General features: G+C 44.1%; 2 protein-coding genes across 2 annotated transcripts in view; both read right to left on the reverse strand.

Annotated features, from left to right (window-relative positions):
• The window catches only part of LOC114466790 (IQ motif and SEC7 domain-containing protein 1-like), a 29,908-nt gene extending 29,656 nt beyond the window's left edge, over positions 1–252 (reverse strand). The window contains exon 1 of the mRNA XM_028452527.1: positions 72–252. Within this exon, the coding sequence (XP_028308328.1) occupies positions 72–136 (65 nt within the window). The 5' untranslated portion in view covers positions 137–252. The remainder of the gene's footprint in view (positions 1–71) is intronic.
• Positions 253–4,569: 4,317 nt separating this feature from the next.
• Positions 4,570–26,425, reverse strand: LOC114466791 (IQ motif and SEC7 domain-containing protein 3-like). The gene is made up of 4 exons (XM_028452528.1): positions 26,177–26,425; positions 24,116–25,234; positions 11,959–12,141; positions 4,570–5,179 (listed from the first exon to the last, which is right to left on the reverse strand). The coding sequence occupies exons 2-4, from the start codon at positions 24,730–24,732 to the stop codon at positions 5,104–5,106; spliced, it is 876 nt and encodes a 291-aa protein (XP_028308329.1). The 5' UTR covers positions 24,733–25,234; positions 26,177–26,425; the 3' UTR covers positions 4,570–5,103.
• Between the last annotated feature and the right edge of the window lie 26,969 nt (positions 26,426–53,394).

Here is a 53,394-nt window from a genome sequence, read left to right on the forward strand (position 1 = left end):
CACACACACACACACACACACACACACACACACACACACACACACACACACACACACACACACACACTCACCGTGTCAGCAGTTTGTTGTGAAGCATCGCAGGCGGTTTGTCCGAGGCGCAGTTAATGCACCACATCCTCACTGCGACACACAGCGATCAGACCTTCATCATCATCATCTTCATCACCGCCTTCTTCTTCTTCTTCTTCTTCACCATCATCTCCTCCTCTTCCTCTGTGGGCGTGGTTTACGCGACCAGGTGAGCGGAAATGCACGGTGACGTCACCGGATTGGGCGGGGAGGGGATGTCACGTGGTTTAATGATTAACTATTTTTTATATTTTGATTCTGTTCATTTTAACTGTGTGAGTTTAATGTGATTTTATTGTGTTTATTATGAGTTTATTGTGTTTATTATGAGTTTATTGTGAGTTTATTGTGTTTATTATGAGTTTATTGTGTTTATTATGAGTTTATTGTGAGTTTATTGTGTTTATTATGAGTTTATTGTGAGTTTATTGTGTTTATTATGAGTTTATTGTGAGTTTATTGTGTTTATTATGAGTTTATTGTGAGTTTATTGTGTTTATTATGAGTTTATTGTGAGTTTATTGTGTTTATTATGAGTTTATTGTGAGTTTATTGTGTTTATTATGAGTTTATTGTGAGTTTATTGTGTTTATTATGAGTTTATTGTGAGTTTATTGTGTTTATTATGAGTTTATTGTGAGTTTATTGTGTTTATTATGAGTTTATTGTGAGTTTATTATGTGTTTATTGTGAGTTTATTGTGAGTTTATTGTGTTTATTATGAGTTTATTGTGAGTTTATTGTGTGTTTATTATGAGTTTATTGTGAGTTTATTGTGAGTTTATTGTGTGTTTATTGTGAGTTTATTGTGAGTTTATTGTGAGTTTATTGTGTGTTTATTGTGAGTTTATTGTGAGTTTATTGTGTGTTTATTGTGTGTTTATTGTGTGTTTATTGTGTTTATTGTGTGTTTATTATGTGTTTATTGTATGTTTATTGTGTGTTTATTGTGTTTATTGTGAGTTTATTGTGAGTTTATTGTGTGTTTATTATGAGTTTATTGTGTGTTTATTGTGTGTTTATTGTGTGTTTATTATGAGTTTATTGTGTGTTTATTGTGTGTTTATTGTGTTTATTGTGTGTTTATTATGTGTTTATTGTATGTTTATTGTGTGTTTATTGTGTTTATTGTGAGTTTATTGTGAGTTTATTGTGTGTTTATTATGAGTTTATTGTGTGTTTATTGTGTGTTTATTATGAGTTTATTGTGTGTTTATTGTGTGTTTATTATGAGTTTATTGTGTGTTTATTGTGTGTTTATTGTGAGTTTATTGTGTGTTTATTGTGTGTTTATTGTGAGTTTATTGTGAGTTTATTGTGTGTTTATTGTGTTTATTATGTGTTTATTGTGTGTTTATTATGAGTTTATTGTGTGTTTATTGTGTGTTTATTATGAGTTTATTGTGTGTTTATTGTGTGTATATTATGAGTTTATTGTGTTTATTATGTGTTTATTGTGTGTTTATTGTGTGTTTATTATGAGTTTATTGTGTGTTTATTATGAGTTTATTGTGTGTTTATTGTGAGTTTATTGTGAGTTTATTGTGTGTTTATTGTGTGTTTATTATGAGTTTATTGTGTGTTTATTGTGTGTTTATTGTGAGTTTATTGTGTGTTTATTGTGTGTTTATTGTGAGTTTATTGTGAGTTTATTGTGTGTTTATTGTGTGTTTATTGTGTGTTTATTGTGTGTTTATTGTGAGTTTATTGTGAGTTTATTGTGTGTTTATTGTGTGTTTATTATGAGTTTATTGTGTGTTTATTGTGTGTTTATTGTGTTTATTGTGTGTTTATTGTGTGTTTATTGTGTGTTTATTGTGAGTTTATTGTGTGTTTATTGTGTGTTTATTATGAGTTTATTGTGTGTTTATTGTGTGTTTATTATGAGTTTATTGTGTGTTTATTGTGTGTATATTATGAGTTTATTGTGTTTATTATGTGTTTATTGTGTGTTTATTGTGTGTTTATTGTGTTTATTGTGTGTTTATTGTGTTTATTGTGTGTTTATTGTGTTTATTGTGTGTTTATTGTGAGTTTATTGTGTGTTTATTGTGTTTATTGTGTGTTTATTGTGTGTTTATTGTGTGTTTATTGTGTTTATTGTGTTTATTGTGTGTTTATTGTGTGTTTATTGTGTGTTTATTGTGTTTATTGTGTGTTTATTGTGAGTTTATTGTGTGTTTATTGTGTTTATTGTGTGTTTATTGTGTTTATTGTGTGTTTATTGTGTGTTTATTGTGTGTTTATTATGTGTTTATTGTGTGTTTATTGTGTGTTTATTGTGTTTATTGTGTGTTTATTGTGTGTTTATTGTGTTTATTGTGTGTTTATTGTGTTTATTGTGTGTTTATTGTGTGTTTATTGTGTTTATTGTGTGTTTATTGTGTGTTTATTATGTGTTTATTGTGTGTTTATTGTGTGTTTATTGTGTTTATTGTGTGTTTATTGTGTGTTTATTGTCAGGTTCTGTTTAGTTTGTGTTTAACCCTTTGGTTCTCAGTCTTTGTTTGTTCTGTGTTCCAGAGGTTTATTCCATAAAGTAGGTTATGTTCAAACTCTGAGTATCTCATTCATAAACATGAGGTATGTTTATCTCTGAGTATGTTACCATGGTAACATTGTCCATGAACTAAACCTGGTCACTGACAGGTTTTATCAAATAAACCCTGGGTTTCTACCTGGCTCCGCCCACCTGAACACTTTAATGAACCTTAACACTTTTCTCTGAAACACATTAGTGACATCACACACCACAGACGTGTTCACATCATTACTACTGTTGTGTTGATTTATTGTGATAACAGTAGTTTTCTTTCTAACATTGTAGATGTAGATCATTTAGTGAAACACACTGAGAGGTTGATCTACATTAAAACATCTACTGACGTCTGTAGTAAAGTTCACTGAATATAAACCTGTAGATAATATAAAGGAGGAGATGATCATTTAAATTAATACACTTTTATTGTTTTATATTATTATACAGTTAAATCTGTAGATCATACATCTATGAAGTTATGATGTCACAGTGAAGTGTGACGCTGGTCTTGGAAGCGATGGGTCGTGGGTTCGGGTCCCACTTCAGTGTTTTTTATGACATATTTTCTGACGTAGAGATGAATCTGGTGATAATATTACATTAAAATCAATATAAATGATTAGATATGAAGCATCAGTCACTGTGTTTATATCCAGTGTAACAGGAGGACTCTCTATACAGACATCCTATGATGCTGACACGTCTCCTCAGACACATTTTATTATTATTATTCACCACTCGTCACGTCACTGAAGAGATAAAGTGATGAAGTGATCATAAAGTGTTATTAATTACAGGTGATTTAATCACTATAATCACTGAAGACTGAACACATCTTTAGAACAGGATCATATTCATCAAACACAGACTTATTTCACCATCAGGGTGAATATATCACTATTTTTCGTTTGGTTGTCATGGCAGTTTGAGTATTCTTTGATCCATTGATGATGGCTTTTTATCACGTGTACACGTCATTAACCCAAGGTTTACATACTCAGAGTTTATTGATCCACTTCATACCAGCTGTAATGAATCAGATACACAGAGTTTACCATGGAGGGTATGTTGACCTAGAGTTTATGGATAGTTTGTTAACCTTCCTTTATTGAATACACCTCAGGTGTTTCTGCTTGTGGCTCCACCCCCCAGTGATGTCTGTGTGCTTGGTTTGTGACTGATTAGCTCCCTCATGTTTCCATCCAGGTGTGACCCATTCCCAATCAGGCCTCCTCCACTATTTAGCTGAGGGTTAGGGTTATAAAAGGGACTGTTACCAACGCTTACCTGCCTGTGTCCTCCATCTCTCTCTGCATGTGAGTCCAAACATAAACTAAACCCTGAGTTTATTAGAGATGAATCAAAATGAAAATTCTAGGCGGAAACTGAAACACTGAACGAAATTATTATTCCACATGATAGCCTAACCCTAACCCAACATTGTAATTGAATAAATTTATATTAATGCTTCGAAGATTAAAACAATTAAAAATATGAAAATATTTATTTAACACTCATTCCAACAATGTACAAAATAAAATAAAATGTTTAACTTGACCCACTTATGTATATAGTAAATACTAATGTATGGATTATATAATGTATATATTACATAATAATGTATAGAACATAGATTAAATAATCAGTGACTGAGTCACATTTCATTTGTTCTCTAATGAAAACACAAAGATGATGAAGAGCAGCTTCTCCTCTTCATCACAGTGAAATCTGTGTTCTGTGCTGTAACCATGTTTATAATTAGTAGTTATTATTCTAATCTTTAACTCGTGCTGCTGATGCACAGAAAGGTTACATTACATAATGTATATAATGTATGTATAATTTACAGTATATACTGTATGTGTGTAATATTGTATAAGGTATAGATAATGTGTTAATCAGGCTTTAAGTTCTTCAGAAAAAGCAAAGACACACCATAATATTATCATTATACTTTTTAATCATCACCATCATCATATGGTACATTTGCTGCCAATTTTATTTTTAGAATATATTTTATTTCTTGTGGCAGTTCCGAGAAGAATAAAGTCTGACTATTTACACAAGATGACGTGTGAGTGTGTGTGTCTGCGTGAGTGTGTGTTCCAGATTGTTTTAGTTGTACATGTGTGGAAGCACTTGTTTGTTGGTCACACATTGTGAGCATTAACGTTTGCTGTGTGTGTGTGTGTGTGTCGTCATGGTGATAGAGATGGGACAGGGTTCAAAGTGTAAAAGCAGAGTCCGTATAAAAGACTGTCAGCTCTCAGAGTCCAAAGACGGTCCTGCTGCTCTCTGATTGGTGAGTTGATGAATAGCTGCTCCTCATGGGCCTCAGGCTCTAAAGACCGTCAGTATTTTGTAGGGTTAGGGTTAGGGTTAGGGTTAACCCTAACCCTAACCCTCTTTGAGGGACGACAAACCCTTGAGTTCATCAAAGCGAGCAGAGCAGAGCTGTAATTGGCTGTCCCTTGTTACCTGGAGGAGGGACTACTGCACTCAGAGGCAGGACAACAGAACTGATGGGTGACATCATCATCCTCCTCCTCTCTGAGACACACGCACGCACGCACGCACGCACACACACGCACGCACGCACGCACGCACACACACACACACACACACACACACACACACACACACACACACACACACACACACACACACACACACACACACACACACACACACACACAACAGGACAAGATGGAAGCAGAAATCAGGTCAGTGCTATTGGGGTTGTAGTATAATATATAATATCATAATATAATAATGCAGTACTCATATTAATCACAGGGTGTCACCATTGCTCTAAACAATAAAAGCTTCATTAGGACTAAAAACTCAGCATTTTATAAATAATAAACATAACTACTCATTTATTTTTTACGTTCTTTCTTTAAATGGTAAATGGACTTGATTTATGAAGTGTTTCTATGTCCACACTGAAGTAGTCACACACTCACACACCAATGAATTAATTAATTATTTAATTAATCAATTCAGTCATTCTTTCATTTACTCATTAATTAATTAGTTAATTCAGACACACGCATTTCAATAACCTGTGACGGAGTATGTGCGTGCGCACGGCTAATGCACGTGCATGTGTGTACCACAGGCAACCAGGAGTCACACACACACACACACATCTCAAATCACGCCCTCGCCACACATAAGGTATTTATAATAAAAATATACTAAATGACGCCCTATCCAGGGTGTACCCCCGCCCAGCGCCCTATGAGAGCTGGAGATTGGCACCAGCAGACCCCCGCGACCCTGATAAACGGGAATAAGCGGGTTTGAAGATGGATGGATGGATACTAAATGAGTAAAATAAAATAAAAAACTAAACAATATATACAAAAAGTACACAAAACGGCAACAGAAAGGCACAAAAACACACAAAATGACTCCAAAAAACATACATTACAGAAAAATACACCAGATCAACAACAAAAATATTGTGACACTCTGCACAGTGAAAGGAACCAGGCAGGTCGGCACTCAAACGTCGGTTTATTTAACCAAACAACAATTGTCACTGTGGGCCGTGACAACGCCAACAAAAAGAAGTAAAACTAACGAGGCTCATGAAATCCACCCGCTGACTCCTCTGCACAGTCTTTTTACTCCCTCATCCCAGCATCCAACTCGCTCATAACCCCTCCCATCAGGGCCGCTGCCATCCCGTTGCCATGACAATAACATAAAAGATAGGAACCATGACAAAATAACAGTTTACAGCATGAACATTAAACACTTAGGTCATTACATTGCCCCCTCCCCACAAAGACCCTCGTCTCGAGGGGTAACAAACAAAGTCATGCAGGTGTCTCGGCCGCTGTATATTCCTCCTTGACGAGTCGGAGGAGTCACAGGAGACTGTACTTTTGAAAGTGAACCTTCTTGTGATTCACTGGGAATCACTGCATCGAATGAAAAGGGCTGTGTCGCCACCGGCGTGGAAACAGAAGGTGCTTCAGAGGGCGTGACTGGCTCAGTAACTTGTGGGGTTCTGTCAGGTAGGTGGCACTGATGAGGATTTGCTCTGCCCCAGTATGGTGCCAATCTGTCTCGGTGGAGAGCCACCCTTCTTCCTCTGGGTGGTAGCTGTACCCGGTAGACCACCTCACCCAACCTTTCCAGTACAGCGCACGGCCCCAACCAGAGGCAGTCCAGTTTTGGACACCGCCCTCTTTTTCTTTAACCTACACCAAATCTCCAACCTTAAAGTCCTGTCCCTTTGTTCGCACATCATAATTCCTTTTCTGCCTTATTCCTGCTTTTCCCAGGTGGTCCCAGGCAAATGCATGCGCTGTCTCCATCCTATCCTGAAGTCTTCTGGCGTACTCTGGACCTGGTGGGGCTGTGGGTGCATCTGGGGGTCTACCGAATGCCATTTCTGCTGGCGTCCTGTATTCTCACCCCAACATGAGCAGGGCAGGTGTGCAGGATGTAGAGTCTTGAACTGCAGACCTGTAGGCCACTAAGACTAAGGGCAGTTGTTGGTCCCAGTCTCTCTGATGTTCTGAGGTAAGTGTCCTGTTAAATCTCTCTACAAGACCATCACTTTGGGGATGCAATGGAGTTGTCTGAGTCTTGTGCATCCCTAACCGCTCACACATCGCTGAAAATACTTGTTACTCAAAGTTTCTCCCCTGATCACTGTGTATTACTTCAGCTGCTCCAAACATAGCAAACATGCCTTTCACTAACGCATCAGTGACAGTTACTGCTTCCTGATCAGGTAAGGCATATGATTCTGGCCATTTCGTAAAATAGTCCATTGCGGCTAGCACATAACAGTTTCCTTTGTCTGTAAGGGGAAAAGGCCCCATGACATCTACAGCCACCCGTTCCATTGGTGCTCCCACTGCTAACTGCTGCAGGGGGGCGTGGGACTGACCTTGGGGACCTCTATAAGCAGAGCAGAGATTACAGCGACGGCAAAAGTCCTCTACATCCCTTCTGAGCCTGCCCCAGTAATACCCCTACCTGAGCCGCCTCATGGTTTTAGAGACCCCAAAGTGTCCCGCCCCTGTAGTACCATGTGCTGCTCTTAATACCTGCTCTTTTAGTGCTCTAGGGACTACCAGCTGCCACCTGTCTTCACCAATAGCTAGCTCTCTCCACGCCCTATGTATTACCCCATCACTCAGTCGGAGGGCCTCAAACTGAGCCACCTGGCCCTTTGTAGCCAGTGAACACCCTGAAACCTCACTCCACTGTGGTTTCTGAGCTGACTCCACCCACTTCAGCACTGGAAATAAGTCAGGGTCTCCATTCCTCAGGGTCTGCAATTTGTACCTCTCTGCACACAGGCCCTCTGTCTACTGGCTCAGGGCTTCTCCCTCCCCCGCCTTTGAACTCGACTTCCTTAGCCTCTCTCTTCTCACAATGCCTGTACCCTGTTACAGCACAAGGCCAACAAGACATGGCATCAGCATTGGCGCGACGAGCCTCTGGTCTGTACTCCACTGTGAAGATATATGGTGCTAGCTCCTCCAACCAGCGTGCCATCTGACCCTCTGACTCCCTAAATTACATTAACCATTGGAGGGCGGCATGGTCTGTTCTGACTACAAAAGGTAGACCACCTAAGTAGTACTTAAAATGACGCGCAGCCCTCACAATGGCCAGCAGCTCTCTACGTGTCACACAATAGCGCTGCTCAGCTTTATTAAAGGTTTTGCTAAAGTAGGCTATGACCTTCTCTCCCTCTGGCCCCACTTGGCTCAACACTGCTCCTGAACCACTGTCACTAGCATCTGTGTCCAGAGTTAATGGCAGTTTGGGGTCTGGTGGTGTGAGGACATGGGCCTCCATCAAAGCCTTCTTTAGTGAGAAAAGGGCGTGTTCACACTCCTGAGACCATGTGAAATCACTATCCTTCTGCTGCAGATGGAACAGGGGTGCGGCTACACAAGAAAACCCACGCACAAAGCGTCTGTAGTATGAAGCTAAACCAAGAAAACTCTTTAGTTCTTGCACATTATTTGGTGTTGGCCACTCCTTTACTGCCCTCACCTTCTCCTCCACAGTGCTAATGCCCTCCCCTCCAACCCTGTGTCCCAGGAACTCCAGCTCCTTTGCCATGAACCGACACTTATCTGGGTGAAGTTTTAAGCCAGCATCAGCCACTCTCTGCAGCACACGCCTCAGGGTCTCTAAAGCCGCCTGAAAAGAACAACCGTGGACCAAAATGTCATCTAGATACACTAGACACTCCTGCCTGGGTAAGTTTGCTAGGACCTTTTCCATGAGTCTTTCAAATGTGGCTGGTGCATTGCATGGACCAAAACAAAGCACTTTGAACTGCCACAAACCCCTCCCTGTACAGAAGGCAGTCTTGGGCTTTGCTGCTGCACTAAGGGGCACCTGCCAATACTCGCTGCGTAAATCTAGAGATGTGAACCAGGATGAGCCGGCTATGAAGTCCAGCGACTCATCAATGCGTGGTATTGGATACGAGTCTTTTTTGGTGACACCATTCAACGGCCTATAGTCAACACAAAATCTCATTTTGGAGCTATTTTTCTTATTCACCATCACGACTTCTGAAGACCAAGGACTGTCAGAGGGCTCAATTATACCAGATCTTAACATTTCCTCGATTGCTTCATCTAATGGTGCCTGGTGGGCAAGTGGCAGGCAACGTGGGCGTGTCCTAATTGGTAGTGCATCCCCCGTGTCAATGTTGTGTTGTACTAAGTGTGTCAACCCAACTTCCTCATCAGACAGTACAAAAATGTCTTTAAACTCGAGCAAAACCTCCCACAGCTCCTCCTGCTGGCTGCACTCTAAACCCTCACAGTTGCGCTGCCAAATCTCTCTAACTGCAGCCTCCCTTTCTATTGTGGCTGGCTGACTGCACAGGAGAATATGAGAGGTGAGTTTACCCGGAGTATTGGTGAGGAAGATTTTTTTCACGCATCTCTGCCACCCTGAGGGTCGGTGGGTGGGACTTCGAAACAGGCGTGGGATGTACCATTTCTACCTCATGGCCCCCTGGAAAAAAAACTGTGTTCTTCCCCAGATCTAACACACAGCGGGCAGCCTTCAAAAAGTCTAATCCTAGTATGCATGAGTCCTGTACATTTGCCACCCACACCTTAAAATCCACAGAAGACCCACCCACCTTAGTAGTCACCACACCTCTTCCAAGCATTGGTGCTAGTTCACCAGTCACCGTGCGCAGCTTTAGAGATGTAGGTTCTACCTGTGTTCCAGCTGGCAGGACCTCAGGTCTCATCAAGGTTGCAGTTGACCCTGTATCAACGAGGGCGATGATGGAGGAGACCCCCGCCAGGGTAATGGGCATATGGCAAAAGTCTCCAACATGTGTCCAGCCCACCACCCTAGCCGATTCAGCACTGTCATCTGCTTCTGGGAGGGGTGGAGCCACACCGATGGGCTCCGTCCGATGCTCGTGGAGAGCAGATGTCATTAGCTGCCGCCCCCTGCCAGTCTCGATGAGCTCCCTCCACTAACTCTACATTTGGGTGGGGCATCGGGTTGTGGGCCTGCGTCTACACAGGCCCTGTCGCGTTTCCCTGGTCACCAGTCAGCTTGGGACACTGTCTCCGGATGTGTCCTTCCCAGCCGCCCTCCCAACACACCACAGGTCTGAGGTTAATGCGTGTGCTCCTACGTGGTGACTGTAGTGCCACAGCCCGGATCAACCCAGTCAGTTCATCAGCCCAAGCAGGCTTCTCTTTTCTCACATTGTCTCCCGCTGCTATTCTCACAACAGGTATGTGAGACTCAGAGCTGCTGTCTGCCATCCCCGCTCCTACAACCTCTCTCTCCTGGGCAATCTCCAGTGCTTCTTGTAATGAATGCGGGTGTGCGAGCTGAGTCTGAATACGTAGCTTCCTTGGGGACAAAGATCTGATGAACTGGTCCCTGGCTAGCTTACTCTGTACATCAGCAGGCATGTGGGCATAAGCACGCCTGGTGAGGGATTCAATGTCATTCGCCAGCACACGAAGCGGCTCCCCCTCTCGTCTATGTCTACTGGCCAATTCAGACCACAGGACACCAGGCTGATAACACTGTCCAAAACGCCATTGTAGAGCGCCCACCAAAGCCTTATAGTCCCCTCTGTCAGTGGGGCTCAGCAACAGTAGGCATGCTAAAGCATCGTCAGTCAAACACAGGGCCAGCTGCAGTGCTTTTTCTGCGTCTGTCCATCCTGCCACTCCCGCCAAAAGTTCAAACTGTGCATGGAATGCTTCCCAGTCAGCCTTACCGGCATACTTCGGCGTCTTCATGTGCAGACAACCCCCTACTAGACCGCCGCCTTCGTGCCTGGTCTGCCATGTGACTCTTCCAGCCTGAAACATCCTGCCAGAGGCTGCGTCTCCGTCTCGCAGCGCGCCAAATCCCACGTCGGTAGCGAGCCTCCTCACCAAGTTCCTCAGACTTCCAGCTGCACGGGAGAACTCCGACCCCCAGTCCGAGTCATCAGCACAGTCATCCTCCACCTCGACGCCCCGTCGGGACTTTGATTCCTTCGGGCGCACTGCCATGACCGCTGCTACACGGAGCAACAAGTCCAAACTTTCACTTCTGACACCAATTTGACACTCTGCACAGTGAAAGGAACCAGGCAGGTCGGCACTCAAACGTCGGTTTATTTAACCAAACAACAATTGTCACTGTGGGCCGTGACAACGCCAACAAAAAGAAGTAAAACTAACGAGGCTTGTAAAATCCACCCGCTGACTCCTCTGCACAGTCTTTTTACTCCCTCATCCCAGCATCCAACTCGCTCATAACCCCTCCCATCAGGGCCGCTGCCATCCCGTTGCCATGACAATAACATAAAAGATAGGAACCATGACAAAATAACAGTTTACAGCATGAACATTAAACACTTAAGGTCATTACAATATGAAAATGAGTCAAAATACACAAAACTAAACATTTATACAAAAAATACATAAAATAACAACAGAAATGCACAAACCTACACAAAAAAGATAGAATACACCAAACAAAAAAAATCTAAAAATTAGTAAAAAAAAAAAAAAAAAATCATAGAAATAAACCAGGTAAATCACACACACTATTTTATTTTGCACCCACAAATAAACCCTTTATAACACTACAGAGTACAGTATGTACACCTCTATGTACATCCAACCTGCAAACACATACTCATATGGCCATAATTGACAACTCTACTTAAGCTCCTCCCACTATATGAATACATACTTCCGATGGGCAATGTGTGTGTGTGTGTGTGTGTGTGCGTGTGAGTGCATGTGTTACTGTGCGTGTATGTGTGTGAGTGCATGTGTTACTCGTGTGTGTCTTACCGGGCCTGTTCGTGGTGCTTGTTGTGGGGCAGGGCACAGGGAGGTTTAGGGAGGCGGAGCCTCCCGGGGCAGCAGTATTGATGGAAGGAGGCGTGGCTATTGGAGGGAAGGCTGGACGAGTAGAGGGAGGAGGGGCAGGAAGTGGGGGAGGGGGCGCTGATGCTGTTGGAGTTGGAGGGTGAGCTGCAACAATAAAGGAACACTTGCTTAGCTTAGCTTAGCGCTACAGGTTAGGGTTAGGGGTTAACCTTACGTTTTAAATTGACTCCGGAAAGATTTTAATCCAGGTGAGCGGAGGAAAAATTCAATTCAACTTTATTTGTATAGCGCAATTTACAACAAAGTCATCTCAATGCGCTTATCAAAATATAAAATTCATATTAAGAAAGGAAAAACCCAACAAGATCCACATGAACAAGCATTTAGCGACAGTGGGAAGAAACAACTCCCTTTGAACAGGAAGAAATCTTTGATAGAACCAGGTTCAGAGGTGGCAGCCATCTGCGTGGACTGGTTGGGGTTAGTAGACAGAAGGACCAACAGAACAGGATAGAGAGATAGAACATCAGAGTGTTCCAGACTAGTTGAGCCGTGAACCACAGATCAGGAAGTGACATCATCAGCTTCACCTGAAACAGAGCAGAGAGAGAAGGACGAGGAGAAGACACTGACTGCAGAAAAACATGATACATTATTATCAAGTCATCATGTGTTGGCCTTGGGCCTCACTCCCAGTGCCTAGTCAGCACTTATTATAAAGGTGATCAATCTCTTCCTGTTTATTGATAAGCTAACAGTGATTCTAAGGTCTGTAAGTGTGACCGTTTATTGACGAGTCCATGTCTGCTGTAGCGGTTAAGTTAATGCTATTATACGGTATACATTTCAGCACATAAGTAGGTTTTAAGTTTAGCCTTAAAGGTGTAGAGTAACAGCCTCCTGTACTGAGACTGGGAGCTGGTTCTAGATCATGTAGAGCTTTGTATGCTAACAGGAGGATTTTAAACTCTATTCTAGATTTTACAGGAAGCCAATGAAGAGAAGCCAATACTGTAGAAATATGTTCTCTCCTGTTAGTACCTGTTAGTATTCTAGCTGCAGCATTCTGAATTAACTGGAGACTTTTTAGTGAGTTACTAGGACATCCTGACAGTATAGAGTTATAATAATCTAATCTAGATGTAACACATGCATGGATTAGTTTTTCAGCATCACTCTGGGTCAAGATATTCCTGATTTGATAGATATTACAGAGGTAGAAGAAGGCTGTCCTTGTGATTTGTTTAGTATGAGAGTTAAAAGATAAGTCAATATCAAAGATAAAGCCTAAGTTTTTTACTGTGGTGCCTGGTGAAAGTTACGACTCATCCAGGATGTGATGTCATTAAGACAATCCTGGAGTTTTAATAACTGATGAGTTTCATCTGATTTCATTGAGAGATAAAGCTGTGTATCATCTGCATAGCAATGGAAATGTATATTATGTTCTCTGATAATGTTACCTAGTGGAAGCATATATAATGTAAAGAGTATTGGTCCTAAAACTGAACCTTGTGGAACTCCATGATTAACTCTGGCTGAGGAGAGATTATTAACATGAACAAAGTGGGTTCTGTCTGATAGGTAGGATTTAAACCCAAAAACACTTTCCAGTCTCTGCAGAAGTAGATGATGATCCACTGTATCAAAGGCTGCACTGAGATCTAAGATCACCAGAACTGAGACCAACCCTCTGTCTGAGGCTAAGAGGAGATCATTGGTTACTTTTACTAAGACAGTCTCTGTGCTGTGATTGGCTCTAAAGCCAGACTGAAAGCTCTCTATAAATTGTTCCTATGAAGGTGATCACATAGTTGACCTGTGATGACTTTTTCAATAATTTTGTAAATAAAAGGGAGATTAGATATTGGTCTATAAATGGATCAATGGTTGTTTTTTAAGGAGAGGTTTGATTACAGTGGTTTTAAAGGCCTGTGGTTCATAACCTGTTACTAGAGATGTGTTAATGTAGTTAATCATATTAGTGCTGATTAGTGGAAGAACATCTTTAAATAGTGGAGTTGGGATTGGATCTAAAAGACAGGTTGTTGGTTTAGAAGCACTAACTATTGAGGTCAGTTCAGATAGACCAATTGGAGTGAATCTATGTACATAAAAGCTGCATGTTGGGGTAATTTCAGGAGCTGCTTTGTTTAATAAAGTATTGATCACTCCTGCAGGGGGGTCATTAGCTTTGTTTCTAATTGTTATAATTTTATCAGTAAAGAAGTTGATGAAGTCGTCACTGCTCAGGTTGACAGGAATAGAGGGTTCAACAGAGCTGTGGCTTTTGGTGGGCGTGGCTACAGTGTTGAATATAAACCGAGGATTATTTTTGTTTCCCTCTATTAGAGTTGAGAAATAGGAGGCTCTAGCTTTACAAGTTAAACTCTTTCTCCAGGCAGTATGAACTTCTACCATCTTTGAGGAGAGCCACTTCCTTTCCAATTTCCGCAATTCAGAATTATACCAGGGTGCGACCTTTTTATGACATATCGTCTTCTTTTTAAGCGGAGCAACAGCATCCAGAGCTGTGTGCAGTGACAACATTGCACTGTTGATAAGATCATCTATTTTCTCTGTTGTTAGACATTGATAGCTACTCTCTGTTGAGATATCATATGGATCATAGGTAAGCAATGATGAAACTAAATATTTAAATTGAGCTACAGCTTTTTCAGACAGTGATCTACTATAGTGTAATCTTATCTCTGAGTTTAAGCAGGCTGATTTTTTTTAATTCAAAGGATAACAGGAAGTGATCTGAAAGAATAGAGTTTTGAGGATATATTGTCAGGTGGTCAATATCTAAACCATATGTTAGAACAAGGTCCTGATTAAGATGAGCTGGTTTGTTTACATTTTGTTTAAAGCCAATTGAATCTAATAGTGAGGTAAATAATCTATTTAGACTGTTGTTTTCATCATCATGAATGTTAAAGTCACCTACTATGATAGCTTTATCAGTGCTCAGCACCAGATCAGTGAGAAAGTCAGAGAATACAGAGAGAAACACTGAATATGGACCAGGAGGACGGTAAACTATATTTCTTTGAGAATAATTGTTGTAGACCACTGCTCTAGGGGTACATGAACACCTTTCAGGAGGTAGACAAACATTCCAGTTTATTTTTCAACATTATAGACTTTTTTTTCATCCATCAATCATAATTTGCTGCACAACTTTCCAAAATGAACAAAAATATAATCAGAAATAAATGAATAAAAAGGCCTAAATTCAAGGTTAATGTTGGACGAGATACAGGACAGAGTTTTGAGGAGCCTGCAGACACAATAAATAATATATAACATGAGCTCAGGGGTAAGTTTGGGACTCACTGTTCTATGTCACAAATGTTTCAATTTTTGAGGATTGTGTTCATGGCTTTTCTGAATGGTAGCAACCCTAGATGCAACAGCACGGAGCTCCCTACCACAGTGCTTTTTATTGTTTTTGGTTTTGAATGTATGGCTGTGTGACACGTTTGTGAGTTGTATGAACATTCTATACACAGTACAGAGCTGAAGAACATTAGGCTTGCGTGGAAAACAGTTATTACGAGGAACTTTCAAGAGTCTCACAACGTACCGCTGGACATAGCTTGACCGCTGGGCTCCCTCTGGATTGTTGTCGGGTCCAGGAGGCGGAGGGAATGACGACAGGCTAAGGAAGCAGCCCCACAAATGGCTCTACCAAGTATTCTGACCAATGCCAGATCTATGGTCCACAAAACAGACGAGCTACAGCTACTGCTGACAGCTTACAACCCTTGTGACTGTTGTGTGACAATAATAACAGAAACTTGGCTTCACACACTTGTCCTGGATGTGGCAGTGCAGCTAGCGGGCTACACCATGCACAGCTCCGACAGAACCAGCAGCTCTGGTAACATAAAGGGGGGACTGTGTATTTACGCATATCAAAGCTTGTGTACAGACAGCAAAATCATAAACACTCCCTGCTCTCCTGAGCTGGAGGCTATGACTGTTGTGTGCAGGCCCTTCCATTCACCGAGGGAGCTAACGGTCATGCTAACCACAGCTGCATACATTAGCCCCAATGCTAATGTTAGCATGGCTCTCTCACCAGCTCTATGACATGATAAGCAGACTGCAGAGGGCTCATCCTGAGGGTGTGTTCATTGTGGCTGGGGATTTCAATTAGGCATGTCTAAAGAATGTTTTACCCAAGTTTGTGCAGTATGTCCAAGGTCCCACCAGAGGGGAAAAAAAATTAGACAGGGTCTATTGTAAACTGAAGGAGGCATACAAGTCTGTACCCCTCCCCCACCTGGGCACATCTGATCACATTTGCTGCTCATGGTCCCAACCTACAAACCCCTCAGGAGAAGAATAAGACCAGCTACAAGAACTCTAACAACCTGGCCTGAAGTAGCACTCGGCCAGCTGCAGGACTGCTTTGATAACACTGAGTGGACTGTCTTTGATCACCTGGAGCTGGATGAATACACTGAGGGTTGGATTCACAAAGATCTGAAATAAAAAGGTGGTAATCCAGCTGCTTCCCTAAATTCTTTAGAGACGCAGTTTCCTGCTGTGTGGAATTCACTAAGATTGCAGGAATCATTAGTGCACGAGCAGAACTGGTGCAGACCGCCCTATTTAAATGAGCGTTTTGCTCATTTAATGTGGAGACGTCAGTGCGCACAAGCACACTTTGAGGAAGTTCAATTTTAGGCAGATGGCCTTCTCTGCCTGCTGCACAAACATTTAATAATGTAGAAAACTAAATAAAAGACCTGTAACTTTGATCTGATCAGTCCATTAAAACATAGGCAGATTTGAACGGAAACCATCCTATTGATCTACCATTGATCTGAGTTAATACAGCTACACAATCGGTCTGCATTATTTGAAGATGATCTACTGACCATCATCCAGTAGGTCTCAGCAGCGCTGTGTCAGCACACTCTCATATGTCAAAACACGGAGAGAGCTTTTTTCTCTCTCTCACACTCACACAGAACTGAAGCCTTTTTTCCATCTCCGCTGTTTTCTGTCAACTGCGTGTGTCTGCACCTTCTCAGTTGTACTATTTTTCCATACTACAACAATCACCGTAAAACAGTTCAAGATTTCATGAATTGTATCCTGTCCCCTGCATTAATTTATTTGCATTTCCTCCTCCCATTATTTTTGCTCCTCCTGGGAGATCCACCAACGATGCATATTCATCAGAGAGAGATGCGCTAAATGGAATGAGGGCGCATTCTGATGCACTAAAGACACGGAGTCCTGACCCTGGACTTTGTACTCCTTATTAATGCGTGGAGCGACATTTGCACACTTTTTAATACCACTAAACCTTTTGTGAATCCGCCCCTGAGACTGTACTATTCTTCATCATGACCTGCACAGACAATGTCACAGTGGAAAAACTGATGAGGGTGTTGAACAATGAAAAACCCTGGATGACAGCGGAAGTGCTGTCACTGCTGAGAGCCCGGAATGCTGCCGTTAAGGCTGATGACTGGGAACTTTACAGCATTGCCAGAGGAAACCTGAGGAGTGGCAGCCAAGAAGGACAACAACAGGAAAGTGGAAAATCATCTGGCTGACAACAACCCGAGGCAAGTGTGGCAAGGCTTACAGGAGCTCACCAACTACAAAGGCAGCTCGTCAAAGGTGTTAAACGCAGACGCCTCACTGATGGAATAGCTGAACCACTTTTTCACCCGCTTTGAGGCAGAAAAGCCCCACCCAGATCCCCCAACCTCACGCTCCCCCAGCAGCACAGACTCATTTGAGCTGCAAGAACATCAAGTGAGGAGGGATCTGAAGGCTGTAAACCCTCACAAAGCAGTGGGACCAGATGGAATACCAGGCAAGGTTCTCAAGGCCTGTGCTGACCAGCTTTAAGGGGTTCTAAGAATGATCTTTAACACCTCCCTAGGGTTAACCCTAACCCTTTAGTAGGAAAGATGAAACCCTCATTGAGCTCTGTAGACATTGTTCCTACTTCTCTGCTTTTAAACATTTTTGATGTTGTTGGTCCTTTGATGGTAAAATTAATAAACCTCTCACTTTTATCTGGCTCTGTCTCCAGCTTCTTTAAACATGTGATAATAAACCCCATTCTTAAAAAACCCAATCTTGATCCAGGGGAGCCTATAAACTACTGACCCATATCTAAGCTTCTCTTCATGTCTAAAATCATGGAGAAAATGGTTGCTAAGCAGCTAACCTCATACATGGAACAGCATGATATTTATGATAAATATTAATCTGGTTTTAGATCAATCCACTGAAACTGATCTTCTGAAAGTTTCTAGTGACGTGATGATGTCACTGACTCTGGTCGTTACACAGTTTTAGTTTGACTTGATCTGATGCTGCCTTTGATACAGTAGATCATAGTATACTGGTTGATCCACTTACATCTGAGATGGTTTTCTGGTGCTGTTCTCCAATGGTTTACCTCTTATATTAATAGAAGAACCTTTAATGTTACTATTAATGATGTAATGTCTAATATGTCCAACCTGTCATGTGGAGTAGCCCAGGGCTCTGTTCTGGTTCCTGTTTAGTTTTTATTGTATCTGATGCCTCTTGGTCGGTTGATCCATGGTTTTAAAAATGTTTCTAATCATTTTTATGCTGATGATATCCAGTTGTACTGCTCCTTTAATGACTCAGCGTTTCACTTTTTATCAGAGATCTTAGACTGTATATCCTGTATCAAAAACTGGTTGTCATCAAATGATCTCCAGATAAATTCTAATAAAACATAAACTCTGATCATGTGATTAAAAACTCTCTTGGTGATCTGGGCTCATCTGTTAAAACCAGCCTCAGAAACCTTGGGGTTGTTATTGATCAGTTCATGTCTTTGGAGGGTCATTGTCATCTACTGACTAAAAATTGTTTTTATCATCTGACAAATATCTCTAAAGTCAGACATTTATTATTAAAATCAGATCTAGAACTGGTCATACACACATTTATATCATCTCGTATTGACTACTGTAATTCTGTTTTTACATGTTTTAATAAGTCAATCAATCAATCAATCAATCTTTATTTGTATAGCGCCAAATCATAACCAATGGTATCTCAAGGCACTTTACAGTAGAGCAGTCTTAAGGACGGACTCTTCATTTTATGGATACACACATATGCATATATACGTATATACACATACATATGTATCCCACACCCAACATGAATTCATCATGGCGGCAAGGAAAACCTTCTGTTAAGCAGCAGGAACCTTGTGTGGATCCCATTCCTATGATGAACAGCCATCCACGTTATGCTGTGTTGGGTGTGTGCAGAGGAAAGGGTGGAGACAGAGTTGTTGAGACTCTGTAACTCCACACTGAGGATCCCACGGACCTGCAAGACAAAAGCCAGAAGGAGAACAGGAGCAAACACACAAGGGAAGAAGCAGACATAGAGGGAGTGTTTGAGAGAGGAATGGGACCCTCTCCGGTCCCTCTCTAACCTAAATGACCCCTCTCTTAATGCCCTCTCCAACCTCTCTCCAACCGAGCATGCCAGACCCCCCCCCCCCCCCCCGGCAGTCTATGCCTATTGCATCTTAATTATGAGCTATGAGCTGGTTCCTAACTAAAAGCTTTATCAAAGAGGAATGTTTTGAGCCTAACCTTAAAGGTAGAGAGGGTGTCTGCCCCCCGAACCGTGGTTGATAGATGGTTCCAGAGAAGTGGGGCCTGATAACTGAAAGCTCTTCCTCCTATACTACTTTTAGAGATGAATGGAACAACGAGTAGTCCAGCATTTTGAGAGCGTAGTGTTCTGGGGGGATTGTATGGCACTACAAGCTCCTTGAGATAGACTGGTGCCTGTCCATTTAGGGCTTTATAAGTGAGAAGAAGAATCTTGAATTCTATTCTATATTTTATGGGAAGCCAATGCAGAGAGGCTAATACAGGAGTAATGTGATCTCTTCTCCTAGTTTTAGTCAGTACACGTGCTGCAGCATTTTGAACCAGCTGAAGTGTCTTAAGCGACTTGCTCGGGCAGCCTGCTAAAAGAGAATTACAATAATCCAGTCTAGAGGTAACAAAAGCATGGACTAGCTTTTCGGCGTCACCCTGAGACAGGATAGATCTGATTTTAGCAATGTTACGGAGATGAAAGAAGGCAGTTCTTGAAGTTTGTTTTATGTGAGAGTTGAAGGATAAATCCTGATCAAATAGAACCCCAAGGTTTCTAACAGTTGTGCTTTGTGCCAGAGTAATGCCATCTAGGGCAGTTAGGCTAGCATAGGTTTCTCTAAGGTGTCGCGGGCCCAGTACAATGACCTCAGTCTTGTCTGAGTTGAGAAGAAGAAAATTTTGCTCCATCCAGGCCCTAATGTCCTTTAGACAGGCCTCAAGTTTAGATAGCTGATTTGTCTCACCTGGCTTCATTGATACATACAGTTGGGTATCATCAGCATAGCAGTGAAAGTTAACAGAGTATTTTCTCATAACATTACCAAGGGGGATCATATAGATACAGAAGAGGATTGGACCTAGCACAGAGCCCTGAGGAACCCCGTAGCTTACTTTAGTGTACACAGAAGACTTATTATTCACGTGTACAAACTGGTACCTATCAGATAGGTAGGACTTAAACCAGTTTAGGGCAGTCCCTGTGATTCCAAGTAATTTCTCTAATCTCTCTAGTAGAATATAGTGATCTATAGTGTCAAAAGCTGCACTAAGATCTAATAAAACCAGCACTAAGTCGACCCTAAACAGACTCCAGATCGTTCAGACGCTGCTGTCAGACTTTTAACTGGTGCTTCTAGAACATCCCACATCACCACCATTCTAGCTACTCTGCACTGGCTTCCAGTTAAGTTTCACATAGAATATAAAATATTAGTTCTCAAGTTCTGAGCATTACATGGTCAGGCCCCTAAATATATCTCAGACTTGTTGTGCCCCTACTCATCAGGGCGATGCCTTCGGTCTTCAGGTCAGGGTCTCCTAAAGACCCCAAAAACTAAATTTAAAACCAGAGGAGACCTGGTGTTCCAGACTCTGGAATAACCTGCACCAGTCTCTCAGGGAGCTCAACTGTGTGGTCACTTTTAAAAACAACTGCTGAAGACTTTACTTTACAGTAAAGCTTTTAGTTACTGGATTTTAATTTTTATTTATCCTTTAATGTTGCTGTTCTTATGATATTTATGCACTCTTGTTTTATTATTCTATTGTGTTCCACTTGTACTTTTACCACAACTCTGTACAGCACTTTGTGATTTTATCTGTAAAAAGCATTTTATAAATAAACTACTTAATACTTACTTACTCCCTGGAACTGGCCATGATCTCATCCTGCCTGAAAGTAGCCACCATTGTTCCTGTCCCCCAAAAAACACCATAAGCAGCCTCAATAACTACAGACCGGTGGCACTAACATCTGTAGTTGTGAAATACTTCGAGAAGGCTGTCCTCCCTTACCTCAAGTCCTGCCTCCCCCAAAATCTCGACCTCGTCCAGCACCAATTTGCCTACAAAGCAAATAGGTCAAAGGCTGACGCTATCACCATCGTCCTCCACACCACTGCGAACCACTTGGAGACACAGGGGCACTATGTCAGGATGCTCTTTGTAGACTTCAGTTTGGCTTTTAATACCATCCTGCCAAACATTCTGTTCAAGAAGATGACTGACCTAGACTTCCCACGTCTTATTTGCGAGTGGATCAACAGCTTCCCTACGGACCGACCACAGACGGTGAGAGTGGGGTCTCACACATCCTCCACCCTGACGCTGAGCACAGGCTATCCCCAGGGCTGCGTACTGAGCCCCTTCCTCTACATGTTGTACATGCACGACTGCCTCCCCTCCCGCCAATCCAACATCATTGTCAAATTTGCTGTCAACACCACAGTGCTGGGCCTCATCTCCAACAGCGACAAATTATCGTACAGGGAGGAGGTCCTTGGGGTGTGGTGCTCAGCGAATAACCTCTCGCTGAATGCCAGCAAGACCGTGGAGATGGTGATGGACTGGAGGAGGACGAGAGGAGACCCTGCTCCACTACGAATAGACGTGTCTGCATGGAGCAAGTCACATCCTTCAAGTTCCTTGGGGTACATGTGGCTGATGACCTAACATGGTCAACCAACACGGCAGCAGTGGTCAGGAAGGCCCAGCAGAGACTGAACTTCTTAAGAATCCTTAAGAAATGTAACATTGAGATAGCACTTCTGCTGACTTTCCATGGTAGAGAGCGTTCTGACTTACTGTATCACTGTGTGGTATATGCCGCCTGCATATCCAAGGACAGGAAAGCCGTCCAGAGGGTCATCAAGGCAGCACAGAAGATCATTGGCTGCCCCCTGCCCCCTACGGAGGACATTGCAACAACGCGTGGAAAAAAATGAGGCAAAGAGGATCCTGTCTGCCCTCTCACATCCTGGTCGGGGCCTCTTCAACCCACAGGGTCCCAAGAAGCCGGACCAACTGTCTCAGGAACACTTTTTACCCCTGGGCCATCAGGCTCCTGAATGATAGACACTGAACACTTATGGTGCAACATTGGTGTGTGTGTGTGTGCGAGCGAGCGTGCATGTGCAGTTGCGGGGTAGGGTTCTCATTGGTTGTAAAAGGGGAGGGTATTCTTAGGGTGAAATTGTTTACAGTTTTTTATATTATTCTTATATTGTATGCATTATTATATTTATATGTTTTTTTAATGACTGCACTGGGAAAGGAGTAGTCCATCATTAATTTGTTGTTCACCTGTGATCAATGACAATAAAGACTATTCTGATGGACTGGTGCCCTGTCCAAGGTGTATCCCTGCCTAGCGCCCAGTGTGAGCCAGAAGAGATAGGCACCGACACCTTAAAAATCAGGAACAGGGGTGGTGTGTAGCTCAGTGGGTTGAGCGCCCGCCCCATGTACGGAGGCTATAGTTCCTCACCTGCAGCGTGTCCAGGTTCGATTCCCGGCCTGGGACCCTTTCCTGCGTGTCATTCCCTGCTCTCTCTTACCCCCTTCCTGTCAAGCAACTGTCATATAAAGGCCACTAGAGCCAAAAAAATCCTTTAAAAAAAAAAAAAAAAAAAAAAAAAAAAAAAATCAGGAACAAGTGGGTTTAAAAATGGATGGATGAACAGTACGTGAGTACGCTTTAAAAAAGAAAAGAGCCCATTCATTTAGCTACATTGAGCAAAAAATGGCTACATAATGTGTGTTTCTGAGTATCGATGTGTGTTTGTGTATTTATGCGTGTATCTATGTGTGTGGTTCCTCCAGATTTCACCAAAAAAGGAACCAAAGGTTTGATCATTTCCAAAGACTCTAAAGGGGAGCAGTCTACAGTTCTACGGGTTCATTGATCAGAGTTATTGGTCATATTCTTGTATCCAAAGTAACTTCAAATCTGATCAGTTTGGGTTCAGGGAATAAATCACATCTCACAGTAATGGGCAAGGATTAGAACCAATGAACCTTCATTAACCGTTACTTATTATTATTTTTATTACTCTACTAAACCCTGGACATGTCTGGCTGAAGCATGTTTCATCTTCTTCTTCTCTGCTTTAACGCAGGTAGAACTGTTCCTAAAATAGATGATGGGATCACCTCCTGGTTCAGAAAGCCTGGAGAGACGCGTTTTAGAACCGAGAGGAAAACATCTCCCATTGATCTTTAGTCCCCACAAAAACCTGTGTATGTGTGTGTGTCTCTCACTGGTTTTAAAATATTTTCTTCTATGTTGCCCTTTAAAGCCCGTTGCCTAGTAACAGCAGTGTGTGGCACAGATGGACGACTGCAGTCGATGCTGCAGCATCACTGAGGATCTACACTTTCTGATAGGATGCACCCTAGATACTGTTGCTAGGCAACAAACCTGAAAATGTGTGCAGTGCAAATCCACAGACACGACAGGCTGAGCCTAAAATGGACTCGGAGCCGTGTGTGTGTGTGTGTGTATGTGTGTGTGTGCGTGTGTGTGTGTAACAGCTGTTACATAAGATGGAGTTTTTGCTGCAATGTTTTTAGTCAGAGCTTCTCTGGAGGCCTCAGAGCCTTTGTGTGAGAGCGGAGAATAGTGAAAGAATGGTGAATAAAAAGAGTGATGAGTCATGGTAAATATGACCCTTTCACCCTCAGTGTGTCACACTTACGTCTTGTGGTGGTGCAGGGTGTGTGAATGGTGGTGGTTGGATGCGTTCACCCGGTGCAGGCGCTCCAGTCGCTCCTTCTCCTTCTCCACAAAGTTGGTGTTGGTGCCAATGCTGGTGGTGGGCAGGTGAGTCAGCCGGCTCTGGGTCCTAGGAGGGTCTCTGGGGGGGATGGGTGGAGGTGGTGGAAGGTCTGAGGTGGAGGACGATGAAGCTGGAGCTGCTGGAGCTGCTTGAGCAGAGCAATTATAAGAGTGCTGCAGGTGGACGTGATGGAGGGAAGTGGAGGTGGATTGATGGTGGTTGCTGTTGCTGTGATGGTTTCTCTGGAGATAGGGTGTGGGTGGGGTTTGCATTAGTGGGGGAGGGGGTGGAGGAGGAGGCAGAGGAGGCTCAGATGGGGCAGCAGCAGGTGGAGGCGGAGCCACAGGTTTCCTATCCAAACGCAGGTCCTTGTTCTCCTGGCTCAGACGGTCCAGCTGGAGCTCCAGCTCCTCGATCCGGTGCCTTTGAGTCTCCAGGAGCTTCTGTTGGCTCTCAATGATGTTGTTGAGTTCTAGGAGGTACTCCACTGCCCGGTTGGGACTGTCTGGAGTCCCTGGACCTGGATTGGAATCCATGGCAGTGGAGCTGGTATGTGTGTACTACAGAGTGAACCGGAAAAACTCTAACCTTTGAACCTAAATGACAGCATCCACAGAGAACCAGGCATGACCCCCCCACCCCCGCTATTAGAGAGTGGGGGGGTGGGGGAGTTAAAGGCTTTGGTTCTGTTTCAGTGAAGAACTAAAGCAGAACCTCTTCTGGTTTTCAGATGTTGGCTTTCAAGCTTGTGCCAAAGCAAGTCCAATCAAAGCAGCTTCATCTCCAACCAACACAGCAGTGAGCAGTACGAGGAGAACCTGTAAACCTCACCACACTTTAAACTGTGAGGTCATCCTGACACCAAACAAAGCTCTCGTCAACAGAGCTGCAGTCCTCTAGGAATCATCTTAAAACAGACAGGCAGCAGCGAGACCACCCATCCTGGTCCTCAGTCTCAGGAGCAGGGCATGTTCTGTCCTCCATCAGCAGTTCAAAGGTCATAGTTTATGTCTTTGTCTCTGTCTGAGCTCACGGAACCTGAGGAAAAAAAGGAAAGAGGAACAATTACAAAGAACCAGTACAATTACTACTGAACGGCTTGTCAGCAACATAACAACATAAACATTAATGACTTCATACTTCATGAACACAACAAACACAACACCCACCCTGTGAACACCACACACTTACCTACAAGGAGACACAAGAGTAATCATCAAATGTACAATAACAATGAGACAAACAACAAACACATACAGTGTGTTGGAGATGAAGAACCCTAAACCCAGAACATGGTGTAACAATGGAGACTTTTAACCCTAGAACATGGTACTATGATGATAAACACTAACTCTAGAACATGGTGTAACAATTGAGAACCCTAACCCTAGAACATAGTGCTACATATGGCTGCAGATGTAACTCACTTCCAATGTGTTTGGAGCGTATTAAAAGACTGTGTAAATGATGCTTTAGTGACTGAATTGTATGTTTATAATTATAAAATTATAATTATTGGTTGATATTCCTGCTGCACTTTGCAGAGAATTGTTACTTTATTTGAAAGCTTCTTTGTTTCCTAACCCTTTGATTGTTTCTTGTGTTTACTACACCTATTTTTAGTTATTTTAGTTTTTAGTTGAATCATTTGATAATTATGTTTTGTTTTTTGTTAACAGAAGGTTTTTCAAACCTTAAACGTCTTTCTTAAGGCAAAAAGCTGAGAAATGGATTAATTTAAGGAAGTAGAGGTGAATGTGTGGTTTTAAGATGAGATGATTGGATTAATATGAGGCTGATCACGAATGTTTTCATTATTATTGTTACAGTGTGTGAACACAGCCTCATCCCTTAAAATCAGCCTCTTACTGATTAATTCTGTCACATGAATACACAGGTGTATATGCTATCATGAGATTCACTGCCCACACACACACACACACACACACACACACACACTAGAAGAGAGGGGGGTCTCACAGGTCTGTGGCTTATAATGGAGGATGGTCGGTGAGCAGGCCTCATTTGGTTCTCCTCCTTTGGTTCTCCTCCTTTGGTTCTCCTAATGTCGTCACCGCCTCAGAAAATGAAACCAAATGAAATCTTTTCCCCGTCCTCCTCTTCACGGTCTGTTCTGTCGCTCTGTCTGCTGCTGAGGATCATTCCTCTGCTGCTGCTGCACTGCTGATGACGCTCGCTCTCTGTCTGCAGGAGGACAAATGCTCAGCACTCCTCCCCCCAACTCCTCTTCCTCCTCCTCCTCCTCCTGCTCTGCGTTAGCACACATGGAGGAATGATGGAGGATAAATACAGCATTGGTCTGATATGATGAAATTTCTGATCTTCCTTTTAGATATTATCGCTAAAATGTTCACATTTCATTCATGATGTCATCATATATTCATGTTTATTCATCTCTTCACATTAACCACATTAAAACTCTCCTTTGGCCCAAATTACTAAACTATCTTTTTCTGAGTTTGTGACCAATGTTGGTTAATTGGTATAATTCATTTTAACTCATTTAACTGGTCTAACTAATTCATTTCAAGATTAAATTGTCTTTACACAGAATGTGAACAAACCATATCTGGAGCTTTGTTCAACTTATGCTGTAGATATTGATAATCTGAAAATGTATTCTATTGATCCCATCCTGTACTGCACTACAACAGTTTAGAATAGTTTGGGATTTTTCCATTAGTTTTTGCACTTATTTCATTTTAACTTTGTATTATTAAATTTAGTTAGTTTTATTTGTTTTTAGGGTTTAAGGAATTTTTTTTTTTTTTTTAATGAGACCCCCTGGGGAGGGTTCGCCTACAGATCCAGCAGGTCTATAGATAATGCTGTAAACCTGGCTCTCCACTTCATCCTCCAGCACCTGAACTCCCCAGGCTCCTAAGTCAGGATCCTGTTTGTGGACTTCAGATCTGCTTTTAATACAATAATCCCAGCTCTCCTTCAAGACAAGCTTTCCCAGTTGAACGTGCCAGACTCCACCTGCAGGTGGATCACAGACTTCCTGTCTGACAGGAAGCAGCACGTGAAGCTCTGTTTCCCGGACCATCAGCACTGGATCTCCTCAGGGCTGTGTTCTTTCTCCTCTGATCTTCTCCATGTACACCAACAGCTGCACCTCCTCTCACCAGTCGGTCAAACTCCTGAAGTTTGCAGACGACACGACCGTCATCGTCTCATCTCTGATGGAGACGAGTCTGACTACAGGTGGAGACAGACCGGCTGGTGTCCTGGTGCAGCCAGAACAACCTGGAGCTCAACGCTTTAAAGACAGTGGAGATGATAGCAGACTTCAGGAAGAACCCAGCCCCCCTCACCCCCTCACCCTGGGAGACTCTACAGTGAGCTCTGTGGAGAACTTCTGCTTCCTGGGGACCATCATCACTCAGGACCTCAAGTGGAGCTGAACATCAGCTCCATCATCAAAAAAGCTCAGCAGAGGATGTACTTTCTGCGGCAGCTGAAGAAGTTCAGTCTGCCAACAAAGATGATGGTGAACTTCTACAGCTCCATCATCCAGTCCATCCTCTGCTCCTCCATCACCATCTGGTACGCTGCAGCTACGGCCAAGGACAAGGCCAGACTGCAGCTTATCATCCACTCAGCAGAGAAGGTCATCGGCTGCAATCTGCCCTCCCTCCAGGACCTGTACGCCTCCAGGACTCTGACCCGTGCAGGGCAGATTGTGGCCGACCCCTCCCACCCCGGACACAAACGGTTTCAATCTCTCCCCTCTGGAAGGGGATCATCAGGACCAGAACCTCCAGACACAAAAACTGTCAATTTCCCTCTGCCACCAGCGTCGTAAATACAGCCTCAGTCACCCACTGGCCCCCCTCAGCCCCTACCAATCACCCCCCCCCCCCATGGGGACAATATTACCTGCTGCACTGTATATATATATTTATCCTTTATCCTCTATGTATCCTTTATTTATCCCTTATCCTTTATACTTATTAATATTTTTATTGTTGCTGGCTTGTTTTTTTGTTCCGTGGACCAACTACCAAGTCAAATTCCTTGTGTAGTTTTAAACTGTACTTAGAAAATAAAACCTTTCTGATTCTGATGTGGAGGTAAAATGGGAATGAGTATGCAGTGTGATTGTGTGGTGTTCAGTAATCAGTTGAGTGGTGTGTCAACAGTGTGGTAAGTGAAGGGTTAGGTATATTGTTTATGGGACTTGATGAAACCCCCCAAACAGTCCTTGGACCATCCAGTTTGGAATAGGGAATCAAAGGCAAGGCACGGGCCAGCGCATGTCTTCACGCACCCCACCAAATTGTGCACGTTCGTCAGAAATTATGTTCAGATGGATCAGTACAGTGAGTGTGAAGGTGGCCAGTTTTGGTGCGCTGAAGTGCAGAACAAGCTAACTGGAATGGGCAAGGAGGAATCGAGGTCCAGAATAGAGGACACGTCCATGGGGTCCCTGTACCCAACAGCTGGGATTGATGGGATAACGTTCTTGTCCAGACCTTCAGGGCTGTCGGACATCCTGTCGGTTAGGGTTATTTAAAGGAATGTGTTTTCTCGATAAGAGGGTTCAGGGTTAGGGTTATAGGCAAGAAAACCACTTTTTACGGTTAGGGTTAGGGTTGGGGTAGGTGAAGGTAAGTGTGCAGACCCCCACTAAAAGTGAGGGCCTGCGGTGCACGGTCCATAATGGGCCAGGACTGGATCCCCAAAACTCAAAAAACCTACCACCCGAAGGTGGCAGGGGTACAAAAAATTAAGCTAAATGCTTTTAATTTACTGGTCATCTGCGTAACGTTTCGGCATATTTTCGCCTTCATCAGACGCCATTGACCATGTGTGTTTTAGCTGCTGAGTGTGTGGCTGTATTTGCCTTCTACACACTGTGTCCCATAGGACTCCCCTCTGATGTTAAACCATCTTTCCCCTCTGGATGTTTCCCCTCATCTGTGGTCCAACCTTGTGTGTCTCCCCTTTTATAGTGTGTCCACCTCCTCTGTGTACATGCAATCATTTTAGCTCCTCCTCTTTACTTTCCCCCAGCTACTTTTTCTTCTCATTTCTCCTCCACAATTCCTCCCCTTTCTCTCCTCTTTTGGCTTTAAGTTTTTCTTCTTCTGCTTTTTGTCCTTTTTTCAGTTTTTCTTCCTTTGTTTGTCTTTATATTGTGCCTCATTTTCTTTTACCCCAAAGTCTTGTCCCTCCCTATTTGGGTTTATTGGGGTACAAGGGGGCCTCTTTTCCAAAGGTGAACCTGTGCTGAGGTTAATGACATGGACAAAAGTGAACCTGTGCTTAGGCTAAAAATTTTAGGGTTTAGTCAAATTCTGGTGAGTATTTTAAAACAAAAAGTAGCAAAAATGGTCAAATTAGACTTTAAATTTATAAAACAATTGCAATTTAGGGCCAAATTAGGTTTAATTTATTCATATAAATACCATATTAGGTTTTAAACATGTATTTTTAACTTTTTCTCTTTTTCTTTCCCAGGGTTTGGTGTGCTGTCCATCATTAATTAGGTTAAGGGCCAGGTGTGCATAATTTAGCTTCAGGTAAGTATCCCACTATTTTAGGTTTAGGGCCAAATCCAGTGTTTTAGGTTCAGGTAAGTATCACAAACTCAGGTTAGGGTTAGGGTTAGGATGGGGGAAGTGTGCCCCTCCTCTGTGAGGATTGGGCGGTGCACAGTCGTCCATCCCCCGGTCGTACACTCGACCCCCGGGTCCCCTGTCCCAGCCGTGTTGGTGGAGAGGTCTGGCCCTCTTCCCATAATGGACTACCGTCCATTCACCCATTTTGGTAAGTATTTTTTCTATATTTTTTAATAATTTTTTTGTTGTTTTTTTTAATTCTTTTATAATTTTTTTTGTTTTTTTTTAGATTTTTTTATAATTTTTTTTGCGTTTTTTTAGATTTTTTTATATAAAACAAACTCACAATACAAGAACCTATTATGTTTCAATCAGGAGGATGGCGACTGTGTGCTTTAGAGAGCAGCTTTATTTTTCCTTAGCATTACCCACAATTCCCCGGGAGACCGGGCTCCCGCTTACGTCACACTGTTGACACACACACATACAAATATGCAGGTCACAGTGGTATGTAACATTTATCCCCCCCTTTAAAACATCTGAACAATGGTCATGAGCTAAGACCCCCCCCCTTAGTGCACAAACTAACATCAAGGCCAAACGGCCAACCTGGCTAGATAAACCGGGTAGACTGCCGGTTTACCCGCATAGCCCGGTGGATTATTCTGCCACCTCACAGGCTATACACTATGCTGGTGCATTAGGGTTAGGGTTAGGGTTAGGGTAGGGTTAGGGTTAGGGTTAGGGTTAGGGTTAGGGTTAGGGGTTAGGGTTAGGGTTAGGGTTTAGGGTTAGGGTTAGGGTTAGGGTTAGGGTTAGGGTTAGGGTTAGGGTTAGGGGGTTAGGGTTAGGGTTAGGGTTAGGGTTAGGGTTAGAGGGTTAGGGTTAGGGTTAGGGTTAGGGTTAGGGTTAGGGGTTAGGGTTAGAGGGTTAGGGTTAGGGTTAGGGTTAGGGTTAGGGTTAGGGTTAGGGTTAGGGTTAGGGTTAGGGTTAGGTTAAGGGCAAGAAAACCACTTTTTACGGTACATTTTTGGTGGTTTTTGGCCAATAACTCTTGATCGGAAGGTCGTAGCTCCAAACGCTCGGAAACAGCCCCCCATAAGTCAATTTGAGCCGATCTACGTGAGTTGGAATTTTTTCTCTACGACTTACGGTTCCAGAGATATCGCAGTTTTTTGCGAAAATGAACGGTACATTTTTGGAGGTTTTTTGCAGATAACATTTGATAGGAACGTACCATTTACATTTTGATGGTGGCAATCCCTACTAAGTCAATATAGGCCTTTCCAACGGTACCACCCACGTACCTGTGCGATCTTCCGTTCCCGAGATATGGCATAGCAAAATTTTCTCGTTTTTTCGCACTTGAAAAGTTCAAAGTGCTGTAACTTTTCGGTGGAACGTGCTAGAGGGATGGAACCAGTGTCGATACCCACTAAGTAATCTACTGGCTTTCCAACGGTATAACCCTCGTCCTTCTACGATGTTCGGTTCCCGAGATATCGCGATTTTTCGAATTTCGTTAAATGCTAACTTTTGAACGGAAGGTCGTAGAGACTCGGGGGTGGTACCGTTGGAAAGCCCGTACCCGAATTATAGCAGACGGACGTTGGTTGCATCCTTCTAGCACCTTCCTATCAAAAGATACAGGCCATTTTGTACCTGCCATAGGCGGAGACTGGAGGCGAAAATTGACTAAGTGTTGACTTTGTATGGAAAATTGTGATATTCACAGAAAAGCCATTTCTGGGCCTTCTGAGTCGATTGGACACAACTTCCGGTTTTTGGTTGAGGTGAGTGTAACTCCGCCCCCTGACTAGATAGGAGGGCGGGACCAGAGCGAGCCTTTGTTTTAAGAGACTGGCTTTCCAACGGTCTTGGTCCCATGTCTCTCGGATGTTCCTTGTGTTTTTACTTATTTCGCTATCGTCAGCATATGTGCTGATTTATCAGCCTGAGTAATAATGTAAAGGTCCCTCCCATTTTCAGAGTCTGGCTTTCCACTGGCACTACTTTCAAGGCTGTAGGAGGACGTTTGGGTTAGGGTTAGGGTTAGGGTTAGGGTTAGGGTTAGGGTTAGGGTTAGGGTTTAGGGTTAGGGTTAGGGTTAGGGTTAGGGTTAGGGTTAGGGTTAGGGTTTAGGGTTAGGGTTAGGGTTAGGGTTAGGGTTAGGGTTAGGGTTAGGGTTAGGTTAAGGGCAAGAAAACCACTTTTTACGGTACATTTTTGGTGGTTTTTGGCCAATAACTCTTGATCGGAAGGTCGTAGCTCCAAACGCTCGGAAACAGCCCCCATAAGTCAATTTGAGCCGATCTACGTGAGTTGGAATTTTTTCTCTACGACTTACGGTTCCAGAGATATCGCAGTTTTTTGCGAAAAATGAACGGTACATTTTTGGAGGTTTTTTGCAGATAACATTTGATAGGAACGTACCATTTACATTTTGATGGTGGCAATCCCTACTAAGTCAATATAGGCCTTTCCAACGGTACCACCCACGTACCTGTGCGATCTTCCGTTCCCGAGATATGGCATAGCAAAATTTTCTCGTTTTTCGCACTTGAAAAGTTCAAAGTGCTGTAACTTTCGGTGGAACGTGCTAGAGGGATGGAACCAGTGTCGATACCCACTAAGTAATCTACTGGCTTTCCAACGGTATCACCCTCGTCCTTCTACGATGTTCGGTTCCCGAGATATCGCGATTTTTCGAAATTTCGTTAAATGCTAACTTTTGAACGGAAGGTCGTAGAGACTCGGGGGTGGTACCGTTGGAAAGCCCGTACCCGAATTATAGCAGACGGACGTTGGTTGCATCCTTCTAGCACCTTCCTATCAAAAGATACAGGCCATTTTGTACCTGCCATAGGCGGAGACTGGAGGCGAAAATTGACTAAGTGTTGACTTTGTATGGGAAATTGTGATATTCACAGAAAAGCCATTTTTGGGCCTTCTGAGTCGATTGGACACAACTTCCGGTTTTTGGTTGAGGTGAGTGTAACTCCGCCCCCTGACTAGATAGGAGGGCGGGACCAGAGCGAGCCTTTGTTTTAAGAGACTGGCTTTCCAACGGTCTTGGTCCCATGTCTCTCGGATGTTCCTTGTGTTTTTACTTATTCGCTATCGTCAGCATATGTGCTGATTTATCAGCCTGAGTAATAATGTAAAGGTCCCTCCCATTTTCAGAGTCTGGCTTTCCACTGGCACTACTTTCAAGGCTGTAGGAGGACGTTTGGGTTAGGGTTAGGGTTAGGGTTAGGGTTAGGGTTAGGGTTAGGGTTAGGGTTAGGGTTAGGTTAAGGGCAAGAAAACCACTTTTTACGGTACATTTTGGTGGTTTTTGGCCAATAACTCTTGATCGGAAGGTCGTAGCTAGGGTTAGGGTTAGGGTTAGGGTTAGGGTTAGGGTTAGGGTTAGGGTTAGGGTTAGGGTTAGAGTTAGAGTTAGAGTTAGAGTTAGGGTTAGGGTTAGGGTTAGGGTTAGGGTTAGGGTTTAGGGTTAGGGTTAGGGTTAGGGTTAGGGTTAGGGTTAGGTTAAGGGCAAGAAAACCACTTTTTACGGTACATTTTTGGTGGTTTTTGGCCAATAACTCTTGATCGGAAGGTCGTAGCTCCAAACGCTCGGAAACAGCCCCCCATAAGTCAATTTGAGCCGATCTACGTGAGTTGGAATTTTTTCTCTACGACTTACGGTTCCAGAGATATCGCAGTTTTTTGCGAAAATGAACGGTACATTTTTGGAGGTTTTTTGCAGATAACATTTGATAGGAACGTACCATTTACATTTTGATGGTGGCAATCCCTACTAAGTCAATATAGGCCTTTCCAACGGTACCACCCACGTACCTGTGCGATCTTCCGTTCCCGAGATATGGCATAGCAAAATTTTCTCGTTTTTCGCACTTGAAAAGTTCAAAGTGCTGTAACTTTTCGGTGGAACGTGCTAGAGGGATGGAACCAGTGTCGATACCCACTAAGTAATCTACTGGCTTTCCAACGTTATCACCCTCGTCCTTCTACGATGTTCGGTTCCCGAGATATCGCGATTTTTCGAAATTTCGTTAAATGCTAACTTTTGAACGGAAGGTCGTAGAGACTCGGGGGTGGTACCGTTGGAAAGCCCGTACCCGAATTATAGCAGACGGACGTTGGTTGCATCCTTCTAGCACCTTCCTATCAAAAGATACAGGCCATTTTGTACCTGCCATAGGCGGAGACTGGAGGCGAAAATTGACTAAGTGTTGACTTTGTATGGGAAATTGTGATATTCACAGAAAAGCCATTTTTGGGCCTTCTGAGTCGATTGGACACAACTTCCGGTTTTTGGTTGAGGTGAGTGTAACTCCGCCCCCTGACTAGATAGGAGGGCGGGACCAGAGCGAGCCTTTGTTTTAAGAGACTGGCTTTCCAACGGTCTTGGTCCCATGTCTCTCGGATGTTCCTTGTGTTTTTACTTATTTCGCTATCGTCAGCATATGTGCTGATTTATCAGCCTGAGTAATAATGTAAAGGTCCCTCCCATTTTCAGAGTCTGGCTTTCCACTGGCACTACTTTCAAGGCTGTAGGAGGACGTTTGGGTTAGGGTTAGGGTTAGGGTTAGGGTTAGGGTTTAGGGTTAGGGTTAGGGTTAGGGTTAGGGTTAGGGTTAGGGTTTAGGGTTAGGGTTAGGGTTAGGGTTAGGGTTAGGGGTTAGGGTTAGGGTTAGGGTTAGGGTTAGGGTTAGGTTAAGGGCAAGAAAACCACTTTTTACGGTACATTTTTGGTGGTTTTTGGCCAATAACTCTTGATCGGAAGGTCGTAGCTCCAAACGCTCGGAAACAGCCCCCCATAAGTCAATTTGAGCCGATCTACGTGAGTTGGAATTTTTTCTCTACGACTTACGGTTCCAGAGATATCGCAGTTTTTTGCGAAAATGAACGGTACATTTTTGGAGGTTTTTTGCAGATAACATTTGATAGGAACGTACCATTTACATTTTGATGGTGGCAATCCCTACTAAGTCAATATAGGCCTTTCCAACGGTACCACCCACGTACCTGTGCGATCTTCCGTTCCCGAGATATGGCATAGCAAAATTTTCTCGTTTTTCGCACTTGAAAAGTTCAAAGTGCTGTAACTTTTCGGTGGAACGTGCTAGAGGGATGGAACCAGTGTCGATACCCACTAAGTAATCTACTGGCTGTCCAACGTTATCACCCTCGTCCTTCTACGATGTTCGGTTCCCGAGATATCGCGATTTTTCGAAATTTCGTTAAATGCTAACTTTTGAACGGAAGGTCGTAGAGACTCGGGGGTGGTACCGTTGGAAAGCCCGTACCCGAATTATAGCAGACGGACGTTGGTTGCATCCTTCTAGCACCTTCCTATCAAAAGATACAGGCCATTTTGTACCTGCCATAGGCGGAGACTGGAGGCGAAAATTGACTAAGTGTTGACTTTGTATGGGAAATTGTGATATTCACAGAAAAGCCATTTTTGGGCCTTCTGAGTCGATTGGACACAACTTCCGGTTTTTGGTTGAGGTGAGTGTAACTCCGCCCCCTGACTAGATAGGAGGGCGGGACCAGAGCGAGCCTTTGTTTTAAGAGACTGGCTTTCCAACGGTCTTGGTCCCATGTCTCTCGGATGTTCCTTGTGTTTTACTTATTTCGCTATCGTCAGCATATGTGCTGATTTATCAGCCTGAGTAATAATGTAAAGGTCCCTCCCATTTTCAGAGTCTGGCTTTCCACTGGCACTACTTTCAAGGCTGTAGGAGGACGTTTGGGTTAGGGTTAGGGTTAGGGTTAGGGTTAGGGTTAGGGTTAGGGTTAGGGTTAGGGTTAGGTTAAGGGCAAGAAAACCACTTTTTACGGTACATTTTTGGTGGTTTTTGGCCAATAACTCTTGATCGGAAGGTCGTAGCTAGGGTTAGGGTTAGGGTTAGGGTTAGGGTTAGGGTTAGGGTTAGGGTTAGGTTAAGGGCAAGAAAACCACTTTTTACGGTACATTTTTGGTGGTTTTTGGCCAATAACTCTTGATCGGAAGGTCGTAGCTCCAAACGCTCGGAAACAGCCCCCCATAAGTCAATTTGAGCCGATCTACGTGAGTTGGAATTTTTTCTCTACGACTTACGGTTCCAGAGATATCGCAGTTTTTTGCGAAAATGAACGGTACATTTTTGGAGGTTTTTTGCAGATAACATTTGATAGGAACGTACCATTTACATTTTGATGGTGGCAATCCCTACTAAGTCAATATAGGCCTTTCCAACGGTACCACCCACGTACCTGTGCGATCTTCCGTTCCCGAGATATGGCATAGCAAAATTTTCTCGTTTTTCGCACTTGAAAAGTTCAAAGTGCTGTAACTTTTCGGTGGAACGTGCTAGAGGGATGGAACCAGTGTCGATACCCACTAAGTAATCTACTGGCTTTCCAACGTTATCACCCTCGTCCTTCTACGATGTTCGGTTCCCGAGATATCGCGATTTTTCGAAATTTCGTTAAATGCTAACTTTTGAACGGAAGGTCGTAGAGACTCGGGGGTGGTACCGTTGGAAAGCCCGTACCCGAATTATAGCAGACGGACGTTGGTTGCATCCTTCTAGCACCTTCCTATCAAAAGATACAGGCCATTTTGTACCTGCCATAGGCGGAGACTGGAGGCGAAAATTGACTAAGTGTTGACTTTGTATGGAAAATTGTGATATTCACAGAAAAGCCATTTCTGGGCCTTCTGAGTCGATTGGACACAACTTCCGGTTTTTGGTTGAGGTGAGTGTAACTCCGCCCCCTGACTAGATAGGAGGGCGGGACCAGAGCGAGCCTTTGTTTTAAGAGACTGGCTTTCCAACGGTCTTGGTCCCATGTCTCTCGGATGTTCCTTGTGTTTTTACTTATTTCGCTATCGTCAGCATATGTGCTGATTTATCAGCCTGAGTAATAATGTAAAGGTCCCTCCCATTTTCAGAGTCTGGCTTTCCACTGGCACTACTTTCAAGGCTGTAGGAGGACGTTTGGGTTAGGGTTAGGGTTAGGGTTAGGGTTAGGGTTAGGGTTAGGGTTAGGGTTTAGGGTTAGGGTTAGGGTTAGGGTTAGGGTTAGGGTTAGGGTTAGGGTTTAGGGTTAGGGTTAGGGTTAGGGGTTAGGGTTAGGGTTAGGGTTAGGGTTAGGGTTAGGGTTAGGGTTAGGTTAAGGGCAAGAAAACCACTTTTTACGGTACATTTTTGGTGGTTTTTGGCCAATAACTCTTGATCGGAAGGTCGTAGCTCCAAACGCTCGGAAACAGCCCCCCATAAGTCAATTTGAGCCGATCTACGTGAGTTGGAATTTAGGGTTAGGGTTAGGGTTAGGGTTAGGGTTAGGGTTAGGGTTAGGGTTAGGGTTAGGGTTAGGGTTAGAGTTAGGGTTAGGGTTAGGGTTAGGGTTAGGGTTAGGGTTAGTGTTAGGGTTAGGGTTAGGGTTAGGTTAAGGGCAAGAAAACCACTTTTTACGGTACATTTTTGGTGGTTTTTGGCCAATAACTCTTGATCGGAAGGTCGTAGCTCCAAACGCTCGGAAACAGCCCCCCATAAGTCAATTTGAGCCGATCTACGTGAGTTGGAATTTTTTCTCTACGACTTACGGTTCCAGAGATATCGCAGTTTTTTGCGAAAATGAACGGTACATTTTTGGAGGTTTTTTGCAGATAACATTTGATAGGAACGTACCATTTACATTTTGATGGTGGCAATCCCTACTAAGTCAATATAGGCCTTTCCAACGGTACCACCCACGTACCTGTGCGATCTTCCGTTCCCGAGATATGGCATAGCAAAATTTTCTCGTTTTTCGCACTTGAAAAGTTCAAAGTGCTGTAACTTTTCGGTGGAACGTGCTAGAGGGATGGAACCAGTGTCGATACCCACTAAGTAATCTACTGGCTTTCCAACGGTATCACCCTCGTCCTTCTACGATGTTCGGTTCCCGAGATATCGCGATTTTTCGAAATTTCGTTAAATGCTAACTTTTGAACGGAAGGTCGTAGAGACTCGTGGGTGGTACCGTTGGAAAGCCCGTACCCGAATTATAGCAGACGGACGTTGGTTGCATCCTTCTAGCACCTTCCTATCAAAAGATACAGGCCATTTTGTACCTGCCATAGGCGGAGACTGGAGGCGAAAATTGACTAAGTGTTGACTTTGTATGGGAAATTGTGATATTCACAGAAAAGCCATTTTTGGGCCTTCTGAGTCGATTGGACACAACTTCCGGTTTTGGTTGAGGTGAGTGTAACTCCGCCCCCTGACTAGATAGGAGGGCGGGACCAGAGCGAGCCTTTGTTTTAAGAGACTGGCTTTCCAACGGTCTTGGTCCCATGTCTCTCGGATGTTCCTTGTGTTTTTACTTATTTCGCTATCGTCAGCATATGTGCTGATTTATCAGCCTGAGTAATAATGTAAAGGTCCCTCCCATTTTCAGAGTCTGGCTTTCCACTGGCACTACTTTCAAGGCTGTAGGAGGACGTTTGGGTTAGGGTTAGGGTTAGGGTTAGGGTTAGGGTTAGGGTTAGGGTTAGGGTTTAGGGTTAGGGTTAGGGTTAGGGTTAGGGTTAGGGTTAGGGTTTAGGGTTAGGGTTAGGGTTAGGGTTAGGGTTAGGGGTTAGGGTTAGGGTTAGGGTTAGGGTTAGGGTTAGGGTTAGGGTTAGGTTAAGGGCAAGAAAACCACTTTTTACGGTACATTTTTGGTGGTTTTTGGCCAATAACTCTTGATCGGAAGGTCGTAGCTCCAAACGCTCGGAAACAGCCCCCCATAAGTCAATTTGAGCCGATCTACGTGAGTTGGAATTTTTTCTCTACGACTTACGGTTCCAGAGATATCGCAGTTTTTTGCGAAAATGAACGGTACATTTTTGGAGGTTTTTTTGCAGATAACATTTGATAGGAACGTACCATTTACATTTTGATGGTGGCAATCCCTACTAAGTCAATATAGGCCTTTCCAACGGTACCACCCACGTACCTGTGCGATCTTCCGTTCCCGAGATATGGCATAGCAAGATTTTCTCGTTTTTCGCACTTGAAAAGTTCAAAGTGCTGTAACTTTTCGGTGGAACGTGCTAGAGGGATGGAACCAGTGTCGATACCCACTAAGTAATCTACTGGCTTTCCAACGTTATCACCCTCGTCCTTCTACGATGTTCGGTTCCCGAGATATCGCGATTTTTCGAAATTTCGTTAAATGCTAACTTTTGAACGGAAGGTCGTAGAGACTCGGGGGTGGTACCGTTGGAAAGCCCGTACCCGAATTATAGCAGACGGACGTTGGTTGCATCCTTCTAGCACCTTCCTATCAAAAGATACAGGCCATTTTGTACCTGCCATAGGCGGAGACTGGAGGCGAAAATTGACTAAGTGTTGACTTTGTATGGAAAATTGTGATATTCACAGAAAAGCCATTTCTGGGCCTTCTGAGTCGATTGGACACAACTTCCGGTTTTGGTTGAGGTGAGTGTAACTCCGCCCCCTGACTAGATAGGAGGGCGGGACCAGAGCGAGCCTTTGTTTTAAGAGACTGGCTTTCCAACGGTCTTGGTCCCATGTCTCTCGGATGTTCCTTGTGTTTTTACTTATTTCGCTATCGTCAGCATATGTGCTGATTTATCAGCCTGAGTAATAATGTAAAGGTCCCTCCCATTTTCAGAGTCTGGCTTTCCACTGGCACTACTTTCAAGGCTGTAGGAGGACGTTTGGGTTAGGGTTAGGGTTAGGGTTAGGGTTAGGGTTAGGGTTAGGGTTAGGGTTAGGGTTAGGGTTAGGTTAAGGGCAAGAAAACCACTTTTTACGGTACATTTTTGGTGGTTAGGGTTAGGGTTAGGGTTAGGGTTAGGGTTAGGGTTAGGGTTAGGGTTAGGGTTAGGGTTAGGGTTAGGTTAAGGGCAAGAAAACCACTTTTTACGGTACATTTTTGGTGGTTTTTGGCCAATAACTCTTGATCGGAAGGTCGTAGCTCCAAACGCTCGGAAACAGCCCCCCATAAGTCAATTTGAGCCGATCTACGTGAGTTGGAATTTTTTCTCTACGACTTACGGTTCCGGAGATATCGCAGTTTTTTGCGAAAATGAACGGTACATTTTTGGAGGTTTTTTGCAGATAACATTTGATAGGAACGTACCATTTACATTTTGATGGTGGCAATCCCTACTAAGTCAATATAGGCCTTTCCAACGGTACCACCCACGTACCTGTGCGATCTTCCGTTCCCGAGATATGGCATAGCAAAATTTTCTCGTTTTTCGCACTTGAAAAGTTCAAAGTGCTGTAACTTTTCGGTGGAACGTGCTAGAGGGATGGAACCAGTGTCGATACCCACTAAGTAATCTACTGGCTTTCCAACGGTATCACCCTCGTCCTTCTACGATGTTCGGTTCCCGAGATATCGCGATTTTTCGAAATTTCGTTAAATGCTAACTTTTGAACGGAAGGTCGTAGAGACTCGGGGGTGGTACCGTTGGAAAGCCCGTACCCGAATTATAGCAGACGGACGTTGGTTGCATCCTTCTAGCACCTTCCTATCAAAAGATACAGGCCATTTTGTACCTGCCATAGGCGGAGACTGGTGGCGAAAATTGACTAAGTGTTGACTTTGTATGGAAAATTGTGATATTCACAGAAAAGCCATTTCTGGGCCTTCTGAGTCGATTGGACACAACTTCCGGTTTTTGGTTGAGGTGAGTGTAACTCCGCCCCCTGACTAGATAGGAGGGCGGGACCAGAGCGAGCCTTTGTTTTAAGAGACTGGCTTTCCAACGGTCTTGGTCCCATGTCTCTCGGATGTTCCTTGTGTTTTTACTTATTTCGCTATCGTCAGCATATGTGCTGATTTATCAGCCTGAGTAATAATGTAAAGGTCCCTCCCATTTTCAGAGTCTGGCTTTCCACTGGCACTACTTTCAAGGCTGTAGGAGGACGTTTGGGTTAGGGTTAGGGTTAGGGTTAGGGTTAGGGTTTAGGGTTAGGGTTAGGGTTAGGGTTAGGGTTAGGGTTAGGGTTAGGGTTTAGGGTTAGGGTTAGGGTTAGGGTTAGGGTTAGGGTTAGGTTAAGGGCAAGAAAACCACTTTTACGGTACATTTTTGGTGGTTTTTGGCCAATAACTCTTGATCGGAAGGTCGTAGCGCCAAAAGCTTGGAAACAGCCCCCCATAAGTCAATTTGAGCCGATCTACGTGAGTTGGAATTTTTTCTCTACGGTTAGGGTTAGGGTTAGGGTTAGGGTTAGGGTTAGGGTTAGGGTTAGGGTTGGGTTAGGGTTAGGGTTAGGGTTAGGGTTAGGGTTAGGGTTAGGGTTAGGTTAAGGGCAAGAAAACCACTTTTTACGGTACATTTTTGGTGGTTTTTGGCCAATAACTCTTGATCGGAAGGTCGTAGCTCCAAACGCTCGGAAACAGCCCCCCATAAGTCAATTTGAGCCGATCTACGTGAGTTGGAATTTTTTCTCTACGACTTACGGTTCCAGAGATATCGCAGTTTTTTGCGAAAATGAACGGTACATTTTTGGAGGTTTTTTGCAGATAACATTTGATAGGAACGTACCATTTACATTTTGATGGTGGCAATCCCTACTAAGTCAATATAGGCCTTTCCAACGGTACCACCCACGTACCTGTGCGATCTTCCGTTCCCGAGATATGGCATAGCAAAATTTTCTCGTTTTTCGCACTTGAAAAGTTCAAAGTGCTGTAACTTTTCGGTGGAACGTGCTAGAGGGATGGAACCAGTGTCGATACCCACTAAGTAATCTACTGGCTTTCCAACGTTATCACCCTCGTCCTTCTACGATGTTCGGTTCCCGAGATATCGCGATTTTTCGAAATTTCGTTAAATGCTAACTTTTGAACGGAAGGTCGTAGAGACTCGGGGGTGGTACCGTTGGAAAGCCCGTACCCGAATTATAGCAGACGGACGTTGGTTGCATCCTTCTAGCACCTTCCTATCAAAAGATACAGGCCATTTTGTACCTGCCATAGGCGGAGACTGGAGGCGAAAATTGACTAAGTGTTGACTTTGTATGGAAAATTGTGATATTCACAGAAAAGCCATTTCTGGGCCTTCTGAGTCGATTGGACACAACTTCCGGTTTTTGGTTGAGGTGAGTGTAACTCCGCCCCCTGACTAGATAGGAGGGCGGGACCAGAGCGAGCCTTTGTTTTAAGAGACTGGCTTTCCAACGGTCTTGGTCCCATGTCTCTCGGATGTTCCTTGTGTTTTTACTTATTTCGCTATCGTCAGCATATGTGCTGATTTATCAGCCTGAGTAATAATGTAAAGGTCCCTCCCATTTTCAGAGTCTGGCTTTCCACTGGCACTACTTTCAAGGCTGTAGGAGGACGTTTGGGTTAGGGTTAGGGTTAGGGTTAGGGTTAGGGTTAGGGTTAGGGTTAGGGTTAGGGTTAGGGTTAGGGTTAGGGTTAGGGTTAGGGTTAGGGTTAGGGTTTAGGGTTAGGGTTAGGGTTAGGGTTGGGTTAGGGTTAGGGGTTGGGTTAGGGTTAGGGTTAGGGTTAGGGTTAGGGTTAGGTTAAGGGCAAGAAACCACTTTTTACGGTACATTTTTGGTGGTTTTTGGCCAATAACTCTTGATCGGAAGGTCGTAGCTCCAAACGCTCGGAAACAGCCCCCCATAAGTCAATTTGAGCCGATCTACGTGAGTTGGAATTTAGGTTAGGGTTAGGGTTAGGGTAGGGTTAGGGTTAGGGTTAGGGTTAGGGTTAGGGTTAGGGTTGGGTTAGGGTTAGGGTAGGGTTAGGGTTAGAGTTAGGGTTAGGGTTAGGGTTAGGGTTAGGGTTAGGGTTAGGGTTAGGGTTAGGTTAAGGGCAAGAAAACCACTTTTTACGGTACATTTTTGGTGGTTTTTGGCCAATAACTCTTGATCGGAAGGTCGTAGCTCCAAACGCTCGGAAACAGCCCCCCATAAGTCAATTTGAGCCGATCTACGTGAGTTGGAATTTTTTCTCTACGACTTACGGTTCCAGAGATATCGCAGTTTTTTGCGAAAATGAACGGTACATTTTTGGAGGTTTTTTGCAGATAACATTTGATAGGAACGTACCATTTACATTTTGATGGTGGCAATCCCTACTAAGTCAATATAGGCTTTCCAACGGTACCACCCACGTACCTGTGCGATCTTCCGTTCCCGAGATATGGCATAGCAAAATTTTCTCGTTTTTCGCACTTGAAAAGTTCAAAGTGCTGTAACTTTTCGGTGGAACGTGCTAGAGGGATGGAACCAGTGTCGATACCCACTAAGTAATCTACTGGCTTTCCAACGTTATCACCCTCGTCCTTCTACGATGTTCGGTTCCCGAGATATCGCGATTTTTCGAAATTTCGTTAAATGCTAACTTTTGAACGGAAGGTCGTAGAGACTCGGGGGTGGTACCGTTGGAAAGCCCGTACCCGAATTATAGCAGACGGACGTTGGTTGCATCCTTCTAGCACCTTCCTATCAAAAGATACAGGCCATTTTGTACCTGCCATAGGCGGAGACTGGAGGCGAAAATTGACTAAGTGTTGACTTTGTATGGGAAATTGTGATATTCACAGAAAAGCCATTTTTGGGCCTTCTGAGTCGATTGGACACAACTTCCGGTTTTTGGTTGAGGTGAGTGTAACTCCGCCCCCTGACTAGATAGGAGGGCGGGACCAGAGCGAGCCTTTGTTTTAAGAGACTGGCTTTCCCAACGGTCTTGGTCCCATGTCTCTCGGATGTTCCTTGTGTTTTTACTTATTTCGCTATCGTCAGCATATGTGCTGATTTATCAGCCTGAGTAATAATGTAAAGGTCCCTCCCATTTTCAGAGTCTGGCTTTCCACTGGCACTACTTTCAAGGCTGTAGGAGGACGTTTGGGTTAGGGTTAGGGTTAGGGTTAGGGTTAGGGTTAGGGTTAGGGTTAGGGTTAGGGTTAGGGTTAGGGTTAGGGTTAGGGTTAGGGTTAGGGTTAGGGTTAGGGTTAGGGTTAGGGTTAGGGGTTAGGGTTAGGGTTAGGGTTAGGGTTAGGGTTAGGGTTAGGGTTAGGTTAAGGGCAAGAAAACCACTTTTTACGGTACATTTTTGGTGGTTTTTGGCCAATAACTCTTGATCGGAAGGTCGTAGCTCCAAACGCTCGGAAACAGCCCCCCATAAGTCAATTTGAGCCGATCTACGTGAGTTGGAATTTTTTCTCTACGACTTACGGTTCCAGAGATATCGCAGTTTTTTGCGAAAATGAACGGTACATTTTGGAGGTTTTTTGCAGATAACATTTGATAGGAACGTACCATTTACATTTTGATGGTGGCAATCCCTACTAAGTCAATATAGGCCTTTCCAACGGTACCACCCACGTACCTGTGCGATCTTCCGTTCCCGAGATATGGCATAGCAAAATTTTCTCGTTTTTCGCACTTGAAAAGTTCAAAGTGCTGTAACTTTTCGGTGGAACGTGCTAGAGGGATGGAACCAGTGTCGATACCCACTAAGTAATCTACTGGCTTTCCAACGTTATCACCCTCGTCCTTCTACGATGTTCGGTTCCCGAGATATCGCGATTTTTCGAAATTTCGTTAAATGCTAACTTTTGAACGGAAGGTCGTAGAGACTCGGGGGTGGTACCGTTGGAAAGCCCGTACCCGAATTATAGCAGACGGGCGTTGGTTGCATCCTTCTAGCACCTTCCTATCAAAAGATACAGGCCATTTTGTACCTGCCATAGGCGGAGACTGGAGGCGAAAATTGACTAAGTGTTGACTTTGTATGGGAAATTGTGATATTCACAGAAAAGCCATTTTTGGGCCTTCTGAGTCGATTGGACACAACTTCCGGTTAGGGTTAGGGTTAGGGTTAGGGTTAGGGTTAGGGTTAGGGTTAGGGTTAGGGTTAGGGTTAGGGTTAGGGTTAGGGTAGGGTTAGGGTTAGGGTTAGGGTTAGGGTTAGGGTTAGGGTTAGGGTTAGGGTTAGGGTTAGGGTTAGGGTTAGGGTTAGGGGTTAGGGGTTTAGGGTTAGAGGGTAGGGTTAGGGTTAGGGTTAGGGTTAGGGTTAGGGTTAGGTAAGGGCAGAAAACCACTTTTTACGGTACATTTTTGGTGGTTTTTGGCCAATAACTCTTGATCGGAAGGTCGTAGCTCCAAACGCTCGGAAACAGCCCCCCATAAGTCAATTTGAGCCGATCTACGTGAGTTGGAATTTTTTCTCTACGACTTACGGTTCCGGAGATATCGCAGTTTTTTTGCGAAAATGAACGGTACATTTTTGGAGGTTTTTTGCAGATAACATTTGATAGGAACGTACCATTTACATTTTGATGGTGGCCAATCCCTACTAAGTCAATATAGGCCCTTTCCAACGGTACCCCCACGTACCTGTGCGATCTTCCGTTCCCGAGATATGGCATAGCAAATTTTCTCGTTTTTCGCACTTGAAAAGTTTCAAAGTGCTTGTAACTTTTCGGTGGAACGTGCTAGAGGGATGGAACCAGTGGTCGATACCCACTAAGTAATCTACTGGCTTTCAACGTTATCACCCTCGTCCTTCTACGATGTTCGGTTCCCGAGATATCGCGATTTTTCGAAATTTCGTTAAATGCTAACTTTTGAACGGAAGGTCGTAGAGACTCGGGGGGTGGTACCGTGGAAAGCCCGTACCCGAATTATAGCAGACGGACGTTGGTTGCATCCTCTAGCACCTTCCTATCAAAGATACAGCCATTTTGTACCTGCCATAGGCGGAGACTGGAGGCGAAGATTGACTAAGTTGTTGCCTTTGTATGGGAAATTGTATATTCACAGAAAAGCCATTTTGGGCCTTCTGAGTCGATTGGACACAACTTCCGGTTTTTGGTTGAGGTGAGTGTAACTCCGCCCCCTGACTAGATAGGAGGGCGGGACCAGAGCGAGCCTTTGTTTTAAGAGACTGGCTTTCCAACGGTCTTGGTCCCATGTCTCTCGGATGTTCCTTGTGTTTTTTACTTATTTCGCTATCGTCAGCATATGTGCTGATTTATCAGCCTGAGTAATAATGTTAAAGGTCCCTCCCATTTCAGAGTCTGGCTTTCCACTGGCACTACTTTCAAGGCTGTAGGAGGACGTTTTGGGGTTAGGGTTTAGGGTTAGGGTTAGGTTTAGGGTTAGGGTTAGGGTTTAGGGTTAGGGTTAGGGTTAGGGTTTAGGGTTAGGGTTAGGTTTAGGGTTAGGGGTTTAGGGTTAGGGTTAGGGTTAGGGTTAGGGTTAGGGTTAGGGTTAGGTTAAGGGCAAGAAAACCACTTTTTACGGTACATTTTTGGTGGTTTTGGCCAATAACTCTTGATCGGAAGGTCGTAGCTCCAAACGCTCGGAAACAGCCCCCATAGTCAATTTGAGCCGATCTACGTGAGTTGGAATTTTTTCTCTACGACTTACGGTTCCAGAGATATCGCAGTTTTTGCGAAAATGAACGGTACATTTTTGGAGGTTTTTTGCAGATAACATTTGATAGGAACGTACCATTTACATTTTGATGGTGGCAATCCCTACTAAGTCAATATAGGCCTTTCCAACGGTACCACCCACGTACCTGTGCGATCTTCCGTTCCCGAGATATGGCATAGCAAAATTTTCTCGTTTTTCGCACTTGAAAAGTTCAAAGTGCTGTAACTTTTCGGTGGAACGTGCTAGAGGGATGGACCAGTGTCGATACCCACTAAGTAATCTACTGGCTTTCCAACGGTATCACCCTCGTCCTTCTACGATGTTCGGTTCCCGAGATATCGCGATTTTTCGAAATTTCGTTAAATGCTAACTTTTGAACGGAAGGTCGTAGAGACTCGGGGGTGGTACCGTTGGAAAGCCCGTACCCGAATTATAGCAGACGGACGTTGGTTTGCATCCTTCTAGCACCTTCCTATCAAAAGATACAGGCCATTTTGTACCTGCCATAGGCGGAGACTGGAGGCGAAAATTGACTAAGTGTTGACTTTGTATGGGAATTGTGATATTCACAGAAAAGCCATTTTTGGGCCTTCTGAGTCGATTGGACACAACTTCCGGTTTTTGGTTGAGGTGAGTGTAACTCCGCCCCCTGACTAGATAGGAGGGCGGGACCAGAGCGAGCCTTTGTTTTAAGAGACTGGCTTTCCAACGGTCTTGGTCCCATGTCTCTCGGATGTTCCTTGTGTTTTTACTTATTTCGCTATCGTCAGCATATGTGCTGATTTATCAGCCTGAGTAATAATGTAAAGGTCCCTCCCATTTTCAGAGTCTGGCTTTCCACTGCACTACTTTCAAGGCTGTAGGGGAGGACGTTTGGGTTAGGGTTAGGGTTAGGGTTAGGGTTAGGGTTAGGGTTAGGGTTAGGGTTAGGGTTAGGGTTAGGTTAAGGGCAAGAAAACCACTTTTTACGGTACATTTTTGGTGGTTTTTTGGCCAATAACTCTTGATCGGAAGGTCGTAGCTAGGGTTAGGGTTAGGGTTAGGGTTAGGGTTAGGGTTAGGGTTAGGGTTAGGGTTAGGGTTAGAGTTAGAGTTAGGGTTAGGGTTAGGGTTAGGGTTAGGGTTAGGGTTTAGGGTTAGGGTTAGGGTTAGGGTTAGGGTTAGGGTTAGTGTTAGGGTTAGGGTTAGGGTTAGGGTTAGGGTTAGGTTAAGGGCAAGAAAACCACTTTTTACGGTACATTTTTGGTGGTTTTTGGCCATAACTCTTGATCGGAAGGTCGTAGCTCCAAACGCTCGGAAACAGCCCCCCATAAGTCAATTTTGAGCCGATCTACGTGAGTTGGAATTTTTTCTCTACGACTTACGGTTCCAGAGATATCGCAGTTTTTTGCGAAAATGAACGGTACATTTTTGAGGTTTTTGCAGATAACATTTGATAGGAACGTACCATTTACATTTTGATGGTGGCAATCCCTACTAAGTCAATATAGGCCTTTCCAACGGTACCACCCACGTACCTGTGCGATCTTCCGTTCCCGAGATATGGCATAGCAAAATTTTCTCGTTTTTCGCACTTGAAAAGTTCAAAGTGCTGTAACTTTTCGGTTGGAACGTGCTAGAGGGATGGAACCAGTGTCGATACCCACTAAGTAATCTACTGGCTTTCCAACGTTATCACCCTCGTCCTTCTACGATGTTCGGTTCCCGAGATATCGCGATTTTTCGAAATTTCGTTAAATGCTAACTTTTGAACGGAAGGTCGTAGAGACTCGGGGGTGGTACCGTTGGAAAGCCCGTACCCGAATTATAGCAGACGGACGTTGGTTGCATCCTCTAGCACCTTCCTATCAAAAGATACAGGCCATTTTGTACCTGCCATAGGCGGAGACTGGAGGCGAAAATTGACTAAGTGTTGACTTTGTATGGGAAATTGTGATATTCACAGAAAAGCCATTTTTTGGGCCTTCTGAGTCGATTGGACACAACTTCCGGTTTTGGTTGAGGGTGAGTGTAACTCCGCCCCCTGACTAGATAGGAGGGCGGGACCAGAGCGAGCCTTTGTTTTAAGAGACTGGCTTCCAACGGTCTTGGTCCCATGTCTCTGGATGTTCCTTGTGTTTTTTACTTATTTCGCTATCGTCAGCATATGTGCTGATTTATCAGCCTGAGTAATAATGTAAAGGTCCCTCCCATTTTCAGAGTCTGGCTTTCCACTGGCACTACTTTCAAGGCTGTAGGAGGACGTTTGGGTTAGGGTTAGGGTTAGGGTTAGGGTTAGGGTTAGGGTTAGGGTTAGGGTTTAGGGTTAGGGTTAGGGTTAGGGTTAGGGTTAGGGTTAGGGTTAGGGTTAGGGTTAGGGTTTAGGGTTAGGGTTAGGTTAGGGGTTAGGGTTAGGGTTAGGGTTAGGGTTAGGGTTAGGGTTAGGGTTAGGTTAAGGGCAAGAAAACCACTTTTTACGGTACATTTTTGGTGGTTTTTGGCCAATAACTCTTGATCGGAAGGTTAGGGTTAGGGTTAGGGTTAGGGTTAGGGTTAGGGTTAGGGTTAGGGTTAGGGTTAGGGTTAGGGTTAGGGTTAGGGTTAGAGGGTTAGGGTTAGGGGTTAGGGTTAGGGTTAGGGTTAGGGTTAGGTTAAGGGCAAGAAAACCACTTTTTACGGTACATTTTTGGTGGTTTTTGGCCAATAACTCTTGATCGGAAGGTCGTAGCTCCAAACGCTCGGAAACAGCCCCCCATAAGTCAATTTGAGCCGATCTACGTGAGTTGGAATTTTTTTCTCTACGACTTACGGTTCCAGAGATATCGCAGTTTTTTTGCGAAAATGAACGGTACATTTTTGGAGGTTTTTTGCAAGATAACATTTGATAGGAACGTACCATTTACATTTTGATGGTGGCAATCCTACTAAGTCAATATAGGCCTTTCCAACGGTACCACCCACGTACCTGTGCGATCTTCCGTTCCCGAGATATGGCATAGCAAGATTTTCTCGTTTTTCGCACTTGAAAAGTTCAAAGTGCTGTAACTTTTCGGTGGAACGTGCTAGAGGGATGAAACCAGTGTCGATACCCACTAAGTAATCTACTGGCTTTCCAACGTTATCACCCTCGTCCTTCTACGATGTTCGGTTTCCCGAGATATCGCGATTTTTCGAAATTTCGTTAAATGCTAACTTTTGAACGGAAGGTCGTAGAGACTCGGGGGTGGTACCGTTGGAAAGCCCGTACCCGAATTATAGCAGACGGACGTTGGTTGCATCCTTCTAGCACCTTCCTATCAAAAGATACAGGCCATTTTGTACCTGCCATAGGCGGAGACTGGAGGCGAAAATTGACTAAGTGTTGACTTTGTATGGGAAATTGTGATATTCACAGAAAAGCCATTTTTGGGCCTTCTGAGTCGATTGGACACAACTTCCGGTTTTTGGTTGAGGTGAGTGTAACTCCGCCCCCTGACTAGATAGGAGGGCGGGGACCAGAGCGAGCCTTTGTTTTAAGAGACTGGCTTTCCAACGGTCTTGGTCCCATGTCCTCGGATGTTCCTTGTGTTTTTACTTATTTCGCTATCGTCAGCATATGTGCTGATTTATCAGCCTGAGTAATAATGTAAAGGTCCCTCCCATTTTCAGAGTCTGGCTTTCCACTGGCACTACTTTCAAGGCTGTAGGAGGACGTTTGGGTTAGGGTTAGGGTTTAGGGTTAGGGTTAGGGTTAGGGTTAGGGTTAGGGTTTAGGGTTTAGGGTTTAGGGTTTAGGGTTTAGGGTTAGGGTTAGGGTTAGTTAGGGTTAGGGTTAGGGTTAGGGTTAGGGTTAGGGTTAGGGTTAGGGTTAGGGTTAGGGTTAGGGTTAGGGTTAGGGTTAGGGTTAGGGTTAGGGTTAGGGTTAGGTTAGGGCTAGGGTTTAGGGTTTAGGGTTAGGGTTAGGGTTAGGGTTAGGGTTAGGGTTAGGGTTAGGGTTAGGGTTAGGGTTAGGGTTAGGGTTAGGGTTAGGGTTTAGGGTTAGGGTTAGGGTTAGGGTTAGGGTTAGGGTTAGGGTTAGGGTTAGGGGTAGGGGTTAGGGGTTAGGGTTAGGGTTAGGGTTAGGGTTAGGGTTAGGGGGTTAGGGTTAGGGTTTAGGGTAGGGTTAGGGTTAGGGTAGGGTTTAGGGTTAGGGTTAGTGTTTAGGGTTAAGGGTTAGGGGTTAGGGTTTAGGGTTAGGGTTTAGGGGTTAGGGTTAGGGTTAGGGTTAGGGTAGGGTTAGAGGGTTAGGGGTTTAGGGTTAGGGTTAGGGTTAGGGTTAGGTTCTAGGGGGAAAAACCACCCCGAAATCGGCAAAAATCGAGGTTTTTTGTGAATAACTCTTTTTGTGAACAAAAATCATATAAGTGCATTAGGTACCAAAGAAGTGCCCGGATTGACCCGACAGTTTGATATATGAACCAACCTGATAGCCCTTAGCATGTAGCCGCTAGCCTAAAAAAACCTCAAAATGAATGCACTTTTTTTGCTCGGGGTTAAATTTTTAAAAATTCTGCTTAGGAGTGCAAGCTGTTTTGACAACACGTACCCCCACTAAATCATCCAAGAGCGATCTGTGAAAAAAAAATGGGGTGTCTCGGACCTACCGTTGGCGAGATATAGCATAGCAAAAATTTCTCATTTTTACGTTTTTCAATCTTCAAAGTGCTGTAACTTTCCACATGAATGAAACACAAACTTGAAACTTGGGACAAATATAGGTAACTCATGTACCTTTCTAGCGGTTCTATCCCGATGTTTATAGCCCTTTTGGTTCCCGAGATATCGCGGTTTTTCAAATTTTAGCTAAATGCTAACTTTTGAAGGGGAGCACGTAGAGACTCGTGGGTGGTACCGTTGGAAAGGCCGTACCCGAATTATGTCAGACGAACGTTGGTTCCATCCCTCTAGCACCTTCCTATCAAAAGTTATAGGCAATTTTGTTTTTCCATTTGACTGCGTTCAGACGAAATTTGACTAAGTGTTTTTTTGTATGGGAATTTTGCCATATTTTGGGAGAGCGCGTTTCAGGCGATTTGGAGCAACTTTGATCCAGGCCCCGTTTCAAGAAAATTTTGGGTTCATAGCTCCGCCCCCTAACGAGCAAGGGGCGTGGGACCATGACCAACCCCCACATCATAGGGTACTAGCTTTCCAACGGTCTTGGTCCCATGTCTCTCGGATGTTCCTTGTGTTTTTACTTATTTCGCTATCGTCAGCATATGTGCTGATTTATCAGCCTGAGTAATAATGGAAAGGTCTCTCCCATTTTCAGAGTCTGGCTTTCCACTGGCACTACTTTCAAGGCTGTAGGAGGACGTTTGGCATGCAACCTGAAATTTCGCCAGGAAGTGGAGGCGGTAGCGGTTAAGGTTAGTGTCAAGGATCATGTCCAGGTATAGTCAAAAATAGAAGGTAAGTGTTGCAAAGTCTTGAATTTGCCAGAAAAGTGGAGGCGGTAGCGGTTAAGGTTAGTGTCAAGGATCATGTCCAGGTATAGTAAAAAAGGAAAGTCAGTTAGGGTTAGGGTTAGGGTTAGGGTTAGGGTTAGGGTTAGGGTTAGGGTTAGGTTCTAGGGGGAAAAACCACCCCGAAATCGGCAAAAATCGAGGTTTTTTGTGAATAACTCTTTTTGTGAACAAAAATCATATAAGTGCATTAGGTACCAAAGAAGTGCCCGGATAGGGTTAGGGTTAGGGTTAGGGTTAGAGGGTTAGGGTTAGGGTTAGGGTTAGGGTTAGAGGTTAGGGTTAGGGTTAGGGTTAGGGTTAGGGTTAGGGTTAGGGGTTAGGGGTTAGGGTTAGGGTTAGGGTTAGGGTTAGGGTTAGGGGTTAGGGTTAGGGTTAGGGTTAGGGTTAGGGGTTAGGGGTTAGGGGTTAGGGGTTAGGGTTAGGGTTAGGGTTAGGGTTAGGGTTAGGGTTAGGGGTTAGGGGTTAGGGGTTAGGGTTAGGGTTAGGGTTAGGGTTAGGGTTAGAGGGTTAGGGTTAGGTAAGGGTTAAAGTGCAAAACCCCCACCAAAAGTGAGGGTCTGCGGTGCACGGTCCATCAAGAGGCCAGGACTGGATCCCCAAAACCCCAAAAAAAAGGACCCACCACCCGAAGGTGGCGGGAGTTCAAAAAATTAAGCTAAAAAGCTTTAATGGTCATCTGCGCTACGTTTCGGCTGTTCTGTGCCTTCTTCAGGTGCTATCGACCATTTGTAGTGTGTGTGGCTATTTTGCCCTCCATCACACTGTGTCCCTTAGGAACTCCCCTCTGTTGTAAACTCTCTGTCAAACTTCCCCTCTTGATGTTAACTCCCTTCTGTGCTCCAGCCTTGTGTGTCTCCCTTTTATAGTCTGTCAATTCTGTTCGTGTTCGTGCAATGTTTCATTTCTATTAGGCTCCTCCCCTTTTCTTTTTCCACTGTGCTTCTTTTTCATCCTATTTCCCCTCCATAACTCCTTCCTTTTCTATCTTCTTTTTGCTTTCATTTCACTTTCTTTCCATCAAACTTTCTCCAAACAGTCCCCAATGGCTACCCATCCTTCTCATTTCTCTTCCACAATACCTTCCATTTCTATCCTCTTTCGCTTTCAGCTCTTCTTCCTCTGTTTTCTGCCGCAATCTAGGCCTCGTTTTATTTACCCCAAGGTCTTGTCCCTCCCTCTTTTGGGTTTTATTTGGGTACAAGGGGGCCTCATACAAACGGACATAGGCTAAACACAAACATAGGCGAACCTGTGCTGAGGCTATAGATTTTCCGGTTTTTGGTTGAGGTGAGTGTAACTCCGCCCCCTGACTAGATAGGAGGGCGGGACCAGAGCGAGCCTTTGTTTTAAGAGACTGGCTTTCCAACGGTCTTGGTCCCATGTCTCTCGGATGTTCCTTGGTTTTTTACTTATTTCGCTATCGTCAGCATATGGTGCTGATTTATCAGCCTGAGTAATAATGTAAAGTCCTCCCATTTTCAGAGTCTGGCTTTCCACTGGCACTACTTTCAAGGCTGTAGGAGGACGTTTGGGTTAGGGTAGGGTTTAGGGTTAGGGTTAGGGTTAGGGTAGGGTTAGGGTTAGGGTTAGGGTTTAGGGTTAGGGTTGGGGTTAGGGTTTAGGGTTAGGGTTAGGGTTAGGTAGGGTTAGGGTTAGGGTTAGGGTTAGGGTTAGGGTTAGGGTTAGGGTTTAGGGTTAGGGTTAGGGTTAGGGTTTAGGGTTAGGGTTAGGGTTAGGGTTAGGGTTAG

Source organism: Gouania willdenowi, chromosome 7, assembly GCF_900634775.1.
Source record: "Gouania willdenowi chromosome 7, fGouWil2.1, whole genome shotgun sequence".
In the NCBI taxonomy this organism is placed as follows: domain Eukaryota; kingdom Metazoa; phylum Chordata; class Actinopteri; order Blenniiformes; family Gobiesocidae; genus Gouania; species Gouania willdenowi.

What these genes read in the sequence shown, in the direction of transcription:
- LOC114466791 (XM_028452528.1), bottom strand. Translation starts at nt 24,732, where the DNA reads ATGGATTCCAATCCAGGTCCAGGGACTCCAGACAGTCCCAACCGGGCA. An exon ending in ACCCTGCACCACCACAAGAC is followed by an intron (nt 12,142 to 24,115) that starts GTAAGTGTGACA and finishes TTATTGTTGCAG; the next exon opens with CTCACCCTCCAACTCCAACA. An exon ending in AAGCACCACGAACAGGCCCG is followed by an intron (nt 5,180 to 11,958) that starts GTAAGACACACA and finishes CGTGTGTCTCAG; the next exon opens with AGAGGAGGAGGATGATGATG.